This window comes from Gadus chalcogrammus, chromosome 4, assembly GCF_026213295.1.
Source record: "Gadus chalcogrammus isolate NIFS_2021 chromosome 4, NIFS_Gcha_1.0, whole genome shotgun sequence".
In the NCBI taxonomy this organism is placed as follows: Eukaryota; Metazoa; Chordata; class Actinopteri; order Gadiformes; family Gadidae; genus Gadus; species Gadus chalcogrammus.
In genome coordinates this window covers 536222-607638 of record NC_079415.1, presented here as the reverse complement: position 1 = coordinate 607638, position 71417 = coordinate 536222, and the positions used below count along the sequence as shown (strand labels likewise).

General features: G+C 47.3%; 3 protein-coding genes across 9 annotated transcripts in view; 2 read left to right on the top strand and 1 right to left on the bottom strand.

Annotated features, from left to right (window-relative positions):
• Window positions 1-11038, bottom strand: part of LOC130381847 (NACHT, LRR and PYD domains-containing protein 12-like) — a 38811-nt gene extending 27773 nt beyond the window's left edge. For 3 of the 5 annotated variants that reach the window (XM_056589657.1, XM_056589660.1, XM_056589662.1), the window contains exons 1-7: window positions 10841-11038; window positions 8931-9027; window positions 6917-7030; window positions 6725-6841; window positions 6454-6554; window positions 3278-5114; window positions 547-720 (exon numbers count right to left, since the gene is read on the bottom strand). In XM_056589657.1, coding sequence (XP_056445632.1) covers window positions 547-720; window positions 3278-5114; window positions 6454-6554; window positions 6725-6841; window positions 6917-7030; window positions 8931-9013 — 2426 coding nt within the window. In that variant the 5' untranslated portion in view covers window positions 9014-9027; window positions 10841-11038. The remainder of the gene's footprint in view (window positions 1-546; window positions 721-3277; window positions 5115-6453; window positions 6555-6724; window positions 6842-6916; window positions 7031-8930; window positions 9028-10840) is intronic. The other 2 variants (XM_056589658.1, XM_056589661.1) reach the window with 1 other exon arrangement.
• A 6060-nt stretch (window positions 11039-17098) lies between these two features.
• pkp2 (plakophilin 2) lies at window positions 17099-32928 on the top strand. The gene is made up of 14 exons (XM_056587572.1): window positions 17099-17576; window positions 18545-18615; window positions 20604-21032; window positions 21147-21292; window positions 21547-21685; window positions 23361-23568; window positions 24010-24187; window positions 25695-25812; window positions 26599-26757; window positions 27373-27549; window positions 28008-28161; window positions 29407-29599; window positions 30235-30322; window positions 31072-32928. The coding sequence occupies exons 1-14, from the start codon at window positions 17390-17392 to the stop codon at window positions 31138-31140; spliced, it is 2316 nt and encodes a 771-aa protein (XP_056443547.1). The 5' UTR covers window positions 17099-17389; the 3' UTR covers window positions 31141-32928.
• Window positions 32929-40563: 7635 nt separating this feature from the next.
• rassf8b (Ras association domain family member 8b) lies at window positions 40564-68063 on the top strand. Of its 3 annotated transcripts, none has more exons than XM_056589109.1 (9): window positions 40564-40919; window positions 50466-50632; window positions 53673-54023; window positions 57922-58148; window positions 58768-58971; window positions 59516-59590; window positions 61380-61502; window positions 63560-63683; window positions 64260-68063. In XM_056589109.1, the coding sequence occupies exons 2-9, from the start codon at window positions 50530-50532 to the stop codon at window positions 64373-64375; spliced, it is 1323 nt and encodes a 440-aa protein (XP_056445084.1). In that variant the 5' UTR covers window positions 40564-40919; window positions 50466-50529; the 3' UTR covers window positions 64376-68063. The 3 variants fall into 3 exon arrangements, with proteins under 3 accessions (XP_056445084.1, XP_056445083.1, XP_056445085.1); XM_056589108.1 differs by having other exon boundaries at window positions 50463-50632; XM_056589110.1 differs by lacking the exon at window positions 40564-40919 and adding an exon at window positions 48702-48793 and having other exon boundaries at window positions 50463-50632.
• The last annotated feature ends 3354 nt before the right edge of the window (window positions 68064-71417 follow it).

Genomic DNA, 71417 nt, shown 5'->3' with positions numbered 1-71417 from the left:
TCTGCTTTGATCAGAAACTAAAACACTGGTTTGTACTTTGTGCAAAGTTTCAATGAAATGTCACAGCAGCACTAGCGCTATTCAAGAGCATGTGAAGAAATGCACTATTCTGGATGACCCAGAGAAGAAGATAAATCCTTATTGGAGTATATTATCCAATCAGCAGCCAGATATTATTAGTAGGTGGAGGTATTAGTGGAGTATTGGAGTATTGAGGAGGAGGAGGATGAAGAGTTGGTTGGTGAGGAAAGAGATGTCGAGGCGCTGGCGGAATAAACAGAAAAAGACCCCCTATGCAATCAAAACATTAACAACTAATTTAAAGTGAGTGAATCTGTTCATATGCATGGAGACAGATGGATGGTATGTGTCCAAGGACATTCTCACCTCTCATAAAAAGGGTGCGACCACATTTGTTAGGGTGCCACAAAATGAAAAAGTAATTGGCACCAGTAGAAATGTCTTGAGCCTGATAGGACATATTTTACTCATGTAGACCTGTACATTTCCTCTGATGGAGCTGTTTGACCATTGAGTAAGACTGACCTGAGAGTTTCCAGTGTACAGTGTGGACTCCCCAGTCCATCCGAGAGCAGCTTCACTCCTGAGTCCTGTAGAGCGTTGGTACTCAGGTACAGCTCTCTCAGACTAGAGGAGTTGGAGCTGAGAACTTTGGCCAGAGCTTCACAGCTTCTCTCTGACAGCTGACAGGCAGTCAGTCTTCACACGCAATAAACAGAACATGTTAGGAACTGTGTTTAATGTTTTATTTGTAATTTGTTATTAGATATGTTTTATTATTTTGACTAAATGTCTGTACAGCAGATCCTCAAAATATGACTTATTTAGAGGTCAAATAAATAAAACTCTGGAAATTTTCCATAAAAATGCCAAGTTCTTACAAATAAGGAAAGTGTTTTAGTTTAACTAATGTTTAAAACATTGGAAGATTACATTTATTATGATATATTTTTTAGGATTGTTATGATTGGGGTGTATGTTAAGTAATGTATCAATCATTACTGCTTTTATATCGTAGTATTAATTGTTTTCTGTTGTGTATAATATAATACGTTATCACTGAACGTACAGAGAAGTTTTCTATGTTATTCCAACTTTGATTTTCTAGTTTTACCTAAATTATCTTGTTTGTACTGTTATACATGTTATTAGTCGTGCTGTCAAGCGATTCAAATATTTAATCGCGATTAATCACATTAATGACATAGTTAACTAGCGATTGATCGCACATTTTTTTCTATTCTAAACATCCATTGATTTTGTGCTGCTAGCCTTTTAGTGAGATCAGAGAGTGTTGAGAAGGACAGTAAGAAGAGAGACCCGCAGTGAATTCAACCCGGTCCACTTGACATCGGGTAGGTGCATGACAGTGGTAGGCCTACAGTAAAACTTCAATAGCCCAGGCTTTTATTTGTTTCAATCACTGAACTTTCGAACAAAACTCTTGCTCAGCAAAGATGGGAAATACTATAACATTTATTATTTAAACCAGTATGAATATTCCCACCGTACGTAGGCCTATACACCTTACCAGGCTGTCACTACACACACACACACAAACACACACACACACACACGTTGGCGGAGTGGTAATCGGGAGAGTTGGGAGAATTCCCGGTGGGCCGTTAACGTTTCGGGGCTGTCGGGCTGATTACTGCGGGATAACAATATTGAGTTTATAAAAGTTCCTTGCGGCGCCGTCCGGCAGCCTGAGCTGTGCGCCCGCTCCCTCTCACTCACTCAACAGACTGTCAACGTCGCAACCAAGTCGGTTTGGTCTAGAGGGGAGTAACTGAGCGGCCCCTCCCGAAGTGGTACAGCCCAGGTGGGCCTTGAAATGCGATTGGTCAGAAAGACGTAACAGCGTGGAACTCTCGTGCAGGCTCGAACAGAGTGACACACAAACACACACACAATTTTAAGGAGTTTTTCATCTGCTCCGTATCCTTGCTTGCCCCAACAAGCTTGTGCAGGGTGCTTGTTGTTGTTTTTCCGGTGTAGCTAGATCCGGTATGGTGTTGTAGATTTTCTAACGTGACTATAATTATTCACCTGCTGTTATTGCTAGACAGCGTTAAACTGACAGCACTAGTTATTAGTGAACGTACAGATACGATTTGTATTTTATTGCACCTTTTATATACTAGTTTTCTGCATAGTATGATACAATTATTGTTATAAATTTTATTGGAGAACCGGCCAACCGTTCCCTGCAGTGCAGTCCGGGTTGAACCGCAGCATGGAGGAGAAAGTGATTGTTGCCGTTTGCGACTCCCGGGGCTCTATAGATAGTATATAATTGTATATATAATATCATGGCCAAAAGCACTGTGCACCTCCGGATGGCCGTAGCGCGGGGAGCTCTCACAGGGATTGGGCTTTGCGGGGTTTGTTTACCGGCGTTGCTATGGTTACTGGTCTTGTGTGTTCCAATGGTTTATCTATCTTATAAATCGCTGTCTAATCAATACATCAATCACTCCCTCTTTCGTGGTCATTTCAATATTATGAATAGACTGGTTTTGGGTTCTCCGACGTCCCTCCCTCTTCCACAACAGGTTAAGACTTGCGATGTTAGATCGCCCAACGCATCGCCAAGACCACACTCCCTACCATTACCTCAATATACGAGAAGAGGTGCCTCCGAAAAGCACGCAACATCATAAAGGACACCTCTCACCCCAACCATGGACTGTTTACCCTTCAACGTGGCAACCGCTCTGGGGCACGCTACCGCAGCCTCCCAGGCAAAACTAACAGGACTATAAACAGCTTCTTCCCATCAGCTGTCAGACTGCTTACATAATACCCATCCATATCTCATACTGCCTAGTCCCTACTGCTAAATCACACTTTTCTGCACTACCTGCACTTTACTTTATTACTGTTGTAATTAACTTTTGCTGCACAGATATTATGCTGTAAATATATTTATACATGTTGTTCAAACTGATGTTTGCACTCTGGTTAGACCCACCTACATTTCGTTTCATTGTAACCTGTTACTGTGCAATGACAATAAAGTGAATCTAATCTAATCTAATCTCGGCCATGGTTGAGAATGAATTGGCATGAAGCACAGTTGGCGGGCAAAAGATGTGGCGCGGCAAATTCGCCTGACTTGATTTGACCCGTGACAAAACTTGGGCGACAACGCGAACGGGCGACAAATGTGTCTTTGGTGTGAACGCGGCATAACAATTTACATATTCTAGTATTATGTATTGAGTGTTGTTTGTATTGTAATAATACTTACAGATACGTTTTGGATGCTTTGAACACTGGCAGCAGCCTCAGAAGACCCTCCTCTGAAGCTTTGTATTTCTTCAGGTCAAACACGTCCAGCTCCTCTTCTGATGTCAGTAAGATGAAGACCAGAGCTGACCACTGAGCAGTAGAGAGAGATCCTTTAGAGAGTGTTCCTGATGTCAGGGACTGTTGGATCTTCTCCACTAGCGAACGATCGTTCAGCTCATTAAGACAGTGGAACAGATTAATGCTTCTTTCTGGAGAGATATCTTCCTCTAGCTTCTCCTTGATGTAAGACACTGTTTTCTTATTGGTCTGTGAGACCCTTCCTGTTTGTCCCAGCAGACCTTGTTTAATCCGAAGGGTCAGTGATCTATTTCCTGTCTTTCCCAGCAGACCTCGTAGAAGAATCTGATTGGTCTCCAGAGAGAGGCCCAGGAGGAAGCGGAGGAACAAGTCCAGGTGTCCGTTCTCACTCTGTAAGGCCTTGTCCACAGCACTCTGGTAGAAGAGGAGGAGCGTATCTTCTTCTGAGGTTGGCTGTTCTCCTGTGAGCAGATTGACCCCAGTGTTGATAAAGGACCAGAAGACATAAAGGGCAGCCAGAAACTCCTGGAGGCTCAGATGGACAAAGCAGAACACTTTGTCCTGGTACAGCGTACACTCCTCTTTAAAGATCTCGGTGAACACTCCTGAGTACACTGAGGCTGCTCTGATATCGATGCCACACTCTGCCAGGTCTGCCTCGTAGAAGATCAGGTTGCCTTTCTCCAGCTGGTTAAAAGCCAGCTTTCCCAGAGAAAAAATTATTTCCCTGCTCTTTGAACTCCAGCCTGGATCTGTTTCAGCTCTTCCATGATACTTCCTGTCCCCCTGTATGGACTGAACCCTCAGGAAGTGGCTGTACATCTGAGTCACGGTCTTGGGCATCTCTTCTACTTTCTGGGATGTTTTGAAGAAGTCCTCCAGAACTGTAGCAGTGATCCAACAGAAGACTGGGATGTGACACATGATGTGGAGGCTTCGTGATTTCTTGACGTGGGAGATGATTGTTCTGGCCAGCGTCTCCTCTCTGAATCTCTTCCTGAAGTACTCCTCCTTCTGTTGGTCGGTGAACCCCCTCACCTCTGTCACCATGTCCACAAATGCAGCAGGGATCTGATTGGCTGCCGCAGGGCGTGTTGTTATCCAGATGCGAGCGGAGGGAAGCAGGTCGCCCCTGATGAGGTTTGTCAGCAGCACGTCCACCGAGGTGGACTTTGTGACATCAGTCCAGATCGAGTTTCTCTGGAAGTCCAGAGGAAGTCGACACTCATCCAGACCATCCAAGATGAAGACAACTTGGAACCGGTTGTATCTGTAGATTCCTGCTTCTATGGTCTCGTTAAAGAAGTGATGAAGAAGTTCCACCAAGCTAAACTCTTTCTCTTTCAGTAAATTCAGCTCTCTGAAAGTGAGGAGAAATGTGAAGTGTATGTCCTGGTTGGTTTTGCCTTCAGCCCAGTCCAGAGTGAACTTGTGTGTTAAGACGGTTTTACCAATGCCGGCCACTCCAGTTGTCATTATTGTCCTGATTGGTTTATCTTCTCCAGGTAAGGGTTTAAAGATGTCCTCACATCTGATTGGTGTTTCCTCCTTGGCTGGTTTCCTGGAAGCTGTTTCAATCAGTCTGACCTCATGTTCCTTGTTGACCTCTCCACTGTCTCTCTCTGTGATGAAAATCTCTGTGTAGAAGTCATTCAGATTTGTTGGCTGTCCTGCTTTATCGATTCCCTCAAACACACACCTGAACTTCTTCGTCAAACGAGACTTGATTTTATGTTGGCACTCGACAGCATTAAATCCTAAATGAGAAAACAACAGAGTACATAAGTTAGTGGATGGTAACATACAGGTCAATATTTCCTTATTATCAACTTAAATTATCAACTTCTTGATATTTAGTTTAAGGACTGCTTGTTACAGATTCAAAATGTTCAGGAATATTATTTCCATAGCAGTGTGATTGGTCTAATGATAGTGATAATGATAGTGAATCAGTCTAAAGTGACTTCTGCTTTTAAAACAAGATAGTGTGGCATCTATTCTACTGCGTTATTCTGCTGTTGATCTGCAGTATAATGTTGAACATTCTTTAACCTGATAGACCCCCAATAACCCTAGATATCTGGATCATACCATTTAACTTGATACCCCCACAACAACCCTACATATCTGTATGAAACCATTTAACTTGATACCCCCACAACAACCCTACATATCTGGATCAAACCATTTAACCTGATACCACCACAACAACCCTACATATCTGGATCAAACCATTTAACCTGACACCACCGCAATAACCCTTCATATCTAGACTAAACCATTAAACCTGATACCCCACAATAACCCTTCATATCTGGACTAAACCATTTAACCTGATACCCCACAATAACCCTAGTACTGTATGTGGATCAAACCATTTAACCTGATACCCCACAATAGCCCTTCATATCTGGATCAAACCATTTAACCTGACACCACCACAATAACCCTACATACTGTATGTGGATCAAACCATTTAACCCCCAAGAGGAAAGATGTCTTCACATTGAAGTTAAAAGTCATTTAGTCTGAAGAGAACAAATAAGAGTCTCATACTGTTCTTCTGTTGTTAGGGACACTTTATTTCTAGTTTTATTTTATTGAGAATTACCTCCCCCTGCTGGCCCTGTTTATGTTGGTTTGAGATGCCTCCTGGAGCCCAATAAAGGTAGACAGGATGTGAGGCCCGTTAGGGGGCCGCATTAGGGAAACGCCAGCCACAGTCGGGAACGATATCGCTTTTATACGACGAATACAAACACGAATACAAACACAAATAAGTAGCCTATACGAATTATATTCAAAGATACATGCTTGAGTATAACCTTTTCGTTTGCATTTACACTGAAACCCGCATACACCTGAGGATAATATATTTTTTGTTATAATTAGTAGGACAAGTGATCCTATTTTCGTTGTAATTAGATTTTGTTTGATTGAACTGGATCGTGCGTCAGTAATACCCCCTTGCCTGGGCTCGCGCGGCGTCTTGAAAGAAGGTAGGACAAGCTGCCGAAACACCTGTCTTCAAAGTAAGAGTCTCTTCTGCCCTTCAAAATAATAGTCTCCTCTGTCTTCAAAGTAAGAGTCTCTTACCGTCCCCCAGTGTGTCGGCCAGTTCCTCCTGGTTCATCTCCAGCTCTGGTAGATGCTGCTGTACAGACTGAGCACTGGTGACCTTTGACCTCTCCTGGTGTCTGTGGAGAACACACACACACACACACACACACACACACACACACACACACACACACACACACACACACACACACACACAATTATATTTCCCCTGACTTGTAAACATCAGTATCAGCAGAGTCTGATAACCACCAACTTGTCTCTTTTATCGTCTGTTTGAAACCCCTACCTCTCCTCTCTGGAGGGCCGTCCATCTGTAAGGTTAGGAGGTATAATCATAGACCGGTCACTCTTCATGGAGACACAGCTGGGTCCAGGGGAGTCTGCTCTCTGCTGCTGGACTCTTCTAGGAAAAACAAGAACCAGGATTTATGGACGTTTGATAGAAGCTGTATCTTTATGATCTCTGATAAATCCTCACCTATTCTCAATAGACAGATTTCCATCTTTAAACCCAACAGGATGATCCACAGAGTGGTCACTCTTCATGGAGACACAGCTGGGTCCAGGGGAGTCTGCTCTCTCCTGCCTCCCTCTGAAAAACAAACACCATCTGGAAGTTAGGATTTGTGAACATCGTTTCATCATCACTTACTGCAGGACTACCCAACTACTATCTCATGACTTTCCATTTCATTAATCTTTCTCTGATTTTTTAAATATAAATATAAAGGGGAGCTGAAAAATGAAGTTATTATGGCATTTAAGCAATAAAATGTTGACATAAAACACACCGACACACTTCATACTGTGCATAGAGTGTTGATTCACAATGTGTTTGGCTAACATAGAAAATAGAGCAGTCAGTGTCTACATTTCTACACAGACCTGTTATTCTTCATGGATTATTTGTTTTAATAAATCACTTCACCGCCAAAGATCAATTCAAACTGATTCAATAAATAGGGAAGTTTGAAAGACGTTGAACCTTATAACATTAGTCGTCTTAAGATTAATTTAATTCATACAGTTGAAACAACAGACTAAACGATGCCGTAACGTTGGTACTGTTGGGACAGACTGTTCTCCTCCAGCTCATTATCGCTCTCTACAGCAGGCGCTCTGTGAAGGGTCTCTTATCGGGACCAAGAGGCCATGCGACACGGAGGGAGGCTGTGGTACCGCCCTCTGGTTCAGGACCGTTATAGCCCCCTCTGGTGGTCGTTCAGAGAGGTTCTGCTCTCTGGTTCAGGACCGTTATAGCCCCCTCTGGTGGTCGTTCAGAGAGGTTCTGCTCTCTGGTTCAGGACCGTTATAGCCCCCTCTGGTGGTCGTTCAGAGAGGTTCTGCTCTCTGGTTCAGGACCGTTATAGCCCCCTCTGGTGGTCGTTCAGAGAGGTTCTGCTCTCTGGTTCAGGACCGTTATAGCCCCCTCTGGTGGTTGTTCAGAGAGGTTCTGCTCTCTGGTTCAGGACCGTTATAGTCCCCTCTGGTGGTCGTTCAGAGATTGCTGAATCTGCCCTATCCTGGTTCACATCCTAGGGCTCCAGACTAACTTTTTGCATCGGTTGCACCTGTGCTCCTAACTTTCTCTGTTCGGTGCAACAGCACAAAATGTAGGTGCAAACACTGGGGAATGGAAGGCCGGGACCCTATAATGTTCAGCTAACTGTTGTCAATAATAATTGTTACGAGAGTAGCGTATGTGTGTGCGTGGGAATGGCAGTATGTGTGTGTGAGTGGACGAGCGAGGAGAGCGAGCGGTAGCGTGTATCAGTCTAGTGAAGTAATGAACGAGTCCGGTTGTGTCTGTGCAAACGTGTAGCCTACTGTAAAGTTAGTGAAACTAAGAATAAAGTACCCAGCCTGTCAAGAATCGGTGGCCGCTTCATTCAGACCATATTCCGACCTCTAAGCAGACCCACTGCCGGTCAAAGTGAAGGGTGTTCCCCCCGAGAGAACATCGGCCCTGGAGGGAACATCTCCCCTGTGCTCCTCGACTACGGTCTGGGAGCCCACAGCAGGAAAGGTGTAACATAATAATGAAAAAAACATTTTCTATATACGCGTGCAGCTGTGAACTCATGTATTGTAATTTATTGTATGATGTGTACTTTTAGGGTTACTATAAGACCTATCATTTAGCGTTCACCACAAATGACTCTGAAAAGCAGTGCCAACATTAAAATATTTTTAAACCATTCAGCGAAACAAAAGGCACCAGGCTGATTATCGTTTAGGGTGCCACTCAACATGCAACACGCCCACTCAAATGGTGTGAAATGCTGACATTCTACTGCTCATTCACATATAAGATAATTAACATTACCGTTGGCTAAAATACAACCTCAGGGGTAGTCTTTTTTCAGGATGTCCAATGTCAGGATATGACGTATATGTCACAACTTATACTCAGACTAATGATGGAGACATGATGTATCACTGCTGAGCTCTGAGATGGACAACAGTCACAAACAGAGGGATCCTCTTCTTACTTCTTAGCTTTGCTCCGGCGGCCATGTTCCCCAGACAGAGTGGTCTTAGAGGTAGGACCCCCCTCCTCTCTCTCCTCATCCATATTAAACTGGAGACCTGGACACAAACACAGCTCATCCATCACTTCATTTGCCTTTTGAACTTTAGCTGTTTATTGAGAGAGAAGATCATTGTGGCTGTGTCACACTAAAGCATTATGGACGTCATAGACCATCAATATGAAACCAACAACATAACCACACTGCCCTCACTACAGTACAGATGTGTACAGCAGATGACCGATGAATAATTAAACACCTTGGAGACTGTAACTGTGCTTAAACTACAACACAAAAAAGATATACAATAGACTTAAAATGCATTGCGGTACAATTAAAATGTAAAGGGCGTTAGAATAATTTCTCCACTGGAACAAAGTCTGAATTCTGTCACTTTACTGAACCACAGATTCCATATACCGTAAATCAATTGGTGATGCTCAACACATCGATAGGGTATCCTCTTATGACCAACAAGTCATTTTCTCTCCCTCCATGACTGTGGTTTAAGCCATAGGAATCTAGTCTAGATCCACAGGAACCCCCCTGTGAAAGTGGTACAGTCCAGCAACATGCTACAAGGTGGATCTATAAAACTGTAAATAACCAGTCAATACGCACAAATAATCAACTTTTTTAAATATCAGCACATTGAAAGGACTTCTGTCACGTCCTTCTTTTAATTTGGAGTAGCATCAAGACAAACGAATCACTTGAATATTGAACGCAGTGTTCAATTTACCACACGGGTCAGAAAAGCAGTGAAACATGAACTGACGTTGTATTCTCTACAGCAGGGGTCTTCAACGTTTTCCAGGCCAAGGACCCCCTACTTATGTATTGTATAAAATTGTGTTTTATATTAAACTGGTCCTATAGTGCCATGTATAAATGTACCTTGTTATTTTGCACTCAATACTAAGATATTCAAATAATACACAGGTTCATATATTCATGTTTTTATTTTAAACATGTGCAAGGTACAGTTAGTAGGGTGGCCATGCAACTGCCATTCATAAACATCACATAACCTAATAAACTGATACCTGCCAAGATCAACAATGTCTGTCAATTGCATGTAATCATGCATAAAAGCTATTAATTTCATTTTAGAAAAGAAATGTGGAAAAAACGAAAATTTGTGATGTTTGTTTTTTCTTTTTTTTTCATTAAAATCAAATACATAAGAATGTCGCAGCCAGTCCAAATGTGTCAGGTGTTCGCGAGAGACATACAAACGTACGGAAACCACTTTTGGAAAAGCCTTAAATACATTCGGATCCCATGATAGAAATAGATCTATTCCGATTAGAAATCGGATCAAAACTGTCCATGTAAACAAGGCTAGTGTGTTGGATTCATGTTAATGTGTATTTAAAGACATTTCAATTTGTGGAAAAAATTGCGGGGGGAATATGAAAAAAATGTCTGATCAAACAAAACTTTTGCGACCCCCTTGCAGTACCACCGCGGACCCCCTAGGGGTCGCGGACTCCCTGTTGAAGACCTCTGCTCTACTGTCTTTATTGATAAGCAATACACGCAGGGCCGCTGCTGGCCGTTTCTGTGCCCTACGCGAGCGGGGGGGGGGGGGGGAGCCCCTTTTTATATATTAGGTAAAAACATCTAATTTTCCGAAATCGAGTGATAGGTTATACAATTAAGAACAAACAACGGAGGGCCTCTTCATAACTAATTGACATATTGTAAAAAATATATATGTATATATTTTTTTTTAAACATTTACCAAGATGAGATCAATATCATATACCAGTAACCTAAAGACAATATTAACGGTAGTAAACTGGTTGTTCATTATCATATACCTAACCTAAAGTCAACATAAACTGTAAATTGTCGACCTACCTTACCTTATCTTTTCCGTGATTAAAATGCGTCCATACGGTATAAAGTTACAAAAGTATAAATTTAAGGGAAGAAACTGAGGTTAAAGTGTCAATAAAACAAGTTAATCAGGTGAAAGGTTTTCAAAGCGGAGAAGAAAAGCTCCCCGCTGCGACGGACCGTCAGATGATGAAGTAACTGAACGAGAGAGAGACGGAAACCCCCTCCCCTCTCAGCGCATGTCAAGTGTTTTCAGGGAAATCGAAGGTTTCACAGCACACACACACACACACACACACACACACACACACACACACACACACACACACACACACACACACACTGTAGAGTCTGATAACAACCAACTTGTCCAAATGCATGGTGGTATCAATGATAAGGAAGTCATAATATTAAGAGACAAATAAATAAGAAATTCAAACTCTGCCTTATTCTGGTTCAACATGTCCCCAGGTGTCGTAAACCATCCTTGTGTTTGACATTTGTATGCATACTGCCAGGAGCAGGGAGAGGTTAGACAGTGTTTAAGGATATATGTGGTAATGGAACAGGGAGGGGTTAGACAGTGTTTAAGGATATATGTGGTAATGGAGCAGGGAGAGGTTAGACAGTGTTTAAGGATATATGTGGTAATGGAACAGGGAGGGGTTAGACAGTGTTTAAGGATATATGTGGTAATGGAACAGGTAGGGGTTAGACAGTGTTTAAGGATATATATGGTGATGGAACAGGGAGGGGTTAGACAGTGTTTAAGGATATATGTGGTAATGGAACAGGGAGGGGTTAGACAGTGTTTAAGGATATATGTGGTAATGGAACAGGTAGGGGTTAGACAGTGTTTAAGGATATATGTGGTAATGGAACAGGGAGGGGTTAGACAGTGTTTAAGGATATATGTGGGAATGGAACAGGTAGGGGTTAGACAGTGTTTAAGGATATATGTGGTAATGGAACAGGTAGGGGTTAGACAGTGTTTAAGGATATATGTGGGAATGGAACAGGTAGGGGTTAGACAGTGTTTAAGGATATATGTGGTAATGGAACAGGGAGGGGTTAGACAGTGTTTAAGGATATATGTGGGAATGGAACAGGTAGGGGTTAGACAGTGTTTAAGGATATATGTGGTAATGGAACAGGTAGGGGTTAGACAGTGTTTAAGGATATATGTGGGAATGGAACAGGGAGGGGTTAGACAGTGTTTAAGGATATATGTGGTAATGGAACAGGTAGGGGTTAGACAGTGTTTAAGGATATATGTGGTAATGGAACAGGTAGGGGTTAGACAGTGTTTAAGGATATATGTGGTAATGGAACAGGTAGGGGTTAGACAGTGTTTAAGGATATATGTGGTAATGGAACAGGTAGGGGTTAGACAGTGTTTAAGGATATATGTGGTAATGGAACAGGGAGGGGTTAGACAGTGTTTAAGGATATATGTGGTAATGGAACAGGGAGGGGTTAGACAGTGTTTAAGGATATATGTGGTGATGGAACAGGTAGGGGTTAGACAGTGTTTAAGGGTATATTTGGTAATGGAACAGGGAGGGGTTAGACAGTGTTTAAGGATATATGTGGTAATGGAGCAGGGAGGGGTTAGACAGTGTTTAAGGATATATGTGGTAATGTAACAGGGAGGGGTTAGACAGTGTTTAAGGATATATGTGGTAGTGGAACAGGGAGGGGTTAACTGAGGGGGCATCTTGCTCTATAAGATGCTATCGGTTAGGCTGCAGACACTGGGGATCAAACCACTGTTCAGCTGGAACAGGGGCAGAGCGGGGGGGGGGGGGGGGGGGGGGGGCGGCTTTCGGGACTGAACCCCAGAATCTCACCTCAAAAGCCCCGTATCTTTTTTTTTTTGTGAAAAATTACTTTGAAGTTATTAAAGTACATTAGCTAACAATGGTCACCATTCTTGAGTTTTTTGCCATCTAGTGGAAAGGACATGCAACAGCATGGATAATACTTCGATAGAAAATCATTGGCCTGTTATTGGCTTAGCACACCAGCATCAAATACAAAAAGCCCAGCAAACAAACAAACAAATCTTCTCTGCAATCCTACTTTGAATCCACTGAAAGTTGATCTCAGATTTATAAGTCTCAATTTTGCCAATGTAGTTTACCTAAAAATCTCTAGAATTCAATAGTTAAGTGGTTATTGTTTCTTTCCACTAAGAACTAGAAGGGATTTAGGGTGCACTCACACTAGGCCATCTGGCCGTTGGCCGTTTTCACACCTAACCATGCTCAACTGGCCCCATTGTTCTCTGGCCTGCACTCACACTAGGCCATCTGGCCGTGGCCGTTGGCCGTCGCAACTGTGGCCTGGCCATGGTAGGCTCTTGTACATACGTCATCACGTCGTAACACGTCATCACCAAGCGTCCGCTGCATGGACCATTATAAAGTCTGCCGCCAGTCAGAGTTTTAACAACAATGGAAAACAACACAGAGAACACAGTTCGCACTTTGATGATTCTGTTGCTTATTTGGAGCCGTTCTCAGATAGAGCCCATTCTCACTGCTGTTTTTTTCGAAATCGAGCGCAACCTTCCTGCAGGAATCTCTAACCTCTGATTTGTGGGTGTGAGACTCCTGTTTAACAAAACCAAAAATGCAGCACGAGCGCACCTAACATAGTTTCTGCTGTTTTTTTCTGTCACAAAGGCTAACTATTCTTTATCAGAAAATCCACGATTTCCAGCTATGTAATAACATGACCAGGTAATACTAATAATATTCATTTTAAAACCTTGACATAATCTGTCAGATGTATTAAACATCAGTTGGCCACAAGGCGATTCTATCTATGCCTCCTCTTGAATGCTTGATGGTTTAGTCGGCAGAGGCTTGTAATGCTGCGTAGCATGATAAGCATGATAAGGTGCAAGGAGCAGAAAAAGTTGACATGGGTGCTAATTTTCAGTTGAAAAAAAACGCTGGCATTATTTTATCAGCTGAGGGCATATTCATGGCCATAACAACTGAGCTAATCAACCAGTACCACATGTTCTAATACTAAGAGACTCATGGAAACGCCTTCAGCTGATAAAAGGTGTCGGGGGGGCGCGAGCAGCAGACGGGACTTAGTGTCTCATTTATTTATTTATTTGAATAAGTTACTTATTTTATTTTACATAAACATAATACCAAGGGTCAGAAGTTTTACAATAATTTTGATCTTACAGAGTCATGACAGAGGGACTTGGTGTCTTTATTGATGCTTGAAAGATGAACATATATTATTTTTTTGAAAGGGAATAAGCTGATGAAGCTGACAAGTGACCAATGTTTACTGTTTAAAAATATTTTAAATTAAATGCAAACCCCAGTGAATCATTTGCTCTTGTTTCTCTGTTTTGAGATTCACGCAGACTTAGCAGTCTTGTTTAAATGTTTCAAATTGAGTTAATAAACCGAAGTTGGAAATAGTTTTAAGTTGTTGCAGATGTTATTTCCGCTAATTTTATTAATCTAAATAAATAAATATTAGCAGGTTCTCAATAGTAGGCTATTTCAATTCAGGGAGGGCGCCTAGGGGGGGAATGACAGAAAATTATTGAGAATCACTGTTCTAGAACATGTTGTAGACTTGTTCATTAGCTCACGTTGTTATGGCAATGAAAATGCCCTCAGGTGATAAAATAATGCCAGCTTTTTGTTTTTTACTGAAAATTAGCACCCTTTCTTTAGCATCAGAACAACAAGATTTTTTTGCATCAGAAGATTTATTAAAATGCATTGATCCTTGAAAGTGAGACAACATAGTTTAGTGCTCCCGAAATAGTGGTCTGTTAATCATAGTATTAGGCTAGTACATGTTGTACTTGTTGATTTTTTTGCATAAACATACATTAATAAAAATGTATGTTGATACAAATTATAAAATTGTATTGGTCCATGAAACTGAAAAAAAAAAAAAAAAAAAAAAGGGAAAATATGGTCATTTTTGAGTGAAACTTACAAAATAGGAAATGTAATATGCCTAAAAATTGTTTGAACAGTTCACATCCATGGATTATTCCTTCATCCAAACAGTCTTTTTTCCTTTCATCACTTTTGTGGTTCAGAACTGCACTTTTTAGCTGACACTGCCAGCTATTGGCTTAGACATACAACAGCATAGTAATTAAGATAGATATAAAGGTTGTGGAATAATTTTTCTTTTGGACAGGACTTTATTTAGGCTACTTCATGGACCCCTTTGGCTTCCTTGGGTTCAGCCCCCCCAAAAGTCAGAACCTAGAATCGCCCCTGGATGGCGTTATTCATTCCCCTGCTGCTGGCTGCTCAGAGGAATCGCAGTGCAAGGGCACTTTAGTGTCGGTCGCTGACGGGAAAAGGCCCCTTTGGCGTTGTCTGCAGACGGAGAGGGGGTTCATTCACTACAATGTAACGCCATCCCCGGTGATGTTTGTCGTTCAGAGCGGGTGCTCCAGCAGCCCATTCACTCCCTACGGCTCCAGCGCTATTCCACGCAGGGGCGGCCTTCCCTACAGGCGGGTTAGGCGGCCGCCTAGAGCGCCATCTAGAGGGGGAGCGCAAAATAATGCGCCCGAAAAAAAAAAATATATATATATAATTTTTTTCCCTCCTGGCGCATATTTTTGCGCCCCTTCTATATCTCCAACCAATATTTTGACATTAAAAAAAATAAATCTAACATTAGGGTAAAATTAGCCAAAAATCGAAAACGGAAGGGGAACCTACCTCCTTGGTCTCGTCAGAACATGCTAGTACTATAAGGCGTTTGGTTAGAGTGTTTTCAAGAATCAAGAATCAAGAACGAAATCAAGAAAATGAAGAGGCAAAAGCCATCCGGGGCGCAATTTTTTCCTCCGTGGATTTTATTCTTGAATTAATGTTTGTTCATCGTTGCGATCGTTGTTGTGTTTATGTGAAAGAAATGCAGTTACAGGGCAAAACAGTTTTTCAAGGTTGCAATTCAGTTTTCGTGGGGAATTAACGAACTATTTTTTATTTTTTATTATTATTATTATTATTATTATTATTATTATTTTTATTTATTTTTTGCGGAGGTGGGGGGAGCGCCAGGAGTGAAGCTCGCCTAGAGCGCCAAATGTGCTGGGGCCGCCCCTGATTCCACGATTTGATAATCGACATGTGAGCCCGTTTATTTTGTATGTGTGGGAGAGAGAGGAAGAGAGACTACAGATGTTACGTCAATCAACGAAATGAAGAAAACTGACGAACACAAACAATTTGCATATCCGGCCGTTTAATCCTTATTTGACAAATCAAATAAATCCATAACCATTTAATGGAATATTCTTTATTATCATGAACTAATAGCTGTATGACTAAGATGTTCAGCTCTGTCTCATCAAAAGAGGAGCCCTTATTTTAACACCGGCTGTGATAAACCGCTCATCCATCACAGGCCATTTCATCACCAGCCCTTTTGCGACATCAGACGTCGAAACGTGCCCCCCGTTTCTATCGGTTCCTCTGGATGTAGTTCACACAGATCCAGGATTGTGTGTATGTGTAAAACGTATGATTTCTAAGAGCTAGTCTGATGTTAATCTAAATGTGGTTTTAATGACACATGAAGGTTCAAAGAACGACTTGTATGCTTCCTTATTGCCCCCTAGGGTCCCGTGTCGTCCACTACAGCTCGAAAAAACGAATATAAGGATTATGCCTTGATGACGAACCTCCAAACACAATTAAACAAAAGACAGACAAATTGTTCGCCTTAAAGAAAAAAACAGAAAGAATGGTTACCATCAGCAATATTCAAGCAATATATTGTCAGGGATCTTAATTGAGCTGCAGTATGACCACCGACCAGCAGGGGGAGTAGATGGACTCGGAGTCCTCCATGATGTCATGGCGGTGGAGGGGGGATAACCTGCCAGACCTGTGAAGGAGGAAGGAAGCCGTCTGTTGACCGCCATGAAGGGGGGTTATCAATTCTGGATCTAATACATCATGGCTCTCACACACACACACACACACACACACACACACACACACACACACACACACACACACACACACACACACACACACACACACACACACACACACACACACACACAGAAATACGCGTGCGTGCGTGCGTGTGCGTGTGCGTGTGTGTGTGTGTGTGTGTGTGTGTGTGTGTGTGTGTGTGTGTGTGTGTGTGTGTGTGTGTGTGTGTGTGTGTGTGTGTGTGTGTGTGTGTACGTGTTCGTGTGTGCTTTAATTTACAATTTCAAGTTAAAAAAACAACACCACTCAGGGTCATCCACCGCCGTCATTCCCTCGCCACGCAAATGACTCAACTGTCGTTCAGCTTCTCACCTGAACCCGCGGAACGGGGCGTCTCGCTTTAACAGAGCCTCGGGTAAAATGACACCGGGTGACGCCCTGAAACAAAGCATAGCAACTTTACACAGTCCTGGCGCACTGCACTGGGACCGCGCACCTGGTCTGTCCCATAAAACACACACAGGCGGACGACAATAAGTAACCGATACCGGAGAAGTTATGCCCTCAAAACAGGGGGAGACGACCAGCCGTCGTTGACCGACAACGGAAGGATCCGAGATGGGGGACGAGGGTTGTTTCAAGTCCGTTCTCCCCCCTCAGGTCCTGGACGACAGCAGTCTGGCCCTGCCGGCCGAGCACAGCATCCTGAGCCCGGCCAGGTTCCACTCCGTCGACCGGAGCGTCCGGGTCCAGCAGCAGGTCCAGCTCACCCTGGCCCGCAAGGGGAAGAAGTCCGCCTCAAACGGTAGGCCATTTAGTCAGCGCTCTTCATAACACCTGCATATCAAGTTATGGTTCAAGTTGGGAGACCTGCAATGGCGAACTCATAGAGAATGGAATAATAAGTATGCATTGAACTGTGCTAGACGAGCTGCGGTGGCCGTTTAACGTTGTTTTGCCATTATCGCTCTGGTGTGTTTGGGCTCAACAGCTCACAGCCAACACGCTCCAACTGAATGGAGCGGCTTCTGGCCCAACAGGTTAATGAGTAGCATATCTTCTCTGTGTGTGTGTGTGTGTGTGTGTGTGTGTGTGTGTGTGTGTGTGTGTGTGTGTGTGTGTGTGTGTGTGTGTGTGTGTGTGTGTGTGTGTGTGTGTGTGTGTGTGTGTGTAAGCGTGTGTGTGTGTGTGTGTGTGTGTGTGTGTGTGTGCGCGTGTGTACGTCTATGAGAGAGATCTTTGTACGAACAGAAACCTCAGGCATATTGCAGGTCTGTAGCCTACTACATAGTAGTAAACAAGGGACAACAAGGTACTTTTAAATAAACCATCGACCAAAGGAAGTATTTATTACAGTCTAGTTTCCCGTGTTTTCACGGTTCTAATAATCCAACCCCACTGTGGGACGATGCCTCACCGAATCCTGAACGGACATGTACGGACAACCAGAGGTTGCGTGATTAATACAAACTCACATAAAGCATATGATCCCTCACAGAAACAGGTTAAAAGCTGGAGAAACGTTGGGTTGAACCTGAATGCTTTCACATTCTCATCGTGACGAGTCGGGAGGGACAAAAATCTGTTTTAACTTTTAAGTGCTGACTTATCTTCAATTGGATCAACCTCCGCAGTGGCAATGAGTAATTAGCGCGTCGTTGCCATTTGTGCGTAAGTGTGTATGTGTGTGTAAGGTAATGACATAATTAGTGTGACAGTGAGACATGTCTTGATGCTACCACCAGGCAGCTAACCCTCTCCACCACCATCCAGGTAGCGTCCATCATGCCCAAAGGAGTCTGTCCTGGAGCTCAGACTACAGAGACGGACCGTCGCACAACAGCGTAAGATCCCCTCTCTCTCTCTCTCTCTCTCTCTCCTTTGTCTCCCTCCTCTTTTTGTTTGTTTCCTTCTTTCGATGTATAGCTTTTTCTTTCTTTCATTCCTTCTTTCTTTCTCTCTCTCATTCGTATTTGTTGTCATCTTATTCTTTCTTTCCGTCTCTCTCTCTACCTGTCTTTCTATATTTATATTTTTCTCTCTATCTTCGTCTCCTCCTAACTTTCCTCCTTTGTGTTTGGGTTTATTGCTTCTCTCTTTATTTCCCCCAATATCTTTATCGCTTCATATCTATCACTCTTTCTTTCTCTCTATCTTTGGCTCTTTTTATTATATCATATTAGTTGCATAAAAGGAATGCAACTTATTGGTGTTATCGTTTTATTGGAGGGTGTTATGAAAGGTGAACCTATCAAATCGCTCCCTCCCTCGCTCTGTATCCTGGAAGAACCAATCAGTGGCTTCGTTCCACGGTGAGGCCCCGGTCTATGTCGTCTGCTTTGAATGTCCTCAAATGCAGACCGCGGAAAAACTACGCGCTCACCACCCGGCAGAGAAGAACTGTTCAGCTTCTGTTCCTCGTAAAACAAACCATCGTCACAACTCACCTCCTGGTTCCCCTGTTGGATTGATAAAGAACCAAAGAACTGTATCCCCGCACGTCTGCTCGATAAAGAACCAAAGAACCATATTCCCCCACATCTGCTCGATCCAAAGAACCGTATCCCCCCCATGTTAAATCGATAAAGATCTAAAGAACCGTGTCCCCCCACGTCTGCTCGATAAAGACCCAAAGAACCTTTATCCCCTGTTTGATCAATAAAGAACCAGAGAACCTTTATCCCCCTGTTTGATCAATAGAGAACCAAAGAACCTTTGTTCCCCCTGTTTGATCGATAAAGAACCAGAGAACCTTTGTTCCCCCTGTTTGATCAATAAAGAACCAGAGAACCTTTATCCCCCCTGTTTGATCGATAAAGAACCAGAGAACCTTTGTCCCCCTGTTTGATCAATAAAGAACCACAGAACCTTTGTCCCCCCTGTTTGATCGATAAAGACCCAAAGAACCTTTACCACCGTTTGATCGATAAAGAACCAAAGAACCTTTATCCCCTGTTTGATCAATAAAGAACCAAAGAACCTTAACCACCGTTTCATCAATAAAGAACCAGAGAACCTTCACTCCTGTTTGATCGATACAGAACCACAGAACCTTTGTCCCCCTGTTTGATCGATAAAGAAGAGAACCTTTGTCCCCTGTTTGATCGATAAAGAACCAAAGAACCTTTATCCCCCTGTTTGATCAATAAAGAACCACAGAACCTTTGTCCCCCTGTTTGATCGATAAAAAACCACAGAACCTTTGTCCCCCTGTTTGATCGATAAAGAACCAAAGAATCTTTGTCCCCCCTGTTTGATCGATAAAGAACCAAAGAACCTTTGTCCCCCCTGTTTGATCAATAAAGAACCAGAGAACCTTTATCCCCCTGTTTGATCGATAAAGAACCACAGAACCTTTATACCCCTGTTTGATCGATAAAGACACAAAGAACCTTTGTCCCCCTGTTTGATCGATAAAAAACCACAGAACCTTTGTCCCCCTGTTTGATCGCTAAAGAACCAAAGAACCTTTGTCCCCCCTGTTTGATCAATAAAGAACCACAGAACCTTTGTCCCCTGTTTGATCAATAAAGAACCAGAGAACCTTTATCCCCCTGTTTGATCGATAAAGAACCACAGAACCTTTGTCCCCCTGTTTGATCGATAAAGAACCAAAGAACCTTTGTCCCCCCTGTTTGATCAATAAAGAACCAGAGAACCTTTATCCCCCTGTTTGATCGATAAAGAACCACAAAACCTTTGTCCCCCTGTTTGATCGATAAAGAACCAAAGAACCTTTGTCCTCCTGTTTGATCAATAAAGAACCACAGAACCTTTGTCCCCCCGTTTGATCGATAAAGAACCACAGAACCTTTGTCCCCCCCGTCCCCAGACGCTGAGGAGCGGCTCCGCCTTCAGCCCGCCCCCGACGGCGTCCTGCCGGTCGCTGCGCCGCCCCTCTCGGAGGGTGGAGGTGTCTCCGGCCCCCAGCCCGGTGCTGCCCCGCCCCCCCCTGCGCTACGGGGCCGCCGGCCGGAGCCTGGGGACCTACACCATCCCGGGGCCCGGGGCCCCCCCCAAGATGGCGCCCCTGCCGGAGCGGCCGTACGGCTCAGTGCCGCACAAGCGCTACGCCTTCTCCGAGGTCCCGCACACCACGCGGCTCCACGGCGCCACCTACAGCGCCCGGCGCAGCCCCGCCCACCCCGGGCTCCAGGGCCCCGCCCGCACGGCCCCGCCCCCCCGCAGGGCGGCGGCGGGGGGGGGTGGGCTGGTCCAGAGCCATGCCCCTTGGGAGACCGGCACGGCAGAGAGGAGCAGGGTGACCCTCCCCGGGGCGACCCAGGAGCGGGAGGGGGAGCGGGAGGGTGAGCAGCAGGGGGAGGAACAGGGGGAGGGGCAGGGGGAGGGGCAGGGGGAGGAGCCCGAGGAGCAGGGGGTGGGGCTGAGCTGGCTGATCAAGGCCAGGAGGGAGCTGTGCTTCGAGGGTCTGGACGCCGCGTCGGCCGTCAGCATGGAGCTGGACGCCCCCAGGGGGGCGGAGCCTGAGTCGCCCGTCCAGTGGGCCAGCGGCCGGGCTCAGTGAGTATATTCAAACACAATTTATTTACTGAAAATAAAAGACCAAAAAAATATATAAAAAATACATGAAATAAGAAATATCGACAAATTTCCCCAAAAAAAAACGCTTAGAAAAAAATTAACAAAGTCTCGTAATTTTTTTGGACATTTAACTTAATCAGTGTGTCTAAAATGTGTGCGCTTGACTTCCCTGTCGCGGTGTGTGACTGTAAAGCCTAAAAATCGTTCCATAATTCCTGTTCCTGTCCCCACAGGAAGTGGGCGGTGAAGCCCCCCGAGCTGACTCTGGAGCGGGCGGTGGCCGCGCTGACGCAGGACAGCGAGGACGACCTGGTGACCGCCGCCAGCTTCATCCAGAAGCAGTGCTTCAGCAGCGCCGACGCCAGGAAGATGGTACGATCCGTCCTGTGTCTGTACGCATGGGGGATGAAGATGGTACGATCCGTCCTGTGTCTGTACGCATGGGGGATGAAGATGGTATGATCCGTCCTGTGTCTGTACCAAGCCCCAACCGCAGCGAGATATACCAGCATCCAATGCGGAAGTGACAAACCCCCAGCGTAGTAGCACCGGGTGGCCACTACGAGGTGGTACCAAAAGGGAGCAATTCTCCGTTGACTCGCATGTTAAACAGGCCGTTTTCACAGTCTTATTAAACGTATTTACAGCCTGGTCCAAAAAAACCTTCTACTCAGTGTGTTTAGTTTATATCTCCATGACAACACTGAGGGGGGTGAATTTTTTTTTAGGAGGCTAGTTTTTATTTTATTGGAGGTTAAAATGTATGAATAATTAGGGGAGCGGCCTCTTGAGCGACAGCTAGCCGCTGACCCATAGATAGTATTTAAAGCCTAACAGTTTGTAGTCAATCTCAGGGATAAATGGTATATAGTATCTATGGTCTGTACTCATGGGGGGATGAAGATGGTACAATCCTGTGAAGATGGTACAATCCTGTGTCTGTACTCATGGGGGATGAAGATGGTACGATCTGTAGTGTGTCTGTACTCATGGGGGATGAAGATGGTACGACCCGCCGTGGGTCTGTACTCATAGAGGGATGAAGATGCTACGATCCGTCCTGTTACTGTACTCATGGGGGGATGAGATGGTACGATCCGTCCTGTTACTGTACTCATGGGGGGATGAGATGGTACGATCCGTCCTGTTACTGTACTCATGGGGGGATGAGATGGTACGATCCGTCCTGTTACTGTACTCATGGGGGGATGAGATGGTACGATCCGTCCTGTTACTGTACTCATGGGGGGAGGAAGATGGTACGATCCGTCCTGTTACTGTACTCATGGGGGGAGGAAGATGGTACGATCCGTCCTGTTACTGTACTCATGGGGGGATGAAGATGGTACGACCCGTCCTGTTACTGTACTCATGGGGGGATGAAGTTGGTACGACCCGTCCTGTGTGTCAGAGGGGAACGGGCCTCCCCCAGCTTTATTCTTAAAGCTGGGGGAGGCAGTTTTGGAGTTAAATCGTTTTTCAAAAAATTGCCACCACAACCTTCAGGCGCCCTTCTAAAGCCACGCCGCCAAAACGCTTTGGCATTAGGTCTGCTTAGCCTTCTGGAAGACCAGTCATGTGCTCTGAGTACACAGACAGGTAGGAAGGTAGACGGACAGGTAGGTAGGTAGACAGACAGGTAGGTAGACAGACAGACAGGTAGACAGACAGACAGACCGGCCAGTGTATCATTTCACTTTGGCTGAAGGAAGTGATTGGCCAGGCTCATTACAGGCCTGCCACAGATACAAGGTGGTTTTCTTTCAAAGCATTTGGTTTATTGATTGCTGTCAGGATGAAAGATGAAGGCTATTAAAAATAAGACCCCTAAAATATCTACTGTAGCTAGATGTACAATATATGGCTCCCATTTTAACATTTTCTTTGGATGAAACGTCAGACCACCAATCAACCAATGAAGACGGAACCCCTTGGGCGACGATGTTTGTGATTGGTCTATTGGCGCCCCGGTGAACCCCTTGGGCGACGATGTTTGTGATTGGTCGATTGGCGCCCCGGTGAACCGAGCGGCCGTGTTCCCCCACAGGTGTTCTACCTCCACGGGATCCCCAAGCTGCTGCAGCTGCTGCCCAGCGACAGCGAGGAGGTGCAGCGGGCCGCGGCCGGCGCCCTGCGGAACCTCGTCTTCCAGAGCGACGAGAACAAGATGGAGGTGAAGGAGAGCGAGGGCGTGGCCCTCATCCTGCGGGCGCTGCGGAGCTGCCGCGACGTGGAGGCCCGCCGCCAGCTCACCGGTCAGTGCTCGCTGCCGTTGTTGTTGACGTCGTTGTTGTTGTCATAGTTGTTTTTGTCGTCATTTTTGTTGTTTTTGTCGTCGTTGTTGACGTTTTTGTGCCCTAAGTCAAAGGTCCACCTCTCCTGTTTGGCACGTTGCTGGTCTGTTTGTGTATTCTGTGTGCCAGTCGTTGTGACCCTGAAACAAACTTTGACTTGGATCCAGAAGTTGTTTGGACGACCGCGAGGTGGGAGGGGGCGGGTTGTTGGTTTGAACCCGTGGGGCTGAAGCCCCGTGCTGCCTTCCTGCCCCACCATCCTGGGGTAGGGAACTACCTGTCTGTCTCTCTAACGGTCTCCCCCTGACAGGTCTACAGCGTGCTACCTGTCTGTCTCTAACGGTCTCCCCCTGACAGGTCTACAGCCTGCTACCTGTCTCTCTAACGGTCTCCCCCTGCCAGGTCTCCTGTGGAACCTCTCGTCCCACGACGTGATCAAGGAGCACCTGTCCCAGGACGGCTTCTCGGTCCTCACCTCCAAGGTCCTGGTGCCGTGCTCCGGGCTGTCTGAGGGCGAGAACCCCAAAGACGAGCTGCTGGCCGACGCCGACACCTTCCACAACGCCACCGGGTGTCTGCGGTGAGGACCGCCGTCCTCCGCTGGCAGCGTTCCGCCGCCTCATAGATACCGTCGTAGAGGCGCGGGAGAAGCAGCGCTTTCGGTCTCAAGCGATCTTTTTAAGATCTTCTTCTTTCAGTAGCGCCTTCGTGAAGCAACATCCTTTTGTCTGGAGAAAACTGTAATTAGCAGAACGCTGTGGGGACCGACTCAGACAGCTTGTTGCTGGTTTTTGTCAAAAGATGTTATCACCCTAATGTCCGGGGGAGAACAATGTTAGCAGGAAGCAGGAAGTAGAGCGGACTGCAGGGCGGCCTACATTCAGATATTGACATGAATAGTGCATTGTGCTGCTTTAAAGTCGCACAAACTCCATTTCTAACTACTCCAGGAGGAAAGCTGAGCCAGCCGCCCCCTCAGTTCATTGTCCGTCACGTCTCTGTGACTTCAGCTCCACTCTCGTTGTTCAGGAGGGTCGGGAGAATGGTTTATTGATGGCTCCCAGTGTTCCCCCAGAAAATGAAGTTGGGGGTTGGGGGGGAGATTAGGGCTTCAGTTTGTGGTTTCAGTTCACACGACTATTGTTTCGAGCAGCATCACCAATGCATTATTTATCTTTATTTTTTGTACCTGATGGAATCATGTTTTCTTTCCCTACGAGAGTTTTGTGCTTTGTTAATGCATAATAATAATAATAATAATATATATATATATATATATTTTATACGTTGGTAGTCAAGGCGGGGCCCTATTGATGTTAAGGCGGCCGCCTTAACTAAACAGTGCTGGGGGAAACACGGGCTCCTTTCAGGCGTGTTGGGGTATCAGGCGTGTTGGGGTATCGGGCGTGTCGGGGTATCGGGCGTGTCGGGGTATCGGGCGTGTCGGGGTATCGGGCGTGTCGGGGTACCGGGCGTGTCGGGGTATCGGGCGTGTCGGGGTACCGGGCGTGTCGGGGTATCGGGCGTGTCGGGGTACCGGGCGTGTCGGGGTATCGGGCGTGTCGGGGTATCGGGCGTGTCGGGGTATCGGGCGTGTCGGGGTATCGGGCGTGTCGGGGTATCAGGCGTGTTGGGGTATCAGGCGTGTTGGGGTATTATCTGAACCAGGACCCCACAGAGACACCATGGCAACGCTCGGGCGGGAGCGATGACGGACTGGTCTGTTATTCACGGCGGTCCTTTCTGCGCTGAGCTCAGCTCACCCTCCTCCTGTCAGGTCTACGGCCGCAGCTCCGCGTTGCTCCTAGCGACACACCGAAGAACCCCGCTGTCGACGAGTCGCGCTTCAGCTGACGTTATGAGTTTCGCTGGCGTAAAAATACGTTGTCTGGGATAGTTTGAAATCTGATAACATTGTTAAAGTCGGTTTTCATGTATTGACATTTCAATAAACCTTATCTGGTATTTACAAACCAGGATTCTGTTATAGTGCGCCCGAAAGGCAATCTCAGCGGGCGCGGCCTGGTCAGAGTGCTAGCTGCCGGCGCGGCACGATGCCCGGGTTCAACGGCTGCTTTGTTCCCTAGCAACCTGAGCTCGGCCGGCCCGGACTGCAGGAAGGCCATGAGGGACTGTGAGGACCTCATCGACGCACTGGTCTACTACATCCGCGGGACCATCGCCGACTACCAGCCCGACGACAAGGTCAGCCCTGGGGCTCTCTGCCCCCCCCCCCCCCCCCCCCCCGCCCAGTGGTGTGGCCCAGAGCCTTCCTCTGGGGCTCTCTGTCTCTAACACAACAACAGGCTCAGACTCTTCAGGCGAAGGCCCCCACAATAACACAATCACAACAACATGCTGTTCAGACGAGGCCATTCTTAGGTTCAACCATGTACAACTTGTTCAAGTTCAAGTTACTTTATTTTGTACCCAAAGGTAGATTTTGTTTGCAGTCTAGAAGGCCTCTTGCTGGTCAGATGCACGGCATTAGGGAGCAGGTAGGGGTCAGAGGTCAGGGGTCGTCTGGCTCGAGGAGGCCTACAGGTTAGGCGGGACGCACTGGGCATCGAACCCGGGGGCTTCCAGCTAGGAGCGGGAAACACCCTGCCAATACACTGATGCCTGTTTACAATATGCTGTGTTATGGGATATACAGTTATGGCCATCCCACTTCAATTCAAATAATCTCTCTCTGTCTTTCTCTCTCTCCCTCTCCCTCTCTCCCTCTCCCTCTCCCTCTCCCTCTCCCTCTCTCCCTCTCCCTCTCCCTCTCCCTCTCCCTCTCTCTCTCTCTCTCTCTCTCTCTCTCTCTCTCTCTCTCTACCTCTCTCTCTACCTCTCTCTCTCTCTCTCTCTCTCTCTCTCTCTCTCTACCTCTCTCTCTCTCTACCTCTCTCTCTCTACCTCTCTATCTCTCTATCTCTCTACCTCTCTACCTCTCTACCTCTCTCTCTCTCTCTCTCCCTCTCTCCCCCTCTCCCCCTCCCGTAGGCCACAGAGAACTGTGTGTGTGTTCTCCACAACCTGTCGTATGCGATCGAGTCGGAGATTCCTCCGAGGTTCTTCAGGGACCTGTCTGAGGCCCCGCCCCCCCCCTCCTCCACCTGGTCCCCGGGCTGCTTCACCCACCGACCCCCCAAGAACACCACGGTGGGGGTCCCTCCTCAAAACTTCCATCTGTGACACTTTATAATAAGGGGGCGTTAATAAACGATTTATTGTTATTTAACGATCGTTAATGAGGCAATAAGCATTCACTAACGGTTAACACTTAACAAAGGGTCAGTATAATTATCTAATGGGGTTCATGTTTACTAATGAAGTTCATGTGAACTAAGGTAATGGTGTTCATGTAATATTAGGTACTCATTAGTTATTCATTGATACGTTATTGAACCCACTTACCCTAATGCTAATACTAGATAATAATGCTCATTAATATGTTAACTATTGTTAATTAGTGATTCATTAATGTAAGCTTCTGTGAGAAACGTTTCATCTCACACAAAGCTCTTGAGTTCTCAGTATTTCTTATACCTCTTTGCGCCTTCTGTTTGTTGCACGTGAGGTAAGTGCACGTGAGGTAAGTGCACGTGAGGTAAGTGCACGTGTAGTAGGATGTAGAAATGATTAACACAACGATGATTTAACTTTCAATCCCAGTCTTCACCTTTCTCCTAACGCGTGCGGTTGCAAGGGTTACCCACATTCTCCGAGGACAGCGCTGTCTGTCATCCAGCAGCTGACGCTCCGCTTTCCCCCTAGGACCTGGAGCGACAGCGCCCCCTGCTGGAGGAGAAGGCCAACCCGCACGGCATCGAGTGGTTGTGGAGCGCCATCACGGTGCGCATGTACCTGTCTCTGATGGCGCGCAGCGGCAGCAACTTCACCCAGGAGGCGGCGCTGGGGGCGCTGCAGAACATCACGGCCGGACAGGGCATGGTGCGCTGGGTGGACCTCCTCTCTGACCGTAGCTCGTGCTGAAAGGGACATCGCTATACCAGATAGAACTCTGTAGTTGGTTGAAGGTTTTATGTACCTATGCTGATATGCAACTTGATAAATAATAATATATACATTAATAATAATTATGATACAAATATATACATACACCCAATACTAAGGACAATAATTGATATGATATATAATATAAATATCTAGCTTATATTTAATATTTTAGCAAATGTATAACCTTTCATTTTTTTCATTGTTAGTATTTTTCAATGATAAAATAACACGTAAGCATTGATCAATTTGAGGGCTACCTGTCACTCACCTGACCCCCGTCCTATTGGCCCAGCTGTCACTCCCCTGTCCCATTGGCCCAGCTGACTGTCACTCCCCTGTCCCCCCGTCCCATTGGCCCAGCTAACTGTCACTCCCCTGTCCCATTGGCCCAGCTGACGGAGGCTATCTGCTACACGGTGGTGCTGCGGGAGAACGGCCTCCAGCAGGTCCGCCGGATGCTGCAGGAGGGAGACCGCTCCGTGAGGCGCACGGCCGTGGCCCTCGTCAAGAACCTCTCCCGCTACCGCGAGCTGCACGCCCCCATCGGTACGCTGACCCTCCCTGACCTCCCTGACCCTCCCTGACCCTCCCTGACCTCCCTGACCCTCCCTGACCCTCCCTAACCTCCCCGACCCTCCCTGACCCTCCCTGACCTCCCTGACCCTCCCCGACCCTCCCTGACCCTCCCTGACCCTCCCTGACCTCCCCGACCCTCCCTGACCTCCCTGACCCTCCCTGACCCTCCCTAACCTCCCCGACCCTCCCTGACCTCCCCGACCCTCCCTGACCCTCCCTGACCTCCCTGACCCTCCCTGACCCTCCCTGACCTCCCCGACCCTCCCTGACTGATTGTCGTGGTTACAGGGTGTTGGATACTCAGCCGAAAGGTCCCGGGTTCAATCCCCAAAGGCCCCAGGCTCTAGAGCCGTCCTGGAGTCTAAAGCCCAACCCCTACCTGCTCCTTAATGACCTGTCTCTGTACTGTCTAACCCCTACCTGCTCCTTAATGATCTATCTCTGTACTGTCTAACCCCTACCTGCTCCTTAATGACCTGTCTCTGTACTGTCTAACCCCTACCTGCTCCTTAATGACCTGTCTCTGTATTGTCTAACCCCTACCTGCTCCCTAATGACCTGTCTCTGTACTGTCTAACCCCTACCTGCTCCTTAATGACCTGTCTCTGTACTGTCTAACCCCTACCTGCTCCTTAATGACCTGTCTCTGTACTGTCTAACCCCTACCTGCTCCTTAATGACCTGTCTCTGTATTGTCTAACCCCTACCTGCTCCCTAATGACCTGTCTCTGTACTGTCTAACCCCTACCTGCTCCTTAATGACCTGTCTCTGTACTGTCTAACCCTCCCGGGGTAAACAACATGCATCAGAATTCACCATACGTCCCTTTAGTTAAGAGCGCCTGCTTAATTACTAGAGAGTAACTAGTTGATGGTAGCCCACTCAATCCCAGCAGGATATTATTATTATTTTTATCTTATTTTTCAGGACGATGCACATTAATAAACATGGACAGGTAAATGTGGCAGATTGTATCATGTGATCTAAAGTCCCATAACATAAGTTAAACTACCCTGTCTTGGTTCATCTTGACCCAAAATGTGAGGATAACAATCATCTAAAGCCACCATCTATTATTAGTCCGATCATGATGATGAAGAACCACCAAGACGGTGTTGGCTGCACCGTGCGCTACGTCACGGGAACCCCGCTACGTCCTGAGTCCAGAGTGGTGATCCCTGCCGTACCCCCCCCCCCCCCCCCCCCCCCCCCAGTGAAGCAGGTGCTGCCCGAGCTGGTGGCCATGCTGCCCAGCTCGGACCAGGGGACGGAGGTCCCCACGGAGCTCACCGTCTGCCTCTGTCAGATCCTCACCAACTTCACCAAGAACGACACCAGCAGCGTCAAGGCCATCGTGAACCAGGGCGCCCTGCCCAAGGTCATCAACATCAGCACCAAGGACAACGGGTGAGTCCATGTGGAGGGCGGGGGGGTCACACTGAGCTCCCCTTGTCACAGCGCCTGATTATCAATAGCCAATCACGCATATGTTTTTAGATATATGGATATTTATATGTCAAATGCTCGACCATTTTAGCTGCGTTTTCACCAACTGCATTATTCGGACAAATGGTATTATATTAAAATATTAGTATTGTATTGTTGTCGCAGGCAACTTCAATTCAAACCAACAGAATAAATAGCTGACGCTTTCAAAGAAAATCTTTTTTTAAATTTTTTTATTTTTTATTTTATACTGGCCCATGATAGGCTCCCCGATCGGCGAAGGCCCAAGACAATGTGAATTTTTGTTTGGGGCTTACAAAGATCAGAGGCCTATCATCAGCCAAGAAAAAAGAGGGCCAGTGGCCCCTTGACACCACAGCCACAGTCGTCTCACCCCCCCCCCCCCCCCCCCGCTCAACAACGGCAAAATGTCGGAAAAAAGTTACACATCAAACGAACAACAGCGAGTGTAAAGGCGCTTTGAGCGGCCCAAGGGAGGACAGCACAGTGTACAAGGAGACTGTTACATGGAGACTGTTACATGGAGACTGTTCCAGTCATTAAAGAAGGGACGATGGATTGTTTCTGTGTCCTAGCTTCGGTCCGACCCGGGCCGGGCAGGCGGCCTGTCTGCTGCTGCACACCATGTGGAGACACAGCGACCTCCACGGGGCCTATCGGAAGGTACCCACACGCGCACACGCTCGCACTCACTCACACAGACATTCATACAGTCATTCACACAGTCATTCACACAGTCATTCACACACGCACGCACGCACGCACACTCGCACACACACACTCGCCCCGTGTATCTGAAGGACACAGTTTGTGGGTCAGTCAGTCCGTTTTCCCCTGATCCTGAAGCACAGGCCGTACACTACAGTACGTTACAGTACACTGTCTACAGTATGTTACAGTACACTACAGTACAGTACAGCACAGTACACTACAGTACATTACAGTACATTACCGTACAGTACACTACAGTACATTACAGTACAGTACACTACAGCACAAACACAAGTCATTTAAAAACTGTTGCTCGTTGGTCGGGTTTTGTTTACTTAAGCCTGAGACAAAGAACGGTAAAGTAGGTGTGGCTTGTTGTATAATAGCATAGTAAACATAGGTGGGGCTCGCTGCTATTGTTCTCGTCTGGAGTGATACATTTATGTGTGTGAAAAACACATTCAAAACAATGGGCCTTATTCACCCGGTGGCCATCTTGGCTCTAAACGCCAGCAGGATGGGGCAAAACGCCAGCAGGATGTCTAGTGCTGAGAACCAAGATGGAGGCGAAGTGTCCGCCAGTCGAACCAGGCTAATGGTGCACGTATCGCGCGGTGGAAGTGCTTAAAAACAGTGTTTTATATTGTACGTAACATTGACATACCAATGAGCTCAGTCTCCTTTGTGTTTGTCTCGAACAGGCTGGGTATAGGAAGATTGACTTCGTCAACAGCAGGACCACGAAAGCTGTGAACTCTTTGCAAGACTAAACCGTAGAATCACGAACCCAGCGCTGGCTGCAGGAAAACATTTGGTGCGGTGATTCAGAACATTTGGTGTAGATTCTATGTTAAATAAAATCAATGATCTGTTGTTCTAAGTTTTCAGATTGATTGTTTTGCAGATAGTTTGTTTAGTAGAATACTTAAAATAGCCCTTTTAAGCATTCCGTTTTATCTAGTTTTTTTTTTAACAAAAGCACGTATAATGATCGCATCAACCCTCGGAATGAATGAATGAATGAATGAATGGATGAATGGATGAATGTGAAAGGTTGGGAGCAATGTCAATGAATGAATGATGAAAAAATTATGTAAAATTGAACATAATCTGAAGTTGAATTTCCTTTACTTATGTGTGTATAGTTTGTTTTTATAAATGTACCCCTTAGAGGGCAGCTTTGAGAACCTTATGATTATAGTAGTCTTTATGTACCATCTGGTATTCTTTTGTATTTGTTTTTGTTTTGCACTGCTATGCGAATACTTTACGTTTAACCGTGTGGATAAATGTCACTTTGCAGGAAATTGTTCTGGAAATATCCATTTATTTTGTGAAGGAGGACATTTTATTGGGATTTCAATGTGTTACTAATTTAAACGTCACTAACACACTTGGTATATAATCCATCAATATATATATAGTTGTCATGAATTTTGAAGTTTGGTCAATAATTATCCGTTTTTGAAGATTTGAAGCCATTATAATGATTCATAATATACAAGTTAAAAAGTTACATGAAGTTTAAAACACATATTGTGGAACGGTGGAAATGGTCTCATTGATTAGAGTGGAAGCGATCAGCAGAGGTGACCGCGGCGCAGCCGTCCCGCGGCGCGTACGCCTCCGGTGGAATCAAGCCTTGAGAGTAGACCGAGAGAAAGTGATGACGCTCTCAACAAAATGGCTGCGCCCATGAAGACATTTATTTTTTGCTTAAGTACCACGTAGGACAATTTAATGTCGATTTTAAATGCTCTTACACACTTGATTACATTGCTAATTTATTCCGTTCACCAATTTATAAATTGCATGGTCTTGCTGTCCGTGCAATACAATGTAAAGTTGTGTTTATTTTCAGGCTGGTTTGCTAAAGAGGCTAATGTAGCTAACAATAAATAACGACTAGCTAACTCCATGCCACAATAACAAAGACAAACAGGAACGCTATGAATGCTCCGAGTCCGGAAGTGACGTCAAACGTGCAACTCGGAAGGCTGGCGTCCGAGGATTCCGGAACACACCATAACGCCACCAATTCCAACAATCATGGATAAGGTATGAGCATGGGTATGACTCGAGCCATGTGACAGTTTCAGTCTCCTCGTTCCTTTACGATCACTCATGGAAATGTTCCAATAGTTGGCGCCATTTTTCCAGGAGTTACGAGAGAAATCCAATTTTTAAGGTAAGAAAGTATTTTTATTTATTCGTATTTTTTTTTCTATTACTGTTACCGTTGTAAAGTTGTATGAGTTATATCAGGTCAAACTATAGTTTCTCTAGTAAAGAATGGTGTGTCTCTCCCTTGCTAATGTCAAAGCCCCATGCCGATACAGCTAGTTTAGGAATGGATGTCAGGGCAAGGTGGGTTGTAATGCATGTTTTGAAAGTGTTACCATCATCCCCTCACATACAAAGTTGTTACCAGAGAAGATGTTGAAGATGTGGCCCTGTTCTCAATAAAAACAACTGTTCAGCTCTCTCTCTCAAGAGACACAAATGCACACACACAAAGTATAAACGGTATGTTTTTTATAGTTTCATAACATTAATATGATCTTTATTCTCTATGTGAAGAATGGATTGTATGTTATACGATTCTATTTCTTCTGTATACCTACAGTAACTGAATGTAGCCTACCATTTCTCATGTATAGGCATAGGCTATAGATGTGTGTGGCATCCAGCCTGCCTTTGCCAATGTAACACACACACACGCACACACATAGGCCTACACACACAGAATGCATATGTTTTAATTTACAAAAGTTTAAGAATATTTTGTTTGGTGAATATATTTTCAAACCCTGTTGCTTATGCTTATCATTAAATCTGCATATCAAATGGAGTCCCAATGTTTTTTTGCATTTTGACTACCTGTTACAACCTACCCCGGTACCTGTTACAACCTACCCCGGTACCTGTTACAACCTACCCGTACGTGTTACAACCTACCCCACGTGTTACAACCTACCCCGGTACGTGTTACAACCTACCCCGGTACGTGTTACAACCTAGCCCGGTAGTGCGGTAGGTTGTCACAAAGGTATACTGTATTTGTCATAATCTCACAAAATCCGTGATATAGCCTAGTTGAGGAGATTTATATGGTTGCCACTTGTAGCAGACAAATGGGTACTTTGTCAAAAAGGTCCAGAACTGCTTTAAAAATATATAGTTTTAGGTGCTGAAGAAAAATGTGTTACAACCATACCCGGTCTCCCCTATGTTTTGTCCGTACAACTTTATAACAACCCTCCTAGCCTCATTACCACCCATATAAGGCTTTAGTCCTATACTACATGAAGTAATACATCCAAACAATCTTCAATCGAGGTTTTTCAAAGGACACCGCATAACTCCCACATCTGCGCAGCGCTCCTTGTGCCCCCCTCGGTCTCTGTAAGTCAGTGCTACTTTCCCAAAAGAGTGAGTTTTTGCGACTTTGAGATAGGCTAGTCTCTGTAACTAACTGGCGCTGATAACCTTGGCGTCCTGTCGTGTGACACCGCACTGCGGTACACCCGCAGGCGGGAGAACCCAGCCAGGCGGCTGTCAATCAAACATCCCGGCTCCCACAGCTCACCGATAAATGAGGAGTGAAAAAAGAAAAACGATAAAAACCTATTTCAACCGAGTGGATGTGTGGAGGTTGTTTTTGGGTGTCTGCGTGTCTGCGTGTGTGGGCAGGGGTTTCGTGTCGGAGAGGAACAGGAAGGGCTTGTTTATCTTTGATGTTTTCTGTTTCATCTGATTAGGACTTGTTTTGCTTTTATATAAATCAAACGATGTACAACGCTGGAATTGTCCCAAACGGCAAAGCCTTTAAAGTATACGGATAGTTTGTGTGTGTGTGTGTGTGTGTGTGTGTGTGTGTGTGTGTGTGTGTGTGTGTGTGTGTGTGTGTGTGTGTGTGTGTGTGTGTGTGTGTGTGTGTGTGTGTGTGTGTGTGTGTGTGTGTGTGTGTGTGTGCGTGCGTGCGTGCGTGTGTGTGCGTGTGCGCGAGTGTTGATGCACGTGTATAGCACGTCTCTGTGTTCGTGCGTGTGTTAGTGCCTGTGTGTGCGCGTGTCTGTTTGTCCCTGCGTGCGCGCGTCTGTGTTCGTGCGCGTGTACGCATGTCTGTGTTCGTGCACGTGTGCCAGCTTTATTGTAATACAGTGAGTAGCACCAACAGTGTCAGTCTCATATTCACACTCTTCTCAACACTTCTTCATTGGAGTTGAGCTCTAATTAAAAAAGGCGAGGATACACACTCTATTAGCGCGCAGCGGAAACGGTTTATACCAAACTATAATCTCCGGGGAGACCCTTTCTAATGACTGCACTAGAAGACAGAGACAGATTTAATCAGGGCTCATTTTTCTAATTACCTTCATAGCACTGTAATTAAATAGTGGTTCATCCTCAGAGATTTTTTCTTTTGGTAAACGACCTATTTTTAACTCGTCAAATAAATGTGATTATGGGTTGACAAAGTTGTCGGAAGTGCCAAGTTAAACACATGTTGAAAATAAAAACTAATTAAAAAATTAAATATTATTTTTAAGGATAGGTACCTGCCGTTAAAACGATAATGTGCATGTGTAACTTAACATGCTATCGTCTGCTACAAGCGAGCCTATCACATATGATTGTAGCCGATGGAGCTTGGTCTGAGGTAGGGGACTCTGTACGCAATTGGATGCTTGCCGTCGCCTCCCTGTCGTCATTGTGTTAAACTGGCCAATAGCGCGCCAGGGGGAGAAGCCTGTCTCCCTCAAAAGCGTATCGGAACTTGAAGCAGAAAGAAATGTATTGCTCTTAGACCCTTCTGCAGCAGGGCGAAATCAAATCGCCGCCCTCAGAACGGGCTGGGGGCACCCAGTCTAGCTTGATTGTACTTCACAGTTTACATTGAACAACACATTCCCCGCTTAGAGGACAGCGGCTCCTACGGCTCAAGGACTCCAGCAGCGAGGCAGATTCCCGCCGTCACAGGCCTTGAACCCGCGCACTCCATCACTCCGTTTATGATCCGGTTATTTCTCTAAATAACCTTCGAGCCATGCCTGCTGTCAACCCTCCTCTGTTCCGTCTTTGATCTGAAAGCATTTGTATTTGGTACCAGTGACCAGCGGCCCGCGGCCCGCGGCCCGGCGGCGGGTAATGACATCGGCTTCCAGCGCGCCGAAGGGCGCGTGCCGGTGGAGTGCGCGCTGTAGTGGAGCGAACTATCGCTACAGAGATGGAGCGTCCTGATTGGACGGCGGCGCTGGGAGGGAACGCGTCTGGAATTCCTACTTGACTGAATTATTCATAATTCATAATTATTCATAATTTCTGTTAACCATGTTGTATAGTAGTATACTACTGCTATTGTACTATTACTACTACTACTATAGTCCTACTATTGTAGTTGTTGTTAGTAGTAGTAGCAGTGATGGTAGTTATATTAGTAGTAGGCCTAGTAGTAGTAGTAGTAGTAGTAGTAGTAGTAGTAGTGACAGACCTCATAGCAACAGCAGGGTAATGCGTAATCAGCTTTAGGAATTCAAATCATGCCGTTTTACAACATAGCCATCATTCCACTAACCAAAGATCCCATACCTTGAATATTCATTCCTGTGCTGTCGGCTGTTAGGGGACTCTGCTTCCTGTCATGTGACGGACCATCTGGTTGCCTCTTGGCTCTTTTTTTTGGTCCACACATATGCTACATATCTATCTGATGGGGTGATTCGGCCTGGTCAGAGCCATGGAGAGATGAGGTCAGCTTATCGCTGATATAGCAGCTAACACTAACACACTCTAACTATGTTGTGTGCAAACATATTGCATTTCCCACAGTCTCTCTCTCACTCACCCACTCACTCACACACACACACCTGCATACACCTACGCGCGCACGCACGCACGCACGCACGCACACACACACACACACACACACACACACACACACACACACACACACACACACACACACACACACACACACACACACACACACACACACCTATTGTAGATGTAAGGTAGAATTAAACTATGTCTGTAGATCGGGGAAGACCTATATCCTTAGAGCCGAACTACCTTGCTGTTTCTATCTTAGTGATATACGTGGTTTATGATGTAGGCTAGTTTATATTTAATTGCAATGTTATTTGGCGGACAACGGGGAACATGTACAACTCTATGATGTCCTGCAGAGGGCAGTAGTGTTGTATTGCAGTCATTAGCAATCGTTGGAGTGCAAAACCTGACAGGAAAATATTGGCCGGAGAACAACATTGGCATTCATCAAAAACAAATAAGACACAATTTAGTTTTTTATTGCATATTTGAAACAAATCACATCTGAAATGACTTAATCTGCAAAAATTAACAGAGTTTTAAATTTTCTGGAACAAGAATGCTCCGATTTCTTTTCCTCGCGTCCATCATTCCCTTTTAATTAAATCCTCTTTCATTATTGAAATTAGCGGAATAATTAGGCCACAAAAACCATGATTGCTAATCCTTAAAAAAAATTGAAACACAGAGAGATGAAACCAAACCTCTCTGAGCATTTTCCTCTCATGGTTTTAAGATTCAAATTATTACATTAAATTCATTTTTTGTTCGCATAATATGGGTTTAGCATAAAACAGCTTCCTCCTTTTTTTGGTAAAATGAATTCGGTAACCTTCAGCAAAACGTACTAAAGTTACAGACTGATTGAGACAAACAGTGGTCATGTGCTGTTTGTGTTGAGATAACCCTCGCACTCAGCTCTAATCCCATTATTAAGACTCCCAGAAAGGCGTTCTCCGACGTCTTTCCCGCTCCTGCGCCAACTCTGTGTTTACAAGAGCGGGAAAAGGCCTATCTCGGGGAAATATTCATGGCTCTTCTTATAAATATTACACATCATAAACACGGGAATAGCTCATGGCAACAGGTGTCCAGGACCAGGACACATGGACGTGGTGTTGTGTGGCCATGAGGGGAAAGACGCAACACGGATAAGTGTAATGCTGCCGCGCGCTGCTGTTTGTCACACGCGCACACGTCTGGGAATAGGCGGAAGGCGAGAATGGGATTCTTTCACTGGATAAGTGACATTTGGATCCAGGGGGACCCCCCCCCCCCCTCCCGGAGACAGACGGTCCATTGTCGGGGGGTTCGAGGCCACTTGGAATGTTGCCATCGTTTGAAGTATTCATTTCAGATTCCGGCATTCTTTTGCCAAGTGTGACCAAAAAAAAATCCATCTTAAATTCAAGACGGTTCTCTGTTGAAGAGCTACCCTCTGGGATTGTGGAAAGCGGCCCGACATCTCTCTCTCTCTCTCTCTCTCTCTCTCTCTCTCTCTCACTCACTCACTCACTCACTCACTCACTCACTCACTCACTCACTCACTCACTCACTCACTCACTCACTCACTCACTCACTCACTCACTCACTCACTCACTCACTCACTCACTCACTCACTCACTCACTCACTCACTCACTCACTCACTCACTCACTCACTCACTCACTCACTCTCACACACACACACACACACACACACACACACACACACCCCTGTTCCAAGGTACATGTGTGCGTCTAGACGGCCGCACTGATCCCAGGAATGTGAGGCATGTCAGTGCCTCCTTTCTGATGTCACACAGGCTGCGGCTGCTGGGGCCATGGGAAGGACACTTCTACACCCCCACCCCACCCAACAACACCACCAGCAGCAACACCACCACCATCTCCCACCACCACCACCACCATCTCCCACCACCACCACCCAACACCACCACCACCCAACACCACCACCACCCAACACCACCACCACCCAACACCACCACCACCCAACACCACCACCACCCCAACCATGTCCTTGTCCGGTAGGGGAGTTTTTATCAACAGATAAGTGGATTGTTTATGTCCCTAAAATCTGTTTTTATTTTGCTAATCGTGATCATGTGTGGTTTATTACCCTTCACCAATGCTCGGTTTGCATGTGCCAATCAAGAAAGGGGGTGTTACTTTAAGAACCAATCGGAAACGTAGCCGTAATGACGTCATCCTATTCGCGCCTGTCAAACTCCTTCACAGAATTACGAAACGTCTACAGAGCCAGAGTCATCCATGTGTGTGTGTGTGTGTGTGTGTGTGTGTGTGTGTGTGTGTGTGTTGGTGTATAGGTGCGTTCACATCGCTGGGAATTATGGGAAAAACCTTTTCGCGACGTCGGAAAGTTCGCGTGAACGCCACCTCATGACGCTGTTATGATTCTACTTCCGTTCGGCAACTGGGGCCAAATTTAGTTAACAGAGTTCCCCAGTTGGTGACGTATGGTGACTCATTGGTTACTAGTGATGCGCATGACCATGTTGGACCTCAACACAAAAGTTTTGAACTTTGGCTGACTCCGTGGCTGACTCTGTCAGCCACGCCTTCCCACGTCCGTTGGCTGACGGAGGTAGTGGTCAACGGACGCGGGAAGGCGTGGCTGACGGATGGGGGAGTAGTCTTTGCAGAGGCATCCGTCAGCCAATCAAATCACTTCGCCGGGTTCTTCCCGCTTCTTCCTGCTTGTTGCGATGCAAGATGACCCGCTTTCCCGCTTTCCAGTATCGTCAGAGCCCGAGTCGCGTCACAGTGCTTAAATTTGCATACGCGATCTGATTGGATGACGGATCCGTCGCTGCCGAAAAAGTTGAACACTTTTCAACTTTTTGACGGAGCCGAAGGCTCCAACGGAACGGACGGATCCACAATGCATTGCACGTCCGTCCCGTCCCCATTCAAAGTCAATGGGGAACAGTCAACGGACGGAGGTAGTGGGCACGAGGCGTAATACCAACGAGCACGTGACCGGGCAGCCAATAAGATGTTATGCATGTGTAATAGCACGTGGTCAACCTATAGAGGGTGACATCTTAATTATCCGATCTACAAGTGGTGTTTGGGTTTGTTTCTTTAAATCAGAAGCAGACAATCGGTTCTGTGAGAACCTGACGTTGTGTCAATGTCCGCCACTCCATCTGTCCAACCCTCGAGACGAGAGTTTATGGAAATGAACATTTCAATGACAAGCGAGTCACCTGCAATACTGCATGATCAGCATCACAGGCAATGTTAAACAAGACGCTGGATGTACAAACATGCACGTGCAAGCGCGCACACACACACACACACACACACACACACACACACACACAGACACAGACACAGACACAGACACAGACACATGCACACACACGCACACAAACACACAGTCAATGTTATGCACATATGTAGCATGCACATCGTATCCGTTTGTTCATATCATAACGTTGAAATTTGAAAAATGTTCAATAAAAGGGTTACAGATCATCGTAACCTCACATAACAAATGTCCACATGTATCACTTCCGGTATCTATTTATCCCTGACACAAACAGATATGTGTGACACTAATAACAACAACACGGAGTCTGAATCTTTGTAAGGCAAAGTTCTATAAAGTAAATATCTGTAGGCCTAGTTTTTCGCAAGTGCTTAAGATAAGATAAGATAGGATAAAACTTTATTAATCCTCCGTGGGAGAAATGTGTTTGTTGCAGAACAGCCCAGCAGCAGTGGAGGGACACAGGATAAAATAACAATGTAATAAATACAATAAATACAAAAAGCTAATGCATAAGTAGACGCTCATAGTTAAAATAGGGGCAAAAACAAGACAAACAGAACCAACATCAAGATGGGTGATGCATATACACATATGCGCATAGCTTGATGGCATACTTGGTTTTAGGTGTATTTTACAATGGATGAAGGCAGTTTGATTTAATGCAAAGACAAAGTTGGATAAGACAAATTGTAAACGACTAGAAAACGTAAACGATACTATTAAAAAAAAAGTAACAGTCAACAGCAATATCAGGTGTTATTTCAGTAAAAAAATATATATATATAAATCCACAAAAGCAAAAGTCGGTCAAATATTCAACAAAGGTGGCTTCATCAAAATGTAAACAAACATCATGGCATTGCCTCTTCAACAAAATGAACGGTAAGCAACGGTACCCCCCCCCCCCCTCCCCGGATAGCAGCCCCCCACGCCCCCCGCCCCCCCGCGGGTCCTTCGGTGTCGCCGGCAGTGCAGTGCAGCTTTAACCGGTCCATGATGCCTTGCGGTGTCCCAGTTCTGCTGTAATTTACAACAAGCCTTGGCTTCATGATGGGGAGGAGGTCCGCTCTGTGTTGTTGAGGGGGAGGAGGGGGAGGGGGAGGAGGAGGAGATCACGTCCATCGCTTATTGGGGACGCCGCGATGACTGGACTGAAAGCGTGTTTACACGCATCGCCGCGCGCAGACCGCAAACTTTGATCACGAGGACGCGTTCAGTCACGATTTGGCGTACACATAGGCACGCACACACACACACACACACACACACACACACACGGACTACGCTATAGTGGCCCGCCTAACATGCGGGGGAAAGTAACGGGGTTCGGCCGAACGGATTCGCGAAAACAACCGCAGAAGAACGCGTAGAATCCGAAGCGGTCTGAAGACCAACTTGTACGGAGACCTCCGGGCCTGAAGGTAAGAGGCTGTGGAGCTTGTGGAGGCGGACTGCGGGGCAGGGATGTGTGCTACTCCAGGGTAGCATACTACTGTTCCTCTAGAAGTAACTTAAATGCGTCAGCGGAGGATCCGAAAGGGATGCAGCGGCTGATCGACGCCGTGCAGCCCGTTAAGTGCTGCATCATGTATCGATACCGTTGGTATATAATAGCTGCATCATGTATCGTTCCGATGATTTGGAGGTGGTATGCTTCGAGGGAAACGTTGTGTCGATACTAGAGGATAGCATGTGAAGGCATACGGAGAGAAGCTACGGCCGAGGTGCAAAACAAGCATAAGTAGTTGCATAACTTTTATTTTTTTTCAGCTTCAGCATCTTGACTTGACGTACGACGCACAGATGAGCTCTTTTAAAACGACAACAACGGCGATCGATGGGGTGGTTATGGGGGGATATTCCATCATTGCTAGCAACTGATCGCCCGAATACCTTCTCCATAACCTTGTTGGTCGGTGTGTTCGCTGTACCCGTCCTATCTGCTGGGATTGGTAGGATGGGACTGAAGAGGTCACTTATTGGAGTGGATTTGGCGCTGGCACAGATAAATCACTTTAAACACTTAGGCGGTAACCGCTCAGTCAGCAGGGCTGTTAATATTCGGTACTACTAGAGTTAAGAGCCAGGGAAAGACCTTCATGTGTTCTCTGGACGTCAATGAGGAACATGAACCAGGACGCAATGCCTACACTGGTACACACATCTCCGTGTCCGCTATGTCTGCAATTCATGAGGATAGGGTTGGACAGTTTGTCATTTGGTTTGATTCTAGTTTTCTGTATTATGCAATCAAATGTGACTAATCTTCAGCTAGTTTAACCACCACCATTTTACAACTAAGACAGACACAGATCTGCTCACAACACTTGAGTGGCTGAACAACATAGACTCGTGTGTTGTGCTATTTCCCAACCCCAGCAGTGCCCTATAAACATAGTTTCCCGGTAACGGTACGGTTCCTCCGCCGTGCCGCTGCAAAGCCAGGTTTGTTGATGTATTCTAAGTAGGACAACACCGCTGTGCTTCGTCCTCCGGCTCAAATACAAAGATTAGATCTGTGCTAATTTGGTGTGAAATTAGTCAGCAGTTCTGCCTCCAGTCCAATATCCCACCACTAGCACCACCACCACCTCCTCCAACACGACTAACACCACCACCACCTCCACCCAGCATCTCCACCACCCTCTGCCCCCCCCCCCCCCCCTGCCAGGCCAGCTTAAGGCGCGGTCTTAAGGTTAAAGTTAAAGTAGGGTTAGGGTTAAAGTCTTATGATGTCCACCAAGCCTGATTAGCTCCAACCTATGAGAGCAGGTGGACGGGTTGATGTTGCCGCCGTCGGGTTCCTCTCTTCATATTATTAGCCCAGCGTGCAGTGATGGATAATAAACTAATCTGATTGGTTTGGGAGTGGAGACAAAGTTGATATGCTCAATGTGAGAGCAGTGTATTAAAACATATTTGTTTCCCACATATGGTTAAGTGGATTAGGGTTGAGTGGCTGGTTCGTCCACCACTATTTGTTCAACGGATCGACTGGGTATGTCTTGAGGAAGTCGTCCATATCAAGTTTGCCACCAAACTAAGGTCTGACTGGGCTGGATTTGTGTGTGTGTGTGTGTGTGTGTGTGTGTGTGTGTGTGTGTGTGTGTGTGTGTGTGTGTGTGTGTGTGTGTGTGTGTGTGTGTGTGTGTGTGTGTGTGTGTGTGTGTGTGTGTGTGTGTGTGTGTGTGTGTGTGTGTGTTTTAATTAGGTATAAAGTGATTTAACGACGCTGTTGTTGCGTCGTTAGTGCATGGTCTGCTTGGGTTCAGCTCTAACTTTTGATAGACCTTAAGCTAGCTCAGGCTGTGCAGCTTAATCAGAGCAGATCCTACATGTGGGCTAATCTGAGCTGAAGCACTCGGAGGAGGAGGGGGTCAGGCTGCAGGACCGCTGGGTGGTTCTGTAGATGAAGTCTGGAGGAAGTGAACACGGTCTGGGGGTCAGCCGGTCCACGGTCTCGTGCGGCTCTCTGAACAGGAGAATGTGTTGCACATTAATGGAATAAGTGATCAAGCTACGTCCGTCCGTCCGTCCGTCCGTCTATCCCCACCCCCCCCCCCCCCCCCCCCCACATCAATGCTCCGGTAGGCCGTAGCCACCTGGCGGCCAGGTTGGGGGGTTGGCCCAGGAAGACCTCTACCATCTCTGGGGATCCCCCCCGAACCTCCTAGACCCCCCCGCCCTGCCTCGACGGTATGACCGCTGGGGGGACGAGGGCTATGGCTGACCAGTGTACCCCCCAGCCCCCCTCCTGCCCCCAGGGGGAGGAGGTCCATGGCTGACCAGTGTACCCCCCAGCCCCCCTCCTGCCCCCAGGGGGAGGAGGTCCATGGCTGACCAGTGTACCCCCCAGCCCCCCTCCTGCCCCCAGGGGGAGGAGGTCCATGGCTGACCAGTGTACCCCCCAGCCCCCCCCTCCTGCCCCCAGGGGGACGAGGGCTATGGCTGACCAGTGTACCCCCCAGCCCCCCTCCTGCCCCCAGGGGGAGGGGCACAGAGGAAGTGACAAGGGAAGCGTGAGAGGGCTTCTTCATTGTCGACGATTGTTTTGCGCTCTTGCCCCCCCTGTCCCCCCCCCGTCCCGTCCCCCCCCGACCCAATCAACCCGGTCATCTGTGCACGGCGCACAACAAAAGCCGGAGCCGCGTTGCCACGGAAACGGATTGTTTGCAATCCACTCATGCTAGGGGTCGTCATGTGCGCAGTCCCCCTCCCCTCTCTCTCTCTGTGTGTGTGTGTGTGTGTGTGTGTGTGTGTGTGTGTGTGTGTGTGTGTGTGTGTGTGTGTGTGTGTGTGTGTGTGTGTGTGTGTGTGTGTGTGTGTGTGTGTGTGTGTGTGTCTCTCGTCTAGGAACACTTCTACAATCTTGCAAGGCCCTTTAAAGAGGTTGTCACTGATTACACGACCAGATGCCCAGGTGTCTGTGGCAGCCTACTACAACACGCACGCACGCACACGCACGCGCGCACACACACACACACACACACTCTTGAGAAATAATGACCGGCTCCAAATGGGGCATTTGAATTGATTAGTTCACAACAAGTGTTCCAATTTGTTTGAGGATTAGTTCCTTGTTGGGCCCTGATTTTAAAGACTGCTCAGAGGCCACCGAACACGGACCACCGTTAGCATCACAAAGAAGCTGAGTGTGAGAGATGAATCCCGGATTCCAACCTGATGTACAAAGCGAAAATAAGAGACAATCCTTGTTCTTCTGATCCCCTATGTGTTCTCTGATAGTCTCTACTGTTGTTTCTTTAGCAGTACGAGCCCAGACTTCTGCTTTGATTGTTCTCCGCTTGTCGGGTCAGGATAGATATCGCTCGGCTATGGCTTTATATTTATTGCAATGTCTTTGATACGCACTGGAATATGTTTTGATTGCTGTGAATGCAGAAGGCCGTTTGTATTCTACATTGAGGGTCTGGCAGTATGTTGAACTTCACAGTGTATCAGCCTGCCTAGTTTTCCATTCAGTATGATGAAGGAATACTTTGATACATGTTTTGAATAGGTTGCTAGGTTCCATACCATTTTGCAGTAAATTATTATTTAATTGTGTGACGAAGGACTCCATACTCACACGCTGGCCCTCTCCCTTCGTGGGTCAGTGTTGATGACACAGTGATTAGCTGATTAATTGATATAAATAGCAGTAGTAGTCGGTCTATTAGGTTTAGATGCAAGAAATCGACTAAACAATTCCAGCTTCAAGGAGCTTCAGGAATGCTAACATTTTGTCGAGATTTAGATCCTGATGAAGGGAACGGCGAGCCGTATGCTGGCTACTCCCAGGCTGAGCCAGCATACAGCTCGCCAGTGCTGGACGTTGGCCACTATTGATGACATCATCTGGAAGAGTTGCTACGGACATCGTCCCTTATTGCTGACTCCTCCTCACAGACCTGCTTTGATCGCGTTTGGCGGGCAGCCGCGGTCTTCACGGACGCCGTCCTTTAGACACACGGCGGCCATGATGGGTGACTTTAGGGTGAGATGGACTCAATGGAACCACAGAAAGAGCAGAGAACATGGAGCCAGAGCTGTGCGGCAGCAGATGGAGGAGGCTGGCGTTCTGTAAGGTGGGCTCCGGGCTGCTCGCCGTTTCAAAGTCAAGGAACCGAGCCAAGCCCGTCGTCCACCGGGGCCCGGGAGGGAAGACATCCACTCCCCCACTCCGTATATCGGGGCGGCAGGCATCTGAATATTAACCATCTGCTGCCGCGCTTCCACCACAAATATATGCGCTGTTAGATCCATCCGGAGCCTGCTGCTGGCAGAACCACTGGAGAGACGTTCCCTCCAGTGAGTTCTCTCCATCTACAGTGTGGAGCGTTGCATAAGACCCCTTCTGAGTTCTTCCGAGGATAAACTTGGTCGAGGCGTGTGTTATTGTTGACAGACCTGAGGGAGCCGTGTCCGAAGACACTGGCATCATTCCTGGAAAAGGAAAAGCCCTTTTTCCGAAACAGTGATGCACAGAGACACCCAGACCTTCTTGTCTTATGATAAGGCTCGGACTCCTACAACAACAGGGGGCAGATTATTTATATGAAGCAGACAGCGACAGTTTCCAAGATGGTTCTTGTGAATGAAAGATATCGGTGAAGCACTTTTCTCTACGTTTTTAATGCGGTCCACTTTTCTAGACTATCAGGAACAACCAACACTAGGATCTGAAATGACCCCAAGATGTGATTATAATCTTCTTTCTAATACATAACTCATTGTTTCACTGGTAATGCTTTTCCATTGGCAGAAGGACTTTTATATTTTTGGTTTTCTAGTTCTGTTGTTAAGTCACTCCAATGAACCGCCTGGTGAAACTCATTGTGTTATAAATAATAATTGTCCCCCGAATCGTTCAGATTTGATGATCTATTGGTTGTTTAATTTGACGTGGAGGCAAGCTTTGTCTATGTTTCCATTATCTGTGCCATCTGTGTGTGTGTGTGTGTGTGTGTGTGTGTGTGTGTGTGTGTGTGTGTGTGTGTGTGTGTGTGTGTGTGTGTGTGTGTGTGTGTGTGTGTGTGTGTGTGTGTGTGTGTGTGTGTGTGTGTGAGAGAACTGGCACTGGTACCCAAACCTATGTGCAAAGTTCTGAATTGCCGTCACTCACTAAACAGGTCATCACCACGTATTTAACACAACCTTGACTATTAATGTATTTTGATGTACTACTATCACATCTCATTCAGCAGTTATGCAGCTATGTGTTTATACAATACCACACACTTTATATAATGTATAATATGTATCTGAGGAGGCACTTGGTTTAAGAACCACGGGTAGAAGCTTTTCTAAAGACTTTGAGCTCGCTATTTGTAGTGATAACTTGGCTTGAATGTCCTTCATCAGAAACCACTTGTAGCAGCAGATTTTCCTGCGTAGCGAACCTTGCACATAGATCCAGAGCTGTTGACCTCACATCTACTGTAACTCGCCACAGATGTTGAATAACCTCATTAATAAGGAATTCTTACTGCCAGTGAGTTTCAAATCTGGGCTGCGTTTTGTTTTTTCAGGGGATCCTCCCAAACTATTTGGCAAAAACCACAGTGCAGTAAACCGCAATGTGGCCGTTCATGTAATCCAGCAATTACTCAATTAGACTTTATTTATGGTTGGTCTTCATCACAGACATTCCCAATCCCACCCAGCTCCATATGGGTGGGGGCGCTGGTCTTGTCTGTCGGTCTGTGGTCAGGCATGATGTCATCGCCCTTGGAGGACCAGTTTTCCGCTACATACTTCATCCAATCGGACCCTCGTGTTCTGTTGTTTACCGCCACAGCGGTCTGGAGCCCCGCCCCCCTGTACCCTTCACAGACCAGCAAACGAATGATTGTTACCAAAAAGAAACACCCTCTTGTTGCAATGCATTCTGGGTCCTCCTTTGGTCTCCTTGTTCTTTTTAACCTCCACACTCCCACTTCGATTTCTTCCTTTCTTCTTGGCCCCATGTCCTCCACCCCTCCTCCACCCCTCCTCCACCCCTCCTCCACCCCTCCTCCTCCACCCCTCCTCCTCCACCCCTCCTCCACCCCTCCTCCACCCCTCCTCCTCCACCCCTCCTCCTCCACCCCTCCTCCTCCACCCTCCTCCACCCCTCCTCCTCCACCCTCCTCCACCCCTCCTCCACCCCTCCTCCACCCCTCCTCCTCCTCCTCCACCCTCCTCCACCCCTCCTCCACCACCCCTCCTCCACCCCTCCTCCACCCCCTTCCCCTCCCTCCTCCCCCACCCCCTCCTCCACCCCTCCTCCTCCACCCCCCCTCCTCCACCCCCCCTCCTCCACCCCTCCTCCACCCCTCCTCCACCCCTCCTCCTCCACCCCTCCTCCACCCCTCCTCCACCCCTCCTCCACCCCCTTCCCCTCCCTCCTCCACCCCTCCTCCTCATCCTCCCTTAACGCCGCTGCAGTCCAGAGGACGAGAGGAGGCGGGGCTTAAAGCGGCGGTTTCTGCGTTAGTGTGACCGGTTCGGTTCGTCACTCCAGCCTGTCTTCAATAATCATCGTTTTCAGTCTCAGCGTCAGAACTCGGTTGATACTAAACTTCCTGTCTCTCAACCAATCATCATCCAGCGCTGCTCAAACGTCTGGGAGACGCGTCAACCAATCACTGCGGGGTGAGAGCCGGTCTCGGTGCCCGGGGGTGAACGCTCTGACTCATCACGTACCGCCTCGTCTCTTTGGTCTGAACTCTGCCCTCCTCGTCCCCCCTGCTGCGGCCCCCCTGCTGCGGCCCCCCTGTTCCCCCCGCCCGGCGGCTCTGGGACGGGGGCCCTCGTTCCCTGGGCCTGGGAGTCCCACACCGGGGGCGGTACGACCGACCGGCTACCAATCAGCAGCAGCCCCCCGACCCCAGACCCCCCAGGACCCAGGCTGCACCCTGACCAGCCCAGGGCCTGTGGTGGTGGGGGGGGGGGCGCTGTAGCCCAACAGGGCCTTGTTCCAGGTGGGGGGGCTGTAGCCCAACAGGGCCTTGTTCCAGGTGGGGGGCGCTGTAGCCCAACAGGGCCTTGTTCCAGGTGGGGGGGGGGGCGCTGTAGCCCAACAGGGCCTTGTTCCAGGTGAGGGGGGGGGGGGGGGGCTGTAGCCCAACAGGGCCTTGTTCCAGGTGGGGGGGGGGGGGGCTGTAGCCCAACAGGGCCTTGTTCCAGGGGGGGGGGGGGGCGGGCGCTGTAGCCCAACAGGGCCTTGTTCCAGGTGGGGGGGGGGGGGGGATGACGGCTGCAGGAGTTTAATTCTGGCCGCCATAAAGATTGAGAAGGTCCAGTTGGTTAAGAGTAGCCCCGGGCAGATTGGAAAGCAAAGGGGGGTGTGTGTGTGTGTGTGTGTGTGTGTGTGTGTGTGTGTGTGTGTGTGTGTGTGTGTGCGTGTGCGTGTGCGTGTGCGTGTGCGTGTGCGTGTGCGTGCGTGCGTGCGTGCGTGCGTGCGTGCGTGCGCGCGCGCGTGCGTGCGCGCGCGCGGACAGAGCAGTGACCAGCTGGGTTCAAAGCCGTTAGCATTAAAGCCTTTTTGTTCTATCCCCCTTCCTTCCTTCCTTCCTTCTTTCCTTCCCTCCCTGGTCGGTGTGTTCCCTGTTCCCTCTCCCTGCTGCACTGCCTCTCTGCTGCCGTCGTCTGGCTCCAGCTCCGTAATGGCTGCCAGCTCCGCCGCCGCACGGATGCTAGTGTCAGCATCTTTGAGATGACTCTCATCCAGCACGAGAGGAGACACACACACGGCGGTGGTGGTGCCGTTGTCATTGCCCATCGTGGTCTTTGCCCACGAAAAATAAAAAAGGTTTTTTTTATTTTTTACGCAAACTATAATTACGTTTTGTGCCAGCACCTCTTCATTCTATACAAGGATGAGCGAATTTTCTCGTTTTTTAATGAACACAACCTACCTATCATTCGCTGCCGCTGGAAAAAATAGAATAAAAAAATAAAATAAATTGTACCTACCCATGACCTCAACTGACAACCAACAGCAACCAAACTTTTTTTTTTTTTTAGGCCTAGACTGTCCTGCATCACGTCGGCATTGCAGATGAAACATTACTGTACTCGTACCGGTCGTTAACCGTCCCTCTGTCTCGTTATGGATTCTCAGTCCCTGTCTGTTCTTCTTTGGTGTTTTGACCATGAAGATCTGATTCTCATTGTTCAGATGATTCTTGCAGATAAGCTTAACAATAACAATCTGACCAAGGCTGAGCATTCATTACCAATAAACCCAGGCTAAGCCAGCAGGGTGATGGGTTCAGTTATTCCTGAGTCATCTGCAGCAGTGCTGAGAGTTCAGTGAAAATCTCCGGGGAAATTCCTGATCTTGTAAAAAAAATTCACAAACAATGATTCATGAATTTGGTGTATATTGCGGTCGTGTTACTTTCAATCTGATTAGTCTCACATTATAAATGATTATATGACATTCTCTGCACTTCGGCCGGGTTTTTATTTTTAGAAACGTGATCCTGCAGCACTTTGGAACGTATTGATTCAATAACCTCACTGTCAATTAAAGCTTCATGACTCGATGTGAGTACAGAGGTATACCCTGTAGCAGTCATAGATACACACAGCCCTCTGAAACCATCCGCATGCCCTGAGAATTCCTTTAGTCTCTCTCTCTCTCTCTCTCTCTCTCTCTCTCTCTCTCTCTCTCTCTCTCTCTCTCTCTCTCTCTCTCTCTCTCTCTCTCTCTCTCTCTCTCTCTCTCTCTCTCTCTCTCTCTCTCTCTCTCTCTCTCTCTCTCTCTCTCTCTCTCTCTCTCTCTCTCTCTCTCTCTCTGGTGAATTCTCTCCATCTACAGAGTGTGGAGTGTTGCATAAGACCCGTTCTGAGTTCTTCCGAGGATAAACTTGGTCGAGGCGTGTGTTATTGTTGACAGACCTGAAGGAGCCGTGTCCGAAGACACTGGCATCATTCCTGGAAAAGGAAAAGCCCTTTTTCCGAAACACTGATGCACAGAGACGCCCAGACCTTCTTGTCTTATGATAAGGCTCGGACTCCTACAACAACAGGGGGCAGATTATTTATATGAAGCACACAGCGACAGTTTCCAAGATGGTTCTTGTGAATGAAAGATATCGGTGAAGCACTTTTCTCTACGTTTTTAATGCGTTCCACACATCAGGAACAACCACACTAGGTTCTGAAATGACCCCACGATGTGATTATAATCTTCTTTCTAATACATAACTCATTGTTTCACTGGTAATGCTTTTCCATTGGCAGAAGGATATATGGATATATTATATTATTGTTTTATTGTTTATATATTGTATTTTTCTTTTTACCGTCTCTCTGTCTCTCTCTCTGTCTCTCTCTCTCTCTCTCTCTCTCTCTCTCTCTCTCTCTCTCTCTCTCTCTCTCTCTCTCTCTCTCTCTCTCTCTCTCTCTCTCTCTCTCTCTCTCTCTCTCTCTCTCTCTCTCTCTCTCTCTCTCTCTCTCTTTTCCCCCCCCAGTAGGATGGCAGTCTCTCGCCCGGCCTCGCCCTGAGGGCATGTGGGCGAGTGGATCATCGCGTCCGTCATGGAGCTGAAGGTGTGGGTGGACGGTGTGCAGCGGATCGTCTGCGGCGTCACCGAGTTCACCACCTGCCAGGAAGTGGTCATCGCGCTGGCGCAGGCCATCGGTACGTCAACAACAACAACAACAACATATGTTAGTCAGCTGTGCCCTATACCATGAAGCTCGCTGAACATACCCAGGCTTTCTTGGGAAAACCTGGCTCGACAGAGCCGCAACTCGCAATCAGAGTTAAATGGTACCACGAAGCTCACTTTAGATTCAATTCGTTGAACCAGGTTTTCCGCTTTAGGTTCAGTGCGCGTTCACGTGAAAGGGGCGTTTTTTGCGTCATTTTTCTCACCTTTACGATAAGGAAGAAATTCAAGACTGACGCGCTACCTCCACTCCAGCACACTGTCACAGAGACACAATGCGCAACAGTAATCATTGTCTACATAAGGTCCAAAAGGACGATCAAATAACGAACACCCTCTGATGAGAATCTGTATCTCTCATGAAGAACCCCAATTTCGTTGTTTGCACAATGACAATAAAGTCTGAAATCTGAATATCGTCAGACAATGCCAAGGGATCGGTTCTGTCCCGTAAAACCCTCTGTCTCCGGAGAGACGCCTGTACGAGAAGTGCGCCGGGGTCCACGGGAACACCCAAAAATGGTGACGCCATTGTCAGAGGAGGGGCTAGGAACCTGCGCACGCCGATTTAAGTAGCCGATCTCCGGCTAGACTAAGCCGAAAAACTGCTCCCGACCAGGTTTGGTTGCGAGCATAAGTCACCATGGTGATACAGCGACGCTAAAAGAGATCGACTTTCGTGGTACAACTAACCCAGGCTTGGAGCTCAACATACCTCGCTAACCCTCTAAGCGAGCTTCGTGGTACAGGGCCCTGGGGGTTGGAGCGGTTGGGCAGTGTTTCTCTTTTAGCCTTTCCTTATATTCACACCCACGCACGCACGTACGTAACACACACTAACCCATTTTCATACCCCCACCAACAAGGGTGTGGGATTAAAAGGACGATGTGGTGGGTGTAGAATGTCTCCTCGCGGTCGCCATGGTTTCAGCGATGTGCGGTGTGGTCCAGCAGAGACCGCTGACCGGGCCGTGATCGATTGCCCTGATGTGGGCGGAGACGGGTCGGTCCAGGGGAGACGTTTTGATTCACACGGGAGACTTTTGTAGAACAATGAAATAAAGTGATAAGGTCCGGTTTAGAGTTTGCTTTATCAAGCACAACATAAAGACTGTGATTCTGTTCTGTTGTCACCGGCTCGTTCACGACACACACGGGACTCTGAGACGAGAGGAAAACAAACGACAACAAAAGGATACATATAATAACATTTATTATGGGATGCTTTTCGGTTAAACTGGAAGACTGGGCGCTTCAAGGAATGAGGGAGAAATAACTAATTAACCAAAGTGAGTGTAAATAATTACTAAAGTGAGGCCTGTGTGTGTGTGTGTGTGTGTGTGTGTGTGTGTGTGTGTGTGTGTGTGTGTGTGTGTGTGTGTGTGTGTGTGTGTGTGTGTGTGTGTGTGTGTGTGTGTGTGTGTGTGTGTGTGTGTGTGTGTGTGTCGCTGTCTGCCTTTCCCTCATTCATAAGCACAAAGATAAAAGCCTTTTAATTTAAATCAATTTAACAGCTGACCCACATCACTCGATCGTCTTTACCCCTTTGAACAATACCAATAAATATATTAATTAACTGCTACTGAGCCAAATAAATTGTGAGTTGAACCCTCTCAAACATTAAGAAATGCAAAAGCAGGCTGAATTTCTCTTCATATTTATAGAGCGAAATACAATCCTATTGTAAAAGCTGAATATAATAACAATAATTAACTTAGCAGAATTCTCGAACTGATTTATGGATACAAAATAACACAAGTGAGCAAGAATGTTCGGTTTATCATCGCCATAAAATAACCTACAAATGTAAATATCAATTCTCCTTTTAAAAGAAAAAGCACGCAACTATCTGCCATTACTGAAGACTGTAAGACTGTAAGAACATGACCGGCATGATAAACAAAGACGTTGGCCCCCTCCATGGTTTCTACAGGGAACTCACAAGTCTAGTAGACCTAGTCGCCTAGCGGCCATCTTGTTGGGTTGGGGGGGGGGGGGGGGGGAGACCATGACGACCAGAGCGTAAAGCCTTCCGAAGGCCACCTGGGTGGGGAGATGGGATGAAGAACTACAAAAGAAAGCATTGAGTAGTCGCGCTCTCCAATGATTCTAGAAGGTGTACCCCACCCAACTCACCAGTATGCCCACTACGTGAATAAGGTGTGTGTGTGTGTGTGTGTGTGTGTGTGTGTGTGTGTGTGTGTGTGTGTGTGTGTGTGTGTGTGTGTGTGTGTGTGTGTGTGTGTGTGTGTGTGTGTGTGTGTGTGTGTGTGTGTGTGTGTGTTGCGCTGCTGACAGTGTAGCAGGAGTTACGACCCAGTCCCATTGTGTAGCGGGCCACTTTGAGGTGAATGGCTGTTTGCTTGGGCTCTCCGTGATGAATATGCTGCTTTTATGAGGTGGGGGGGGGCTTTTTGTTGTGAAGGGTCGGGGGGGAGGGGCCTTGGGAAGGAGGAGAGATCGGCCTTATCTATAAATGTACACTGGCGTGTGTTTCTGAAACACACACAGCCACGGTTGCCCACATGTTGACGCACTAGGTTCTGAAATACATCGCCCTGTGGTATCGATTACATGGTGGGGTGACCGTACCCCAGTAGGTTTCACTAAACACATTACTGTGCTTCTTTTGTCCAGTGCCTCATCAAGTCCCTTAACCCCAGCCATTGTTTAGGGTCACTGTGCTCCGGTTTAGATGGAGCTTCTCTGTTTCCTCCGTTGCCCCTTCAGTGCTGACACCAGCGTGGGCGGCGGTAATGCAGGGACGCTGTGTGAAGGGATGAATCACGGCGGACGCTGGCCAGAAAATCCCTTTTGCTATCGATGCAGCTGCTAGTGCAACTGCCGGTTGCTGCGGCTATGCTATTCTTATCGGCATTGCAGTTGCTTTTGCTAATATAAAAAGGCTAATGCTTTGCTAGCATCTGCTATGTGGTTGGACACTATACAATTATTCTCTCTCTCTCTCTCTCGCTCTCCCTCTCCCTCTCCCCCTCCCTCCCCCCCCAGGCCGTACGGGCAGGTACACCCTCATAGAGCGATGGCGGGAGTCAGAGCGCCACCTGTCTCCCCACGAGAGCCCGGTGGCGTCGCTGAACACCTGGGGGCAGTACGCCAGCGACGTGCAGCTGGTGCTGCAGCGCACGGGCCCCTCCCTCAGCGAGCGGCCCGGCTCCGAGGGCCCCGCCCGCCTCCCGGAGCGCGGCCTCTACCGCCAGAGCCTCCCGCCGCTGGCCAAGCTCCGCCCCTCGCCCGCCGACCGCTCCCTCCGGCGCCGCGAGCCCAAACGCAAGTCGCTGACCTTCAGCGGGGGGGCGCGCGGGCTCAGGGACATCTTCGGGAAGAGCCGCGACGCAGAGGGTAGGTTACAACTAGCTAACTATGTTACTGGTTAGCACTGTCACTGGTAGTTTACTATACACTGAGGGTAGGTTACGACTAGCTAACTATGTTACTGGTTAGCACTGTCACTGGTAGTTTACTATACACTGAGGGTAGGTTACAACTAGCTAACTATGTTACTGGTTGTCACTGGTAGTTTACTATACACTGAGGGTAGGTTACAACTAGCTAACTATGTTACTGGTTACCACTGTGTCACTGGTAGTTTACTATACACTGAGCGTAGGTTACGACTAGCTAACTATGTTACTGGTTACCACTGTGTCACTGGTAGTTTACTATACACTAAGGGTAGGTTACGACTAGCTAACTATGTTACTGGTTACCACTGTCACTGGTAGTTTACTATACACTGAGGGTAGGTTACGACTAGCTAACTATGTTACTGGTTACCACTGTCACTGGTAGTTTACTATGCACTGAGGGTAGGTTACGACTAGCTAACTATGTTACTGGTTAACACTGCCACTGGTAGTTTACTATACACTGAGCGTAGGTTACGACTAGCTAACTATGTTACTGGTTAGCACTGTTCACTGGTAGTTTACTATACACTGAGGGTAGGTTACGACTAGCTAACTATGTTACTGGTAACACTAGCCAGTAACGGTAACACTAGCTAACTATGTTACTGGTTACCACTGTCACTGGTAGTTTACTATACACTGAGGGTAGGTTACAACTAGCTAACTATGTTACTGGTTAGCACTGTCACTGGTAGTTTACTATACACTGAGGGTAGGTTACGACTAGCTAACTATGTTACTGGTTAGCACTGTTCACTGGTAGTTTACTATACACTGAGGGTAGGTTACGACTAGCTAACTATGTTACTGGTAACACTAGCCAGTAACAGTAACACTAGCTAACTATGTTACTGGTTACCACTGTCACTGGTAGTTTACTATACGCTGAGGGTAGGTTACGACTAGCTAACTATGTTACTGGTTAGCACTGTTCACTGGTAGTTTACTATATACTGAGGGTAGGTTACGACTAGCTAACTATGTTACTGGTTAGCACTGTCACTGGTAGTTTACTATACGCTGAGGGTAGGTTACGACTAGCTAACTATGTTACTGGTTAGCACTGTTCACTGGTAGTTTACTATATACTGAGGGTAGGTTACGACTAGCTAACTATGTTACTGGTTAGCAGTAGCACTGTGTCACTGGTAGTTTACTATACACTGAGGGTAGGTTACAACTAGCTAACTATGTTACTGGTTGTCACTGGTAGTTTACTATACACTGAGGGTAGGTTACGACTAGCTAACTATGTTACTGGTTAGCACTGTTCACTGGTAGTTTACTATACACAGAGGGTAGGTTACAACAAGCTAACTATGTTACTGGTTACCACTGTGTCACTGGTAGTTTACTATACACTGAGGGTAGGTTACGACTAGCTAACTATGTTACTGGTAACACTAGCCAGTAACAGTAACACTAGCTAACTATGTTACTGGTTACCACTGTCACTGGTAGTTTACTATACGCTGAGGGTAGGTTACGACTAGCTAACTATGTTACTGGTTAGCACTGTTCACTGGTAGTTTACTATATACTGAGGGTAGGTTACGACTAGCTAACTATGTTACTGGTTAGCACTGTCACTGGTAGTTTACTATACGCTGAGGGTAGGTTACGACTAGCTAACTATGTTACTGGTTAGCACTGTTCACTGGTAGTTTACTATATACTGAGGGTAGGTTACGACTAGCTAACTATGTTACTGGTTAGCAGTAGCACTGTGTCACTGGTAGTTTACTATACACTGAGGGTAGGTTACAACTAGCTAACTATGTTACTGGTTGTCACTGGTAGTTTACTATACACTGAGGGTAGGTTACGACTAGCTAACTATGTTACTGGTTAGCACTGTTCACTGGTAGTTTACTATACACAGAGGGTAGGTTACAACAAGCTAACTATGTTACTGGTTACCACTGTGTCACTGGTAGTTTACTATACACTGAGGGTAGGTTACAACTATCTAACTATGTTACTGGTTACCACTGTCACTGGTAGTTTAATATACACTGGTAGCTAACTATATCACTGGTGGATTATATATCACTGGTAGATAACTATCACTGGTAGTTTACTTTACTCTGGTAGTTAACTATTTCACGGGTAGATAACTATATCACTGGTAGATAACTATATCACTGGTAGATAACTATCACTGGTAGTTTACTATACTCTGGTAGATAACTTTATCACTGGTAGTTTACTATACTCTGGTAGATAACTTTATCACTGGTAGTTTTCTATATCACTGGTAGATATCAATGGTAGTTTACTATACACCGGTAGATAGCTTTATCACTGGTAGATAAGTATCACTGGTAGTTTACTATATCACTGGTAGATAACGATATCACTGGTAGATAACTATATAACTGGTAGTTTACTATATCACTGGTAGTTTAATATACCACTGGTAGATAACTATATCACTGGTAGATAGCTTTATCACTGGTAGATAACTATCACTGGTAGTTTACTATATCACTGGTAGTTTACTATACCACTGGTAGATAACTATATCACTGGTAGATAACTATATAACTGGTAGTTTACTATACCACTGGTAGATAACTATATCACTGGTAGATAATTATATCACTGGTAGATAACTGTATCACTTGTAGATAACTTTATCACTGGTAGTTTACTATATCACTGGTAGATATTTTTATCAATGGTAGATAACTATATCACTGGGAGATAACTATAGCTTACTATATTACTGGTGTCTTATAATATCACTGGTGTCTCACTGGTGTCTCACTCTCACTGGTGTCTCACTCTCACTGGTGTCTCACTCTCACTGGTGTCTCACTCTCACTGGTGTCTCCCTCTCACTGGTGTCTCACTCTCACTGGTGTCTCACTCTCACTGGTGTCTCCCTCTCACTGGTGTCTCACTCTCACTGGTGTCTCCCTCTCACTGGTGTCTCACTCTCACTGGTGTCTCCCTCTCACTGGTGTCTCACTCTCACTGGTGTCTCCCTCTCACTGGTGTCTCACTCTCACTGGTGTCTCACTCTCACTGGTGTCTCACTCTATCACTGGTGTCTCACTCTATCACTGGTGTCTCACTCTCACTGGTGTCTCACTCTCACTGGTGTCTCACTCTCACTGGTGTCTCCCTCTCACTGGTGTCTCCCTCTCACTGGTGTCTCACTCTCACTGGTGTCTCACTCTCACTGGTGTCTCACTCTATCACTGGTGTCTCACTCTCACTGGTGTCTCACTCTATCACTGGTGTCTCACTCTCACTGGTGTCTCACTCTATCACTGGTGTCTCACTCTCACTGGTGTCTCACTCTCACTGGTGTCTCACTCTCACTGGTGTCTCACTCTCACTGGTGTCTCACTCTATCACCTGCTGCCATTGGTGACACTAACTTCTCCTCCGTCTCTTCCCTCCCCCTCCGATCATAAATCCATCCCCGTCCCGTTTATGTCTCCTCCCACACACTCATCCACCTATCTGTCCATCCATCTCTTAATCCATTTAACATGACACACACACACACACACACACACACACACACACACACACACACACACACACACACACACACACACACACACACACACACACACACACACACACACACACACACACGCCTATCCCTATCCACACACCACCTCACACACGCACACACACACCACCTCGCACACACACACGCATCCACATACACACCCACACATACACCACCTTACATATGCACACAAACACCTACACACATACACCTACACACACATTAACACACTCATACCTACACGCACACGCACACACACAACCCCATCCCCTCATGTCCCCCCCCCCCCCCCCCCCCCCAGGTAAGCACAGCCAGCAGCAGCAGCAGCGCGGGGGGGTCCACCTCAGCCTGACCCGGGTCCAGTACGTGGGGGGCGGGGGCTACGGCTCGCTGCCCCCCAGCCCGGCCAGGGAGCTGGACCGGCTGGTGCAGCTGCAGCGGGACAAGCTGCAGGCGCTGGACGGCCGGCTGGGGGTCTGCGACGCAGAGCTCCGCGACTGGGAGGAGGCCGCCGGCCAGCCCAACCAGGTGGGAGGAGGAGCGTGGACCTGACCCGGCCCGAGCCCCACGGGACCCCACGGGACCCCGACGGGCCGGACCGGGTTCGGACAAATATTTAGGAATGATGCTGGGGTTGGGGTCGGCTCGGTCACATCGGCGCGATAAGGCGTCAGAGTTGGCGTTGGCGTTGGCGTTGGCGTTGGCGCTGCTTTAGAGTTAAGGGTTATTTCACTTTGCTGGGGACACTCGTGTTGATTTGAATTTCATACCCGTCCTACAGAACCTCAGAACCTCTGGTGTCATTTTGTGGAATTTATCGTTATTGTGGTCCTTTTTGTGTCAACTTTAAATTGGTTATGATTCTGCGCAACAGCGAGCAGCGAGCACAAGAGTGCTCGCAGCTAACGCGCGCCTGTTGACGAATGCCTCGCAGTTGTTTAATAAAGGCGTGCGTTCACACACACAAACGTAAAAGTGTCTTAGAATGTGATAAAATTGGCTTTAACTGTGTCGGGCTCGGGTCGGGAAAAAATGAAAAAACTTTATTGGTATTTGAACTCGAGCGAAGACACCACTGCTGCTTCTGTTTTATTTAAATGGTTAGAAGGCGATGAGGAGTGAAGGTCTCCCCCCGCTCCCCCTGCAGGCGCTGGGGTTCGAGGAGGAGCTGCTGCTCCTGCAGCAGCAGCTGCAGCGGAGCGACGCCGAGGCGGAGGAGGAGGAGTTCTGGCTCAACGAGCTGCACATCGAGCAGGAGAGCGAGCGGCAGCTCCGCCTGCAGCTGGGCGAGCTGCAGAGCCGCGTGCACGAGGTCACCGGCCGGCTGCTGGAGTACCTGGCCCGCGTGCAGGTGACCTCTGACCTCTGACCTCTGGGAGAGGGGGGTGTTGTGGGTCTGGAATGGTTTCCCCTGCTTCTCCCCCCCCACTAGTACACTACTCATTCTCTTTCTCTTTACTGCTGTCTCTGTCTCTGTCTCTCTGTCTGTCTCTGTCTCTGTCTCTGTCTCTCTGTCTGTCTCTGTCTCTGTCTCTGTCTCTGTCTCTGTCTCTGTCTCATTCTCGCTCGTTCTCTCTCTCGCTCTCGTTCTCTCTCTCTTGTTCTCTCTCGTTTTCTCTATCATTCTCTCTCTCCCTCTCTCGTTCACGCTCTCGCGCTCGTTCTCGCTCTCTTGCTCTCTCTCGTTCTCTCATTCTCGCTCTTGTTCACTCTCTCGCTCTCTCTATCTCTCTCTTGTTCTCTCTCGCTCCCCTTCTCGCTCTCTCTCGCTCTCTCTCTGAATCCATGGGGCATTTTATTGCTTGCCTTCTAAAAGTGGCAATCTTATTATTGTGCGTTCTCCCTCGGAGGAGAGCTTCATTAATTTGATTCTTCGCTCCCCCTCTTTTATGTAGACCATGGAGGCGGGGCTCGAGCAGACGAGACTGCAGCAGGAGGCGGAGCTTAACCAGCAGGCCAATGAGGAAGAGGTAGGTACACCCTTCACATGATTGGTCGTCAGGGGCGTCCGTCGTGTAAACCTGCCCCGGCAGAGGCCGTCGTGCTCAGCAGCAGACTGCGTTGACGTTAGTATCGCTGCGGGGGGATTCATCTGTAGCATGCGGCTATAGAAGGTAGTTCAAGGCTTCTTAGTATTGGGGCGCCGCGGGCTGACCCCTGAGGGCTGAGGGGAGACCCCTGAGGGCCGAGGGCAGACCCCTGAGGGCTGAGGGGAGACCCCTGAGGGCTGAGGGCAGACCCCTGAGGGCTGAGGGGAGACCCCTGAGGGCCGCGGGCAGACCCCTGAGGGCCGAGGGGAGACCCCTGAGGGCCGAGGGGAGACCCCTGAGGGCCGCGGGCAGACCCCTGAGGGCCGCGGGCAGACCCCTGAGGGCCGAGGGGAGACCCCTGAGGGCCGAGGGGAGACCCCTGAGGGCTGAGGGCTGACCCCTGAGGGCTGAGGGCAGACCCCTGAGGGCTGAGGGCTGACCCCTGAGGGCTGAGGGCAGACCCCTGAGGGCTGAGGGCAGACCCCTGAGGGCTGAGGGGTTGTGTTCTAATCCCGTTCAGCTCTGAGCTGGTCCACAGCCGGACTGGTCTCCTCAGGCTGGGAGTGCTGGTGGTGAGGCAGTGGGTCCTCCGTCGCTGTCCGGCCTCTCTTTAGCTTCGTGGGTCCACGCTTGAAATAATCATCATAATTGATCAAATAAAATATATATAAAGCCTACATAATTATAAACCTTTATTTGATCATTACGGCCCTATTGTCTTTAGCTAGAGATCCGAGGAGCAGGCTAAATGGGATTTCGTTGTTTAATATCGTCCGTAATGCTTGCTAATAAAGTTTTGACTCCATACCCTAATAGTACAACCTTATGAAAGAACACCACCACTCCGCCTGGGTCACCTCCAAACTGGTTCCCGAGGCCAGTGATTCATTGGCTGTTACCGTAGCGATGCTGGCCAACTCGGTGCTCAGTCGTAATATGATTCACAAATCATTCATTAGCTAAGCTCCATGGGCGTGTGTGTTTTGTGTTATTGTGTTCAATGGTGTTTCTTAGCTTTGTTCCGTGTGGCTGTTTTCCCAGTCATTAAAAGGGTAATAAGGGCTTTATATATCCCTGTATGTACTACAGGACAGGAGCCATTCGATCTAGATTACAAAATAAACCTGCGAAGAGTTAATTGGGTGCTTTATGCCATCGTAGTGCAGGTATGGGATATTCATACGGCATCAGTGTGTAATGAACGTGCGGTTTGCAGAGTTAGTAATACGGGATTAGCGTTTGGTTCTAACACCAATGGGCTGTAAGTCATGGTACTAACGAGGTGTGTGGGCGGAGTCATGGTACTAATGAGGTGTATGGGCGGAGTCATGGTACTAGCGAGGTGTGGTGGGCGGAGTCATGGTACTAACGAGGTGTGGTGGGAGGAGTTATGGTACTAACCAGTGTGTGGGCGGGGTCATGGTACTAACGAGGTGTGTGGGCGGAGTCATGGTACCAACGAGGTGTGTGGGCGGAGTCATGGTACTAACGAGGTGTGGTGGGCGGGGTCATGGTACTAACGAGGTGTGTGGGCGGGGTCATGGTACTAACGAGGTGTGGTGGGAGGAGTCATGGTACTAACGAGGTGTGGTGGGAGGAGTCATGGTACTAACTAGGTGTGGTGGGCGGAGTCATGGTACTAACCCGCTGTGATTGGTCCAGGTGCAGGCCCAGCTGTGCCGGGTGTTGTGGGCGGAGTCATGGTACTAACCCGCTGTGATTGATCCAGGTGCAGGCCCAGCTGTGCCGGGTGCGGGCGGAGCTGGAGCAGCAGAGCCAGCAGAGCTCCCGTCTGGAGAACAGCTGTCGGGCGCTGGAGCGCTCGCTGGGCCAGTCGTCCAAGAGGCTGCAGGTCAGCTCCCGAACCGCTCAGTGGCGTTATGGATTTTGATTGATTGATTGATCTTTTAATGTCTACACAGGCAGGCTGGTGGAATCTGTTTTCAGTACAGCTCCTTGGTACAGGTTCAAACATTACAATAAACATTAAACATATAACATAGATATACATTACAGACACATTACATCATACATAAGGGCCGTGCTTAATCCTCAGCGTTCAGAGGTCAGAATGTTAATCGCAGTAGGAATGAAACTGGTTTTGAAGCGGGTAGTTTTGGAGGTAATTGACCTGTAGCGCCCCCCGAGGGCAGTAGCTGGAAGGCAGAGTGTGCAGGGTGTGTGGGGTCACAGATGATCTTGCGGGCTCCGCGTTGAGCCTGTTGTTGTTCTTATGTCGTGATCCGCTCGCTGCTGTGTAGCGTGTCGTGTGTGGCGCCACAGCGGCCTGGCCGCAGGGGGCGTGGCCTCGAACCGGCAGGGCAGGGGGCGTGGCCTCGAACCGGCAGGGCAGGGGGCGTGGCCTCGAACCGGCAGGGCAGGGCGGTCTTACAACCTCTGTGAACATCATAGATGGGCATGTCCACCTAGATGACGGACAGATGAGCAACGTTTGCTCCAGTCCACTGGGTGGGCTGGTAGACTGATCTATCCAGCACAGATCTAGGTGGACACGCCCACTTGTGATGTCAGAAGAGGCAGATTTTCTAAACTGCCTGTAGCGGCCAATCATCCTCAAACCATGTGGTATAATATGTCCCCTTTAAAGGGGAACCCCGTGTTCGGCGACTCTATTGGACGATGATGTCATCGGTCCTGGGTTTGAGTTCTAACAGTAGAACCGTGACGTCCTCTTCTCGGGTTTCCCTCGCGCTGAAGGTGTGGCCGACCAGGATTCTCTTACAGCACACGTTTGAAACAGCACTCTCTTGGAGAAAGACGTTTCCCTTTAAGGGAAGATCTTCTCCTTGGCATTTGACTTCCTTCCAAACGAGTACAAAACAACAAATCAAAGCTATTCCTAGTGACATCGCGTTACGTGTTTCTTAAAAGCTAAAATATTCTGGTGAATGGTAAAAGTGATGGTAATATGTTAAAAGGGGGAATGTTTTTACAGGAGGAGGAGAAAGTACTCTAACGGGGGGAGTGTTTTAAGAGGGAGGAGGAGTAATGTTTTTACAGGGGGAGGAAGTGAGATCCCAGGAGGAGTGAGGAGGGATATTTAAGTAGAAAAATGAGTATTTCAGGAGGAGCAGGAGGTGGAGTGGTTTCACAGGAGGAGGACAGGGAGGAGTAAGACAGCATTCTTGGTCTGATTAGGAGTGGGGGCCGGGGTAGGGAGTTGCGTAAGCAGCGAGGGGATTAAGTGATCTGCATGAAGGCCTGGTTCCTCTTGCTCTGTCCTGACCACAGACATCAGGGGGTTCTAAGGAGGTTAATGCCTCCAGAGCTCCGCCGACGAGGCTGAGCCCAGGGGTACACCTCACATAGAGATCTTTATGTCGGCCGAACCTCAATGTCCACCGGAGCAGAATCCGAGAAGACCGGCGTGTCGAAACACAGCGTCGGAAGGGAATGAACGCTTCTGCATTTTGTGGCTTTAGGAAAAGAGACGCTGTATCCTGTGAATTGCATTATGCAGTATTATGATTCATGCACAGTATGTGCACGGTGTGACCATTGAGGGACCCTGGGTAGGGGGTTCTCTGTGTGTTTTGATTTTGTCATTGGTGGAGACTCAAAGGGGGCGTCGACTACCTCTCAAAACGGCCACTAGACAATTTACACAAGGCTTAGTGTTGATCATATAATATAAATTAAACCCATATAATCAGTTGTGTTCTTATGGGCTGGGTTCTGAGAGTTCCTGGGTTCTGATTGGTTCTGAGCGGTCCTGTGTTCTGATTGGTTCTGAGGGTTCCCGGGTTCTCCTGGGTTCTGATTGGTTTTGAGCAGTCCTGGGTTCTCATTGGTTCTGAGCGGTCCTGGGTTCTGATTGGTTCTGAGCGGTCCTGGGTTCTCCTGGGTTTTGATTGGTTCTGAGCGTTCCCGTGGGTCTGGTTTCTGCAGGACCAGGACCAGGAGCTGGAGCAGCTCACCAAGGAGCTGCGTCAGGTCAACCTGCAGCAGTTCATCCAGCAGACGGGCACCAAGGTCACCGTGCTGCCGGCCGAGCCCGGGGACGAGGACCGCGGTACGCACGCACGCACGCACTCAGTCAAACTCAGTCGTACACACACACAGTCGCAATCACACAGTCGCACTATCGTACACACATACACACTGTCGTACACACACACATTCACACAGTCGTACACACACAGTCGTACGCACATACATCACACTGTCGTACATTCACACAAATTCACATGCAAAGTCGCGCACAGACACACGCATACACATACACGCTTGCATAGAGGCGCGCGCATACCCACACACATATATACACACATGAAGCTGCTAATAGTTTACATTTCATTCTTTAAGGAGGAATGGTCAGAGACACAGTGCTGCTGTCGTTTTGGTTTAATCATAAAAGTGGCAACACATCGCCACCTGGTGGGTAAACAGAGAACAAACGTTTCGTTTTTTTCAAAAATCCCTCCACTATTTAAAAACTGTCTTTTGAAATAACTTAAGGTATCATTTAATTTTTGGGGGTACTTGCAACTTGTTATTCGAACAGTTTATCCACTCAAAGCCTCGGACAGGTTTGTGACTGCATGAGTGGTTTCTGCGGCTGACCGTCCGCCCCTCTGTCGCCCCCTAGAGGCGGAGCCCGGCTCCCTGAGGCGGCTCGGCTCGGCCCGCCTGCTGCCCAGCGACCTCCGCGACCTCCAGGGCCCCGCCTCCTCCAGCCTCAACCCCGAGGGCATCTACGTCTGAGCCGCCCCCTCGGCCCTGCCCCCCCACAGGGCTCCAGGGGCCCCGGGGGGGGGGGGGGGGGGGGCAGGAGCAGCTTCCACCCCCCTACGAAGGGAAGGTTGACGCCCCGCCATGACCCGGAGGGGGGCTCTTCAATACTGCTGCCGGGGGCTCTGGAGCGAGACGCCGGAGGGGTTCCAGTGCCTGAGGCCGGGCGGAGGCTCGGACTACGTCCTAAACCCAGAAGACGAAATCAGTGAAACGTTCTGTTTTTATTTAGATTAACCTTCACACATCCCAGCTCTGCGACAGCTCTGCAGAATAACAACGAGGATAACGCAAACTCCTCCGGGCCTCAACCTCTCTCAGCGTCAGCCCCAAACAACGCGCAACCCCCTGATGTGCAGGGGGTCCCCTACAATGTCTCAAAACAAAAGGCTGCTTTTGATCTGCGACCCCCAACACGGACTGGACTGCTGTGACGGACCACCCTGGGGGGGGGTGAGGGGGGGTTGGTCCATACTGAAGGAGACGAAGGGAAGTGTTGAGATTATTGATGGGGTGGGAAAGTTGTGTCATGTTGCCACACACACACACACACACACACACACACACACACACACACACACACACACACACACACACACACACACACACTCTTTAATGAAATAATAGCCATATATGATTGCCTTACTCTGGTTGAGGGTATTTCTGTCCCATGTAAACCAGAGGTCAGTTTAATCTTGATTTTATCTTCTAACAGATGGTCGCCTAAAGCTATGGTTCCTTGAATAGATTTTTCTATTCAATTTGCCATTCAGCTATTAGTCATTGATGAAATCGTTGCCAATAGTTGGTCATCAATAGTCAGAGCTACAGATGTCCAGTAAATCATTGAATAATTACTACTTATTTTTTCAGACTATGGGGATTGGTTTCATGTTTACAAATATGCAGCGAGCGTTCATAACTAATCTCTTCTGCTTGTTTAAACCTAACCTAAACCCTCTCCTACGAGTATGCTAAAATGAACTGCTAGAAGCTATAAACTAATTTCACGAGGCATAATTCAGTATTAACCTTTTTTAAGATTGTGCATTATTTTTGAATAAGTGAATGAGATCCTCCCAGTCCATGTAATGAATTAACCGCTTTCACACTAACTTTTCATGAGATTATTTCAGTTATCGTATTGCCTACAACGTCCTAGTTTCACCACTAGATGGCGGCAAGGTCAACATTATTTATGGAGGCTAACCGCTAACCGTCGTCCTTCTTCTGCCTCAACTGTGTCGCATCACTCGTTTCATTATTTAACACAATCGATATTGTTTTGTACAGATACTAACATACAAGCACTTTAACTCTTCAATGAACCGTTTTAAGAAATGTCCCTCACACACATTCACTACTATTTTGTTCTTAAAACGGTGCCAGAGTTTATCATCCTTTGCCCTAATCTATCCTCTTTTTAATGAAGAAGCTGTGCTCTGTTCTGTTTATTAATAATTTCTCTACAACTGAAGATGTCTCATACGAACCAAAGCCGATGATGTGTCAAATATATAGTAGCATTAACATGAATGTAATGTTTTCTTAGGAATGCAGGATATACACACGCTAGTCTGTAGTACTGTAGCAGACCTATTCAGCACGCTTTAGGGTTTGTTTTAGCCTTTATAAGACGGATGGAAGGACGAGGCGGTCATGGAAGACATCATTTCGCCTGTGTTTAAATTGATAGTCTTTGTGACTGAGCAGATTTTGTACCCGCTTCAACACCGTGGGGTTAAAAACAAACTATACGGTCGAGTTGTTTTCCCCAAGGTGTCTTTGAAATGCTAATCTCTCAACAAGGGGCGAAGAGAAGATACTTGCTGTTGCATTCTGGGATTACAACAACACCACCATTCTTAAGGAGGAGAGGCAGGGGGGCGTGAACAAATAGAGAACGAGTTCCCGCCAAACAGAGACTTCTCCACCGCCTGCTCTCACCCCTCGAACAGGATTTGAATAACAATGGCATGCCTTACGGATCGAACTGAACTGTAAATACTAGCGTCTACACATCACCGCTTTCTATCAAATATCTTTTTTGTTTGTTTTGGTTTTGTTTATAAGAAAATCGTTGGGCCGTCGGTGAGGTTGAAATTGAAAGCTGTGGGCCGACGCGATCGTTTTTGTGTGCGTGTGTCGTAGCCTACACGGCGGTTGTTTTAGAAGGACCTAAAGGGCTGATAATGGTTCCACGTCGACGCAACGCAAGGGGCTTTACGGACCCTTTACGTCTTGCGGACCCTCCTTGCGTTCAACGCAAGGGCCTGACGTGCGCCTCACAAAAATCATAACCTTGCGTCGAGGCGACGCAGCAGCAAGGGCTGTGATTGGTCTGCTAACTAAAACCTGACGCAGAACCAAGACAGGTTCACGACTGCGTTGAAGCGTCTGCGTGGTCCTTGCGTTGCGTCGACGTGGAACCTACACAAAGACGAGCAGCAGGATGCGGCTGTAATGGTCGAGGTCCGGTCGGGCTACAGTCGGCTCTATTGTAGTAACGTTAATTATGCATTAACTGTTGCCAAGATGTCCACAATGCAGTGAAACCTTTTTTCGTTTTGGTAAACATTGAAACAATGGCTCAAGGTGACGAATATCAGGTTAAAATATCAATCAGTTATTATATAAAGCTTTGAGCTGTGCTGTGATAAAATGTTACAGTTACAAATGATGACGATGCCATTGTGACTCGGATATATTTTTTAAACTTGGAAGTTCTGCTGAAGTTAAAGCAGATCTGTCCCCACTTTTTGATTTAAGTAATTCAACCAAACGTCAAAAAACAATATAAAATTGTATAGGCTATAGGCCTACTGTAGCATAGACAGAATTAGTTTTAGCAATGACGTACGATTTCTGCATTAACTCATACACCTGTTTGAGATGTTATCAGGTTAATATTAATAACCTAATTTTAATATCATTTGACGGACTGTATACTGTAAACTTGTCAAGTTCACACATCTTGGCCAGCATTAATAACTCCATTGCATCATGAAGAATCTGTGACATGACTTATATTTATAATGTTTATTTTTATCCTGTAATGTACATACCATGATTGTAGTTGAGAGCAGAATGAAGTAGGCCTCTCTTTCTCCATGAACTACAACAGTCAGTGTAATATAACTAAATAAAAGTTCTGTCAATTGCATTTTATAAAACATAAAAAAATAAAATAAGAACAAAGATGACAAACTTAAAGAATATGCATTTGTTGATTTGCGTTCTTATCCTGTTATTTGGTTCTGTAGTCGTTTTCCAGTCGTGGAGGTAACAGAATGGTGGAAGGGACTGCAGACGACATTCAGTTAACTGGAAGCACCATTTTTGGTTGCTTCCAGTTGGCAGGAGGTAAGTTTTGACGTATGTGTTATAATCGGCATTAGTAAGTATATTTAGTTGGTTTCTGTTGACTTCTTCAGTTAAGCCAAAGCCCCTTAATACTAGCCCGTTGAGGCGGTTTCACACGATGCTGTGGGTTATCTGTAATCACACAAACCAAGGAAGTACATTATTCATTTTCCTTGGTTTAATTTAAACCAGGCTTCGTTGAGAAATCGCCCGCGAAATAAATGTGGGTCTGAGTCTCCTCGGACGGCTTTGATTCCCTGTCATCACCACCGGTTTCACCGGTTTCCTATCGGGGCTCGCAATCGAACAAGAGAACCCAAACAACGTCACACTTCAAGAACAGATTGAAGGTAAACTGCAATACACTCGATAGAAGGTCCTTTAGAAGGTGAAATGGCCGGAAAAGCTGACTCCCAAACTTTAGATCCTGGCCGGCCGGTGATGAGACCGACGTCACTTGTCATACTTACTTTACGACAATTGGTTGAGTATAAATTAGAGGCTTAACGAAAGTTTGTAAAGTTTTTTTTTTCCCTTCTTTTTATAGCCCAGACTGTTATACGAGAAACCAGTTTGGGCTGTTGTCCTTCGGTCTTCCCCAGTGCATTCCAGGTTTAATACGTTAATAAAGTTCACCAGCTGTGTCACAGGGGCTCTGATTGCATCTGTGACCCTCTCCCTCCTGACAATAATTGAAGAGTTTCAATTCCAAAGCCCTATATCTCTGTCAGTGAAAGGCGATGTCAACACTGGGGTTGGCTATTGTTCCCCCAAGAAGTGCTGTCCTTTCAGGGGCTTTCACACCTAGGGATGGGGAGGCATTGTCTTTATGTTAGGGAACTAAAACGCCACTAAACCTATAATCTATACCTAAAGCTAGATTGTCGCAGTGGTATTGTCTGTGGAAGTTTGTACAACAGTATGTATTTACAATATTGTAGACATTAACCAGTATTTTATTTTTGTAGATTTACTGTCTATTATTCTATTGGGACTCAGGAGATTCTGGAGAAATGTATATATCATGCCTTTTTAAAGTCTTTTTCTTTTTCACCAACTAGACTACAATACTCGACAGAAATAGTTCAAAGAACTAAGCATCAAAAAACGAGCGCGACTAGTCTCCGCTTGGAACAGTTTATTCCCCATCTCCTGGGTTCTTCTTAATTTCAGAGATTTTGCCGATTTCAGAGATCTTACCAGCGAGTTCTTTCAGGCTATCCCTTTCTTTTTTTGTTTACTTGGAGACTTATCTCTTCCAACTCGGCCGCTGAGCTTTATCAAGGCCTTCACATCAAAGTATCTCCATTCTATCACAAGAGAAATCGGTCGGATGCCAAAGTGTGACAGTCTTTTGTGGGGAATGAGCTTGGTTGGGGATGAGAGATCTTGTGTGAGGAGAGATGAGAGGAGATGTTATCCCGTTGTAAGTCAATTTGATGCCGACAAGATGTTTCACCTTATATAACCACGGTAAGAAAGGAAGAATGAAGAAATAACATGCCAACACAACTGTGTGTGTGTGTGTGTGTGTGTGTGTGTGTGTGTGTGTGTGTGTGTGTGTGTGTGTGTGTGTGTGTGTGTGTGTGTGTGTGTGTGTGTGTGTGTGTGTGTGTGTGTGTGTACAGAAGTGTGCGTGTGCGTGCGCACGCGGTGGCGGAGCTGCCCTGAACAGCCCTGTGGCCCCTCAGTGAATGAGTGGATGCGGCACTGTGATGGCAGTAGGTGGCAGACAGATGGGCATCCATGAATTATGGAGATGATGAGCTTTGATAATAAACCACCGCACACTCCGCTGGATAGAAGTAACTCTGTTGTTGCCAAGTTACGTGATGCATGGGGCCATGCCACCAATCAGTTAGCGGTTTGATGGAACTCAAAACCCGACCGTCTCACCACCGTACTACCCCAAATTATAGGAATTAACAAACCATAATGAAGCGATTTTCCACTCCGGTTTTTCCTAGTCTGAACGTGAACTTCTTAAAGTGGTAGTGTCAAAGATTCAGATTTCGATTTTGTTAATAAATGTACTTTAAGTTACTATCGCCAAATGAGAAAATGCAATCGGGATTGAGCCTAAGGCCAGCTTATGAAAGTCCTTGCACAAACAGTATTATGAATGTAACTAACTGATAGTTTTAAAACTAGATAAAACTCGTCTAGCTAGTTTTATATCTTGGAAAAATTAGCACTTTTTTCGCTAACGTCTTTTTTGGGGAGTGGTTTGTTTTCTCGATGCGGTCGAAGGGTCTCTTCCGGTGTGGCTAAAAACTTTTCACAGCTGACGCGACAGATTGCGATCTATTTCACGAGGTGTGGCAATTACGACAGCATTTAAAGATGACATTTGATGTGGATTATTTGAAGTCATTAATCTTCATGCAGACTACTTCCGCTTGTCATTATCAGAACGGCGTCAAATTTCGCGAACGGCTCCACGTCGAAGCGCGACCACAATTAGTTCTCAAACGATGAGGTGTGGAACAAGTAGTTTTCAGTCGCTACGCTGCAATGTTTTCTGGACTTTTACCCCCATTGAATAATGATTTGCACACGCGCACACACACACACACACACGCACCCGTATTTGTATTTATATGAAACAGATACCAAACATGTCAATAACCGAAGGCGCAAAATTAGCTCACAACACACGACACCCACTTTATCATCTGACACTGCCCTCCACACCCCAAACATATGGGCACACATATGCTGGCGCACACACACACACACACACACACACACACACACACACACACACACAGAGCCCTCCCCCATCCCAATAGCCGTGTCCATATCCCTCTATTTTCCTAAATGAGGAGAGACAACCTTATTCCGGAACCGACACGGAAAAGCAATTAAAAAGGAATTAAGTGTGTGGAGGCAGCAATGTGATATGATACCCGACGCCTATTGTAAATGTCAATGTTATTACTGTGCTGTTGTTTGGCCGCTCCTTGGCTGGCCTCGTCCGTTTCCCGGAGTGACAGCGCTGGGCTCTGCTTAATGAAGCCGTCCCAGGCAGCAGCAGCAGCCCAGGGTGTGTTGGCACGCAGAGTGATGGGCGACGCCTGCCCTTTTAACGCGTGTAACTTTCATTAACTTCCACCGTGCCAGCGGTAATATCATCCCCGCCAGCCCGGTCTCCGCCGCCGCCGCCAGCCCCCCCGTAACGGCCGCGCCGCTAACACTCGTTCCCCTCCTAATACGTTTCTAATTCACTACCAGAGGCACCGCGGCGGAGAGACGCACAACCGGGTGGTGGTCGTTTGTTTTGTTTGTCTTTAGCACCGGGAGGGGAGGATCCACCGGGAAGAGTTGGACTATTACTGGGGCTGTCAAAATGGGAACAAATAAAATCGCTTCCTGTGTTTGGCTAATCATGTCGCACACGAGTCAATAACAAGTATGTGACGTGATCGGCATCAAAGATAGTTTCATTTCCCCGGCATCTCCGTTATGGTCGGGCTTATGGGTCGGGTTGAAGCTGGGTTAGCCGGTAGCACCAAGTCCAAGTATGGCCAGATCTCATGGTAGATGAGATATGAATAAAGATGAAATAAATAAAATAAAAGTAGAGTGTATTGTTCTCCTAGAAATGTTAAGTTGTACCCTTTTAAATGGCAGACAGGTATGAATGTTGCTG

Bases quoted from the DNA above. Each gene is read 5' to 3' on its own strand.
- rassf8b (XM_056589109.1), top strand. From the start codon at position 50,530: ATGGAGCTGAAGGTGTGGGTGGACGGTGTGCAGCGGATCGTCTGCGGC. The intron at 50,633-53,672 runs GTACGTCAACAA...CTCCCCCCCCAG, and splicing joins CGCGCTGGCGCAGGCCATCG to GCCGTACGGGCAGGTACACC. The intron at 61,503-63,559 runs GTCAGCTCCCGA...TGGTTTCTGCAG, and splicing joins AGTCGTCCAAGAGGCTGCAG to GACCAGGACCAGGAGCTGGA.
- pkp2 (XM_056587572.1), top strand. From the start codon at position 17,390: ATGGGGGACGAGGGTTGTTTCAAGTCCGTTCTCCCCCCTCAGGTCCTG. The intron at 17,577-18,544 runs GTAGGCCATTTA...ACCACCATCCAG, and splicing joins GAAGAAGTCCGCCTCAAACG to GTAGCGTCCATCATGCCCAA. The intron at 18,616-20,603 runs GTAAGATCCCCT...CCCCGTCCCCAG, and splicing joins ACGGACCGTCGCACAACAGC to ACGCTGAGGAGCGGCTCCGC.